Below are 70,062 nucleotides of genomic sequence, written 5' to 3' on the forward strand. Positions count from 1 at the left end.
CCACTGGATGAGGTGCAGGCCCAGATGATCCCACAGAAGGAAATGTGCCCTCAGCCCAGGGACGCTCAGCTTGGGCTCCCCCAGCCCTCGGGGCCCCGCCGCTGCTCACAGCAGCCCCTGCCTGGCTCCTGCCTGCCCACACCGTGGGCATCCACGGCTGCCCCTGGGCATGGAGCTCAGCCAGGGCTGGTGCCTGGTGGGCTTTGCTGGTGCTAGCACCCGGACACTGAGGTTACAGCTCCATCTCTTTATTTCAACAGAAAAGCTGGGCCAAGCTTTGGAATGGGGGTGGGGGGTGGGGGAGGCACCCTCAGTGTCATTTGGAGGGCAGGTCAGAAGGTTTTGGGAATGGAGGAGTGGGACGTGGTGGTCTCAGCTGGGTATGGAAGGTGCCGAACTGGTACGGGGCTCGCTGCACAGGTTAGAATGGACTGGGAGGGCGTGGAGGCATACTGAAGATCCCCGTGGGGAGCGGAGGAGGCTAAGGGATTCCTGCAGGGGGTGGAGGAGGCTCAGGGATTCCTGCAGGGACTGGAGAAGGCTCAGGGATTCCTGCAGGGAGTGGAGGAGGCTCAGGGATTCCTGCAGGGAGTGGAGGAGGCTCAGGGATTCCTGCAGGGAGTGGAGGAGGCTCAGGGATTCCTGCAGGGAGTGGAGGAGGCTCAGGGATTCCTGCAGGAAGTGGAGGAGGCTCAGGGATTCCTGCGGGGAGTGGAGGAGGCTCAGGGATTCCTGCAGGGAGTGGAGGAGGCTCAGGGATTCCTGCAGGGAGTGGAGGAGGCTCAGGGATTCCTGCGGGGAGTGGAGGAGGCTCAGGGATTCCTGCGGGGAGTGGAGGAGGCTCAGGGATTCCTGTGGAGAGTGGAGGTGGCACGGGGATCTCCACGGGGATTGGCTGTTTCCTCCTAGATGGCAGCTGTTCTGGGGTTGTCCTCTGAGGGCTTTTGATGGGGCTGCCAGGGTCCTCTTCACTGCTGCAGGAGCTGCTCAAGTTATATGGGTGTGAGATAGAGCCACTGTCCTTCAGTGGCTGTCCAGAGGTGCAACTGTGGAGAGAGGAGGTGGCTGAGGCCGCAGCTGCCAGTGGCACACAGGGAGCCTCCTGCACAGCGGGGCCCAGGGCTGGCAAGGCTCCCCAGCACGGCTGGAGCTGCTGGCACAGCCTGGCCCAGCTGCACAGCTGCCCCTCACGGCCCCGGCGAGCAGGGGATGGCTCTGGGCAGGGTCCCTGGCCAGGAGCGGGCCCCAGAGCGCCTCTGCCTTTCCAGGGCAAGCTCATCCCTGCTCTTTCTCCTCCTGATCTTGCTTTGCCTCTGCCCTGTGCCCCTGGGGCTGCTCTTGGCCAGGCAGCCTCAGTGGGAGCCAGCACTGGCTGCAGCCCCAGCGGGCCCCCCAGGACAAGGCCCAGCAATGAAGAGGCCACAGAAAGCACTGGGCAGCAGCAGCAGAACCCTCAGCAGAGTTATTTGGACAGTCATGGACTGGCCACAACTCCACTGCAGCCTCACTAGGAATGTTCCCTTGCTATCAGCTGCATTTAAAGAAGCTGAAGGGTAGAGATCAGCAGCAACTTACCGTTTCTTTTCCTTCCACCACTGGAACCCAACATAGCAGATCACCATGGAAACTGGCACAGTGAACAGTGTCACTACCGTGCCTATCATGCAGGACCTGCACACATCTCGGGGGCAGAATATTCTCAGGGTGTTCCGTGGATTCTGGGCATTTGTGTCTGCATTTGTGTCTGCTCCCACTCCTGTGGGAGCAAGGGGAGTGTGAGCCCGTGCTGTGCTGCACTGCTGAGCTGGCAGCACGCTGGATCCGGGCAGGACGCTCTCCGTTTCCCCCAGAGCTGGGGCCTGCAGGCACCTTGCCGCCCCTTGGCACAGGCTGTGCCTCCCAACCAAGCCCAGCAGGCCGGGAGGAGAGCCCGGGGCCAGCGCAGCTGCTTGGGCAGTCGCTGCTTCGGGGCACACGGGCCAAACCCATCCCTGAGCAGCGACTGCCAGCCCTGGCCCTCCCTGCCCCGTGACAGCTCCCCCAGCCCCAGGGGACAGAGTAAGGCCCTGTCAGGACCCAGCGCAGCCCCTGCCCAGTCGGGAGCCAGGGCTGGCTCTGGCCCTGGGCTCACGGCAGGGCTCCCGCTCGGGGCTGCTCCTGTGCCTTGGGCCTCTGGGCACTCAGGGCCAGCTCCAGAGCAGCTGCAGCGAGAGGGACGCTGGTGCATGAATCCCATTTCCCCGGGGCTGTGAACGAGCTCCAGAGGCCTCCAAGCCTCCAGGGGCACCTCCAGCTTTGGCTGCTGCCAGGCCGTGTGAGGGCAGGCCCTGGGGGAAGAGCTGCTGCCACACAGCCCCGCTGTGGGCTGAGCCTGGCAAAGCAATTACCTCCTGTGCCTGTGCCCATGTCTGGCATCTCCTCCTTTCCAGCATCAGAGGCTGGCACAGAGCCATTGCTTCCTGTAGGATATGGCATGGACTTTTGATCCATTGCTTGAGAAAGAAAAAGGACACCTGGATCAGATGGAATGATTCAGCATTCTGGGAGGTGGCATCTTCAGGAGACAATACTTGTCAAAGTCATAGATAAGGATCAGGAAAATGGCCAGGTTACTGGGCCTGGACCAGGGCCCTCCCTCATCGAATCAGGCCCTACACCTGATCTCCCTGGAGACTGGGAAATTGCAGGGGATCTCAGCTGATGCAAACAAATTCCTTCCTGCAGAGGCTGGGGAGAAGCTGCAGCCAGGCCAGGCTGGGAAACAGTTCTTCAGGGCGTGGAAGCAGCTGTGGGGCAGCGAGGCTGCCATGTATCCCTTCCTGCTGTGCCAGGCACGGCGTGTCCAGCTGTGCAGCCAAAGCCCCTGGCTGCTGAGCCCCAGGACAATGCTGAGGGAAATGCACCCACCACGGCTTCTCTCCAGATCGCTCAGCATCTGGTCCAGATGTTTGGCTGCCTCTAGGGATTTCTTTTCTCCTGTGTCTGGATTCTTCCATCTCGGAGGACCTTAATAGAAAGTAGTTCCATTTCTCCTTCAGGTCTGAATTGCAGTGAAGGCACCTGGGTGATTGCTGCCCTCCAAGGCACTCCCTCGGCTCTGCCTTCCACTCAGGAACAGGGGCAGGGGGACCACATCCCTGCAGTGGCCCCACACTGGGATGGAAGGAGCCCCTTGCGGGGCAGTCAGGGCAGAAAGGGCTCCCTGGATGTGCCAGCAGCTCTAAACCCAGCCCCAGGCAGGGCCAGGCCTTGGCAGTGGCAGCAGGAGCAGCTCAGGCTCCCTGGGCTGGAACAGGAGATGTGAAAGGCTCAGCCCCAGGACACAACCCTGGGACCAGCCCCTTCCCTCTCTGCTCTTCTGCATGGCTGCACAGAGCACGCAGAAAGATACACTGGCATTGTACATGGGAGGAAGATGGACAGCTAAATGCTCCTTCTGCCCACTGACATTGATCCTGTGGGATCCCTCAGGCCTCCAGAAGGGAGCAGGGCAAGATTTCCAGATTCCTTATTCTCCGAGCTTAACTTACGGGAATTGGCCCATGAGTGAGCTGTTGCCACATGGATACTGATTATTTTGTCAGGAAAGGCACACACAGAACTTGCCTCTACCATGCCCCTGAATCTTCAAACTGTCTTTCACCAGCTTTTCCATATATGCCATGTCACGATGCCAGTCTAGGAGAGAGCAAAAAGCAGACCCATTTCCATGGTGTGCTGGGATCTCCTTCTTCTACAGGGAACCCAGCACTCCAAGGAGGTCAGGTGATGCTGTGTGCCAGGAGTGCCAAGCAGCAGAGAAGGCAGCTCAAGCCTCAGCAGGGCTCAGGCCCAGAGGCACAGCAATTACCTCCTGTGAATGTGCCTGGCATCGCCTCCCTTCCGGCAGCAGAGGCTGCCAATGAGCCCCTGCTTCCTCTGGGAAATTGAGCCTTCAGCACAGCCTCTCTTTCCATCTCTGTAGGAAGGAAAAGGGAGAACAGGATCAGGTGGGTGTGTTCCCAATGGGAAGGTGGCATCTTCAGGAGGCAATGCTTGTCAAAGACATTAATAACATTCAGGAAATCATCCAAGCCTTGGAGCGGGGCCAGGGCTCTCCCTTCTGCAAACCACCACCCCTCCTGATCTGCCCAGAGATCTGCCAGGCAATTGCAGGTGATCTTAAGGCATGTCCGGCCCCTGGTGCAATTTGGGCTCCCTGTCAGCTGATGCCAAATGCCTTCCTGCAGAGGCTGGGGAGAAGCTGCAGCCAGGCCAGGCTGGGGAACAGCCCTGCAGGGTGCTGAAGCAGCAGCAGGGCAGCGAGGCTGCCATGGATCCCTTCCTGCTGTGCTTGGCACGGTGTGTCCAGCTGTGCAGCCAAAGCCCCCAGCTGCTGAGCCCCAGGGGAAGGCTGAGGGAAACGCACCCACCACGGCACCCCTCCAGATCACTCATCTTCTTATCCGTATGTTTGGATGCCTCTAGAAGCTTACTGTCTCCTCTAGGTTTTTCCTCTCTCTTGGAGGACCTTAAGAGATGTACTTGCATTTTCCCCAAGATGGATCCCACAGAACCATGGCTCTGCCTGTGGGGTCAGCAGGGACACACTACTCACCCCTGCGATGGGAGCTGGGCTTCTGAGCAGCAAGCAGGAAAGGAGCTTGAAAAGTCCTCCCTGCAGACACCCCTGTAACCCAACAGCCACAGAAACTTCTGTCACCTGACTCCTGCCAGGTTGTCAATGATTTTTCTCTGAGGGGAACATGGACAACATACCGGCAGGAGGCTTAAGAGGCTGCAAATCTTCATGGAGCCGAGCTGCTGGAGAAAACATGCTAGCATGCTCATCTAGAAGGGAGCGAAGACCAGACCCATTTACATGATGGCCTTGGATCCCCTTCATGCCTTAGGGAACTGGGCACTGCAAGGGGATCAGGTAAGGCCGCGGGAACCAGATGTGAATGGACAAGGCCAAAACTCCACAAGGGCCTGAGGAGATCTGGGCTGGCTCCTGTTGACTCTCCACCCACTTTGCAGGCCCTTTGCAACATCCCTGGAGAGGAAACAGGGCCAGCCCCAGCCCCGTGGGGACTCTCCCTCCCCCAGAAGAAACCCTCCCTAAAGGCCTGGGGAAAAGCATCCCCAGCCCTTCCCGGGGAGCAGGGAGCGCTGTCCCGGGAAAGGGGAGCCACGCTGCCGGCTCACCTGCTCCCCGCACTTGCAGCGGAGCAGCCTGGGCAGCCCTGGCAGGCAGGGCCACGGCCAGGAGGAGCAGCAGGAAGAGGCGCAGAGCAAGGGCCATGGTGCCTTGCCCTCTGCCAGTCCCGCAGCTCTTGCTGCCACCGCTGTCCTGACACCGCTGTCCCAATGTCAGCACCACTGCTGCCACCGCCGCTGCTGCCGCAACAGTTGTGCTCAGGGACTGACTGCTGGGTCCTTGTGCTGCTGTGCAATCACGGGGCTCTGGGACCTCTGTGACCTCATGGCCTGCTGTGACCTCAGCCTGCTGTGACCCCTGAGCCTGCTATGACCTCATGGCCTTAGCTGTACCCCCAGAGTGCAGCCCCATCTGTATGAATGGACTGCTCTGATTGTAAATGTTTTCCTTCATCAAAGGGCCATTGCTCAGCAAAACTTTTGTTTTTCCTGCTGACATTGCTGGTCAGGCTGTGTCCCTGGAGATGCTTTTGATGTCTTCCCTCTTTTCCTGGCCTTGCCACTGGATGAGGTGCAGGCCCAGATGATCCCACGGAAGGAAATGTGCCCTCGGCCCAGGGACGCTCAGCTTGGGCTCCCCCAGCCCTCGGGGCCCCGCCGCTGCTCACAGCAGCCCCTGCCTGGCTCCTGCCTGCCCACACCGTGGGCATCCACGGCTGCCCCTGGGCATGGAGCTCAGCCAGGGCTGGTGCCTGGTGGGCTTTGCTGGTGCTAGCACCCGGACACTGAGGTTACAGCTCCATCTCTTTATTTCAACAGAAAAGCTGGGCCAAGCTTTGGAATGGGGGTGGGGGGTGGGGGAGGCACCCTCAGTGTCATTTGGAGGGCAGGTCAGAAGGTTTTGGGAATGGAGGAGTGGGACGTGGTGGTCTCAGCTGGGTATGGAAGGTGCCGAACTGGTACGGGGCTCGCTGCACAGGTTAGAATGGACTGGGAGGGCGTGGAGGCATACTGAAGATCCCCGTGGGGAGCGGAGGAGGCTCAGGGATTCCTGCAGGGAGTGGAGGAGGCTCAGGGATTCCTGCAGGGACTGGAGAAGGCTCAGGGATTCCTGCAGGGAGTGGAGGAGGCTCAGGGATTCCTGCAGGGAGTGGAGGAGGCTCAGGGATTCCTGCAGGGAGTGGAGGAGGCTCAGGGATTCCTGCAGGGAGTGGAGGAGGCTCAGGGATTCCTGCGGGGAGTGGAGGAGGCTCAGGGATTCCTGCGGGGAGTGGAGGAGGCTCAGGGATTCCTGTGGGGAGTGGAGGTGGCACGGGGATCTCCACGGGGATTGGCTGTTTCCTCCTAGATGGCAGCTGTTCTGGGGTTGTCCTCTGAGGGCATTTGATGGGGCTGCCAGGGTCCTCTTCACTGCTGCAGGAGCTGCTCAAGTTATATGGGTGTGAGATAGAGCCACTGTCCTTCAGTGGCTGTCCAGAGGTGCGACTGTGGAGAGAGGAGGTGGCTGAGGCCGCAGCTGCCAGTGGCACACAGGGAGCCTCCTGCACAGCAGGGCCCAGAGCTGGCAAGGCTCCCCAGCACGGCTGGAGCTGCTGGCACAGCCTGGCCCAGCTGCACAGCTGCCCCTCACGGCCCCGGCGAGCAGGGGATGGCTCTGGGCAGGGTCCCTGGCCAGGAGCGGGCCCCAGAGCGCCTCTGCCTTTCCAGGGCAAGCTCATCCCTGCTCTTTCTCCTCCTGATCTTGCTTTGCCTCTGCCCTGTGCCCCTGGGGCTGCTCTTGGCCAGGCAGCCTCAGTGGGAGCCAGCACTGGCTGCAGCCCCAGCGGGCCCCCCAGGACAAGGCCCAGCAATGAAGAGGCCACAGAAAGCACTGGGCAGCAGCAGCAGAACCCTCAGCAGAGTTATTTGGACAGTCATGGACTGGCCACAACTCCACTGCAGCCTCACTAGGAATGTTCCCTTGCTATCAGCTGCATTTAAAGAAGCTGAAGGGTAGAGATCAGCAGCAACTTACCGTTTCTTTTCCTTCCACCACTGGAACCCAACATAGCAGATCACCATGGAAACTGGCACAGTGAACAGTGTCACTACCGTGCCTATCATGCAGGACCTGCGCACATCTCGGGGGCAGAATATTCTCAGGGTGTTCCGTGGATTCTGGGCATTTGTGTCTGCATTTGTGTCTGCTCCCACTCCTGTGGGAGCAAGGGGAGTGTGAGCCCATGCTGTGCTGCACTGCTGAGCTGGCAGCACGGTGGATCCGGGCAGGACGCTCTCCGTTTCCCCCAGAGCTGGGGCCTGCAGGCACCTTGCCGCCCCTTGGCACAGGCTGTGCCTCCCAACCACGCCCAGCAGGCCGGGAGGAGAGCCCGGGGCCAGCGCAGCTGCTTGGGCAGTCGCTGCTTCGGGGCACACGGGCCAAACCCATCCCTGAGCAGCGACTGCCAGCCCTGGCCCTCCCTGCCCCGTGACAGCTCCCCCAGCCCCAGGGGACAGAGTAAGGCCCTGTCAGGACCCAGCGCAGCCCCTGCCCAGTCGGGAGCCAGGGCTGGCTCTGGCCCTGGGCTCACGGCAGGGCTCCCGCTCGGGGCTGCTCCTGTGCCTTGGGCCTCTGGGCACTCAGGGCCAGCTCCAGAGCAGCTGCAGCAAGAGGGACGCTGGTGCATGAATCCCATTTCCCCGGGGCTGTGAACGAGCTCCAGAGGCCTCCAAGCCTCCAGGGGCACCTCCAGCTTTGGCTGCTGCCAGGCCGTGTGAGGGCAGGCCCTGGGGGAAGAGCTGCTGCCACACAGCCCCGCTGTGGGCTGAGCCTGGCAAAGCAATTACCTCCTGTGCCTGTGCCCATGTCTGGCATCTCCTCCTTTCCAGCATCAGAGGCTGGCACAGAGCCATTGCTTCCTGTAGGATATGGCATGGACTTTTGATCCATTGCTTGAGAAAGAAAAAGGACACCTGGATCAGATGGAATGATTCAGCATTCTGGGAGGTGGCATCTTCAGGAGACAATACTTGTCAAAGTCATAGATAAGGATCAGGAAAATGGCCAGGTTACTGGGCCTGGACCAGGGCCCTCCCTCATCGAATCAGGCCCTACACCTGATCTGCCTGGAGACTGGGAAATTGCAGGGGATCTCAGCTGATGCAAACAAATTCCTTCCTGCAGAGGCTGGGGAGAAGCTGCAGCCAGGCCAGGCTGGGAAACAGTTCTTCAGGGCGTGGAAGCAGCTGTGGGGCAGCGAGGCTGCCATGTATCCCTTCCTGCTGTGCCAGGCACGGCGTGTCCAGCTGTGCAGCCAAAGCCCCTGGCTGCTGAGCCCCAGGACAATGCTGAGGGAAATGCACCCACCACGGCTTCTCTCCAGATCGCTCAGCATCTGGTCCAGATGTTTGGCTGCCTCTAGGGATTTCTTTTCTCCTGTGTCTGGATTCTTCCATCTCGGAGGACCTTAATAGAAAGTAGTTCCATTTCTCCTTCAGGTCTGAATTGCAGTGAAGGCACCTGGGTGATTGCTGCCCTCCAAGGCACTCCCTCGGCTCTGCCTTCCACTCAGGAACAGGGGCAGGGGGACCACATCCCTGCAGTGGCCCCACACTGGGATGGAAGGAGCCCCTTGCGGGGCAGTCAGGGCAGAAAGGGCTCCCTGGATGTGCCAGCAGCTCTAAACCCAGCCCCAGGCAGGGCCAGGCCTTGGCAGTGGCAGCAGGAGCAGCTCAGGCTCCCTGGGCTGGAACAGGAGATGTGAAAGGCTCAGCCCCAGGACACAACCCTGGGACCAGCCCCTTCCCTCTCTGCTCTTCTGCATGGCTGCACAGAGCACGCAGAAAGATACACTGGCATTGTACATGGGAGGAAGATGGACAGCTAAATGCTCCTTCTGCCCACTGACATTGATCCTGTGGGATCCCTCAGGCCTCCAGAAGGGAGCAGGGCAAGATTTCCAGATTCCTTATTCTCCGAGCTTAACTTACGGGAATTGGCCCATGAGTGAGCTGTTGCCACATGGATACTGATTATTTTGTCAGGAAAGGCACACACAGAACTTGCCTCTACCATGCCCCTGAATCTTCAAACTGTCTTTCACCAGCTTTTCCATATATGCCATGTCACGATGCCAGTCTAGGAGAGAGCAAAAAGCAGACCCATTTCCATGGTGTGCTGGGATCTCCTTCTTCTACAGGGAACCCAGCACTCCAAGGAGGTCAGATGATGCTGTGTGCCAGGAGTGCCAAGCAGCAGAGAAGGCAGCTCAAGCCTCAGCAGGGCTCAGGCCCAGAGGCACAGCAATTACCTCCTGTGAATGTGCCTGGCATCGCCTCCCTTCCGGCAGCAGAGGCTGCCAATGAGCCCCTGCTTCCTCTGGGAAATTGAGCCTTCAGCACAGCCTCTCTTTCCATCTCTGTAGGAAGGAAAAGGGAGAACAGGATCAGGTGGGTGTGTTCCCAATGGGAAGGTGGCATCTTCAGGAGGCAATGCTTGTCAAAGTCATTAATAACATTCAGGAAATCATCCAAGCCTTGGAGCGGGGCCAGGGCTCTCCCTTCTGCAAACCACCACCCCTCCTGATCTGCCCAGAGATCTGCCAGGCAATTGCAGGTGATCTTAAGGCATGTCCGGCCCCTGGTGCAATTTGGGCTCCCTGTCAGCTGATGCCAAATGCCTTCCTGCAGAGGCTGGGGAGAAGCTGCAGCCAGGCCAGGCTGGGGAACAGCCCTGCAGGGTGCTGAAGCAGCAGCAGGGCAGCGAGGCTGCCATGGATCCCTTCCTGCTGTGCTTGGCACGGTGTGTCCAGCTGTGCAGCCAAAGCCCCCGGCTGCTGAGCCCCAGGGGAAGGCTGAGGGAAACGCACCCACCACGGCACCCCTCCAGATCACTCATCTTCTTATCCGTATGTTTGGATGCCTCTAGAAGCTTACTGTCTCCTCTAGGTTTTTCCTCTCTCTTGGAGGACCTTAAGAGATGTACTTGCATTTTCCCCAAGATGGATCCCACAAAAGCAGGGCTCTGCCTGTGGGGTCAGCAGGGACACACTACTCACCCCTGCGATGGGAGCTGGGCTTCTGAGCAGCAACCAGGAAAGGAGCTTGACAAGTCCTCCCTGCAGACACCCCTGTAACCCAACAGCCACAGAAACTTCTGTCACCTGACTCCTGCCAGGTTGTCAATGATTTTTCTCTGAGGGGAACATGGACAACATACCGGCAGGAGGCTTAAGAGGCTGCAAATCTTCATGGAGCCGAGCTGCTGGAGAAAACATGCTAGCATGCTCATCTAGAAGGGAGCGAAGACCAGACCCATTTACATGATGGCCTTGGATCCCCTTCATGCCTTAGGGAACTGGGCACTGCAAGGGGATCAGGTAAGGCCGCGGGAACCAGATGTGAATGGACAAGGCCAAAACTCCACAAGGGCCTGAGGAGATCTGGGCTGGCTCCTGTTGACTCTCCACCCACTTTGCAGGCCCTTTGCAACATCCCTGGAGAGGAAACAGGGCCAGCCCCAGCCCCGTGGGGACTCTCCCTCCCCCAGAAGAAACCCTCCCTAAAGGCCTGGGGAAAAGCATCCCCAGCCCTTCCCGGGGAGCAGGGAGCGCTGTCCCGGGAAAGGGGAGCCACGCTGCCGGCTCACCTGCTCCCCGCACTTGCAGCGGAGCAGCCTGGGCAGCCCTGGCAGGCAGGGCCACGGCCAGGAGGAGCAGCAGGAAGAGGCGCAGAGCAAGGGCCATGGTGCCTTGCCCTCTGCCAGTCCCGCAGCTCTTGCTGCCACCGCTGTCCTGACACCGCTGTCCCAATGTCAGCACCACTGCTGCCACCGCCGCTGCTGCCGCAACAGTTGTGCTCAGGGACTGACTGCTGGGTCCTTGTGCTGCTGTGCAACCACGGGGCTCTGGGACCTCTGGGACCTCATGGCCTGCTGTGACCTCAGCCTGCTGTGACCCCTGAGCCTGCTATGACCTCATGGCCTTAGCTGTACCCCCAGAGTGCAGCCCCATCTGTATGAATGGACTGCTCTGATTGTAAATGTTTTCCTTCATCAAAGGGCCATTGCTCAGCAAAACTTTTGTTTTTCCTGCTGACATTGCTGGTCAGGCTGTGTCCCTGGAGATGCTTTTGATGTCTTCCCTCTTTTCCTGGCCTTGCCACTGGATGAGGTGCAGGCCCAGATGATCCCACGGAAGGAAATGTGCCCTCGGCCCAGGGACGCTCAGCTTGGGCTCCCCCAGCCCTCGGGGCCCCGCCGCTGCTCACAGCAGCCCCTGCCTGGCTCCTGCCTGCCCACACCGTGGGCATCCACGACTGCCCCTGGGCATGGAGCTCAGCCAGGGCTGGTGCCTGGTGGGCTTTGCTGGTGCTAGCACCCGGACACTGAGGTTACAGCTCCATCTCTTTATTTCAACAGAAAAGCTGGGCCAAGCTTTGGAATGGGGGTGGGGGGTGGGGGAGGCACCCTCAGTGTCATTTGGAGGGCAGGTCAGAAGGTTTTGGGAATGGAGGAGTGGGACGTGGTGGTCTCAGCTGGGTATGGAAGGTGCCGAACTGGTACGGGGCTCGCTGCACAGGTTAGAATGGACTGGGAGGGCGTGGAGGCATACTGAAGATCCCCGTGGGGAGCGGAGGAGGCTCAGGGATTCCTGCAGGGGGTGGAGGAGGCTCAGGGATTCCTGCAGGGACTGGAGAAGGCTCAGGGATTCCTGCAGGGAGTGGAGGAGGCTCAGGGATTCCTGCAGGGAGTGGAGGAGGCTCAGGGATTCCTGCAGGGAGTGGAGGAGGCTCAGGGATTCCTGCAGGGAGTGGAGGAGGCTCAGGGATTCCTGCGGGGAGTGGAGGAGGCTCAGGGATTCCTGCGGGGAGTGGAGGAGGCTCAGGGATTCCTGTGGGGAGTGGAGGTGGCACGGGGATCTCCACGGGGATTGGCTGTTTCCTCCTAGATGGCAGCTGTTCTGGGGTTGTCCTCTGAGGGCTTTTGATGGGGCTGCCAGGGTCCTCTTCACTGCTGCAGGAGCTGCTCAAGTTATATGGGTGTGAGATAGAGCCACTGTCCTTCAGTGGCTGTCCAGAGGTGCGACTGTGGAGAGAGGAGGTGGCTGAGGCCGCAGCTGCCAGTGGCACACAGGGAGCCTCCTGCACAGCGGGGCCCAGGGCTGGCAAGGCTCCCCAGCACGGCTGGAGCTGCTGGCACAGCCTGGCCCAGCTGCACAGCTGCCCCTCACGGCCCCGGCGAGCAGGGGATGGCTCTGGGCAGGGTCCCTGGCCAGGAGCGGGCCCCAGAGCGCCTCTGCCTTTCCAGGGCAAGCTCATCCCTGCTCTTTCTCCTCCTGATCTTGCTTTGCCTCTGCCCTGTGCCCCTGGGGCTGCTCTTGGCCAGGCAGCCTCAGTGGGAGCCAGCACTGGCTGCAGCCCCAGCGGGCCCCCCAGGACAAGGCCCAGCAATGAAGAGGCCACAGAAAGCACTGGGCAGCAGCAGCAGAACCCTCAGCAGAGTTATTTGGACAGTCATGGACTGGCCACAACTCCACTGCAGCCTCACTAGGAATGTTCCCTTGCTATCAGCTGCATTTAAAGAAGCTGAAGGGTAGAGATCAGCAGCAACTTACCGTTTCTTTTCCTTCCACCACTGGAACCCAACATAGCAGATCACCATGGAAACTGGCACAGTGAACAGTGTCACTACCGTGCCTATCATGCAGGACCTGCACACATCTCGGGGGCAGAATATTCTCAGGGTGTTCCGTGGATTCTGGGCATTTGTGTCTGCATTTGTGTCTGCTCCCACTCCTGTGGGAGCAAGGGGAGTGTGAGCCCATGCTGTGCTGCACTGCTGAGCTGGCAGCACGGTGGATCCGGGCAGGACGCTCTCCGTTTCCCCCAGAGCTGGGGCCTGCAGGCACCTTGCCGCCCCTTGGCACAGGCTGTGCCTCCCAACCACGCCCAGCAGGCCGGGAGGAGAGCCCGGGGCCAGCGCAGCTGCTTGGGCAGTCGCTGCTTCGGGGCACACGGGCCAAACCCATCCCTGAGCAGCGACTGCCAGCCCTGGCCCTCCCTGCCCCGTGACAGCTCCCCCAGCCCCAGGGGACAGAGTAAGGCCCTGTCAGGACCCAGCGCAGCCCCTGCCCAGTCGGGAGCCAGGGCTGGCTCTGGCCCTGGGCTCACGGCAGGGCTCCCGCTCGGGGCTGCTCCTGTGCCTTGGGCCTCTGGGCACTCAGGGCCAGCTCCAGAGCAGCTGCAGCAAGAGGGACGCTGGTGCATGAATCCCATTTCCCCGGGGCTGTGAACGAGCTCCAGAGGCCTCCAAGCCTCCAGGGGCACCTCCAGCTTTGGCTGCTGCCAGGCCGTGTGAGGGCAGGCCCTGGGGGAAGAGCTGCTGCCACACAGCCCCGCTGTGGGCTGAGCCTGGCAAAGCAATTACCTCCTGTGCCTGTGCCCATGTCTGGCATCTCCTCCTTTCCAGCATCAGAGGCTGGCACAGAGCCATTGCTTCCTGTAGGATATGGCATGGACTTTTGATCCATTGCTTGAGAAAGAAAAAGGACACCTGGATCAGATGGAATGATTCAGCATTCTGGGAGGTGGCATCTTCAGGAGACAATACTTGTCAAAGTCATAGATAAGGATCAGGAAAATGGCCAGGTTACTGGGCCTGGACCAGGGCCCTCCCTCATCGAATCAGGCCCTACACCTGATCTGCCTGGAGACTGGGAAATTGCAGGGGATCTCAGCTGATGCAAACAAATTCCTTCCTGCAGAGGCTGGGGAGAAGCTGCAGCCAGGCCAGGCTGGGAAACAGTTCTTCAGGGCGTGGAAGCAGCTGTGGGGCAGCGAGGCTGCCATGTATCCCTTCCTGCTGTGCCAGGCACGGCGTGTCCAGCTGTGCAGCCAAAGCCCCTGGCTGCTGAGCCCCAGGACAATGCTGAGGGAAATGCACCCACCACGGCTTCTCTCCAGATCGCTCAGCATCTGGTCCAGATGTTTGGCTGCCTCTAGGGATTTCTTTTCTCCTGTGTCTGGATTCTTCCATCTCGGAGGACCTTAATAGAAAGTAGTTCCATTTCTCCTTCAGGTCTGAATTGCAGTGAAGGCACCTGGGTGATTGCTGCCCTCCAAGGCACTCCCTCGGCTCTGCCTTCCACTCAGGAACAGGGGCAGGGGGACCACATCCCTGCAGTGGCCCCACACTGGGATGGAAGGAGCCCCTTGCGGGGCAGTCAGGGCAGAAAGGGCTCCCTGGATGTGCCAGCAGCTCTAAACCCAGCCCCAGGCAGGGCCAGGCCTTGGCAGTGGCAGCAGGAGCAGCTCAGGCTCCCTGGGCTGGAACAGGAGATGTGAAAGGCTCAGCCCCAGGACACAACCCTGGGACCAGCCCCTTCCCTCTCTGCTCTTCTGCATGGCTGCACAGAGCACGCAGAAAGATACACTGGCATTGTACATGGGAGGAAGATGGACAGCTAAATGCTCCTTCTGCCCACTGACATTGATCCTGTGGGATCCCTCAGGCCTCCAGAAGGGAGCAGGGCAAGATTTCCAGATTCCTTATTCTCCGAGCTTAACTTACGGGAATTGGCCCATGAGTGAGCTGTTGCCACATGGATACTGATTATTTTGTCAGGAAAGGCACACACAGAACTTGCCTCTACCATGCCCCTGAATCTTCAAACTGTCTTTCACCAGCTTTTCCATATATGCCATGTCACGATGCCAGTCTAGGAGAGAGCAAAAAGCAGACCCATTTCCATGGTGTGCTGGGATCTCCTTCTTCTACAGGGAACCCAGCACTCCAAGGAGGTCAGATGATGCTGTGTGCCAGGAGTGCCAAGCAGCAGAGAGGGCAGCTCAAGCCTCAGCAGGGCTCAGGCCCAGAGGCACAGCAATTACCTCCTGTGAATGTGCCTGGCATCGCCTCCCTTCCGGCAGCAGAGGCTGCCAATGAGCCCCTGCTTCCTCTGGGAAATTGAGCCTTCAGCACAGCCTCTCTTTCCATCTCTGTAGGAAGGAAAAGGGAGAACAGGATCAGGTGGGTGTGTTCCCAATGGGAAGGTGGCATCTTCAGGAGGCAATGCTTGTCAAAGTCATTAATAACATTCAGGAAATCATCCAAGCCTTGGAGCGGGGCCAGGGCTCTCCCTTCTGCAAACCACCACCCCTCCTGATCTACCCAGAGATCTGCCAGGCAATTGCAGGTGATCTTAAGGCATGTCCGGCCCCTGGTGAATTTGGGCTCCCTGGCAGCTGATGCCAAAATGCCTTCCTGCAGAGGCTGGGGAGAAGCTGCAGCAAGGCCAGGCTGGGGAACAGCCCCGCAGGGCGTGGAAGCGGCAGTGGGGCAGCGAGGCTGCCATGGATCCCTTCCCGCTGTGCTTGGCACGGTGTGTCCAGATGTGCAGCCAAAGCCCCCGGCTGCTGAGCCCCAGGACAAGGCTGAGGGAAATGCACCCACCACGCTGGCTGTCCAGATCACTCAGCTTCTTGTCCACATGATTGGATGCCTCTAGAACCTTACTGGCTCCTCTAGGTTTGTTCCTCCCTCTCGGAGGACCTTAAGAGATGAATTTGCATTTTCCCTGAGATGGATCCCACAAAAGCAGGGCTCAGCCTGTGGGGTCAGCACGGACACACTACTCACCCCTGCGATGGGAGCTGGGCTTTACAGCAGCAAGCAGGAAAGGAGCTTGAAATGTCCTCCCTGCAGACACCCCTGTAACCCAACAGCCACAGAAGCTTCTGTCACCTGGTTCCTGCCAGGTTGTCAATGATTATTCTCTGAGGGGAACATGGACAACATACCGGCAGGGGGCTTAAGAGGCTGCAAATCTTCATGGAGTTGAGCTGCTGGAGAACCCTTCCTAGCACGCTCATCTAGAGGGGAGCAAAGACCAGACCCATTTCCATGGTGTGCTGGGATCCCCTTCATGCCTCAGGGAGCTGGGCACTGCCAAGGGGTTTGGGTAAGGCCGTGGGAGCCAGATGTCAATGGACAAGGCCAAAGCTACACAGGGGCCTGGGGTGCTCAGGGCTGGCTCCTGGTCACTCTCCTCCCTCTTTGCAGGCCCTGTGACACATCCCTGCCGAGGAAAAACAGGGCCAACCCCAGGCCCGTGGGGGCTCTCTCCCTCCCCCAGAAGAAATACACCCTAAAGGCCTGGGGAAAACCATCCCCAGCGCTTCCCAGGGAGCAGGGAGCGCTGTCCCGGGAAAGGGGAGCCAGGCTGCCGGCTCACCTGCTCCCTGCACGTACAGCAGACCAGCCTGGGCAGCCCTGGCAGGCAGGGCCACGGCCAGGAGGAGCAGCAGGAAGAGGCGCAGAGCAAGGGCCATGGTGCCTTGCCCTCTGCCAGTCCTGCAGCTCTTGCTGCCACCGCTGTCCTGACACCGCTGTCCCAATGTCAGCAACCGTTGTTAAGGACTGAGGAGCTGGATATTTTGATTCTGTAGAACCACAGGGCTCTGTGACCTCAGAGCCTGCTGTGACCTCAGAATCCTGCTGTGACCTCATGGCCTGGGTGGGGATGGACCTCAGCACTGGAATTTTCCTTCCTGGGGAGGGAGCTCCTCCTGCCTGGCAGTTGTGTCCAAGGGCTTGGCCTGTCCCCCCAATTCAAGCTCACTGCTCTGTGTTCTGGGCACTGGCACAGGAGATCACATCCAAGGATTTCTGACCTCCTCAGGCACTGTCAGCCACAGCCCAGGATGCTGAGGAGTCAGTGGTCTCTGGCTGGAGACAAGTGCCACATTCCTACCTTTCAGCAGCTTCCCAGCGGGAACTTCGGTACCTTGGGGGGCCCATGGCTAACACAGCCCTTTGGTTTCATCGAAGGCTCTGCTTCCTCTTGTAGTCCTGAAAGGACACAGTCAGTCAATAAAACAGGGAGGAAAACCACCCAACCTCTTCAATGCTTTGATATGCCAAAGGAAACCTTGAGGAGCACACGGTGGGTCTGTGCAGGCTGAGCAAGCCAGAGGCCTCCCATGACGGAGTGGCTGCCTCAGGGACGCGGTGCCAGAGTTCTTCAGCCGGGCCTGCTCCCAGCACTGTCACCAGGAGGGCGCCGCCCCCAAACAGCCACACAATTCGGGGTGCGGCTGTAGGGCACACCTGCTCTATGGCACAGGTGGAATGCATCGGGGGCAGGGACAAGGGACAAGGAGAGGCCTTCTGTATCATTCCCAAAGGTGTTTATTCCCAGGAAGGTCAGGGACTGAAAGACACAAATCCAGGCTGTAGAAGGGGTTTTTCAACAGGGGAGCTTCAAGGGCAGGGTACAGAACTTTAACCAATTGGGAGAAACCTGGGGAGAAGCATAAGGCAGGGAATACAATGCTTAAACTAATTGGGAATTACAGGGCAGGGGAACAGTTTAAACAACCCAATGGGATCTTGAGGGTTACAATAATGACAGGAAAGTTTCTGGAAAAAGGGGCAGGAGGGACTGACATGGTTCATCCTAGGAGGAGGAACAGGGCACATTCAGGAACAAAGGTCAAGTCTTTGGGAAGATGGAAAACCAGGGAAAAACCAACAACAGAAGTGCAAAGGAACAGTCCATTAAGGATAAAATATGCTATAGGAATACAAATTACAAGGGGGGGGGGGGGGGTTGTAGAACCGACCATTGAAACTGAATTGCAAATGAAAACACAATAGAAACACTCCACAACACCCCAGTGCACAAGGAAGAGCTAGAGATGCCACCACTCTTGGTGAGCTGTGGATCTGATGGAGGCACAGTTTGGAGAAGGAGGAATTGCCTGGCTGGTCACATCCAGGGGGTTGTGGTCAATGGCTCAGAGGCCCAGTGGATGTCAGTGCTCAGTGGTCTCTCTCAGGGTGACAGCAAAACCTCCCTGGACACTGGGAACTCAGTGTCCTGATGGTGCTGCTGGACAAGAGAGATGGAGGTGCCTCCCAAAAAGAACTGTTCAGATTGCCCAAGTCTTTCAGACCTGCTCAGTGAATGAGCAGCTGATTGAAGTGCAAAGATACTGAGAAACCACACAATCCCTTCCATGGGAAGAAACATCTCCCCATCCAAGCCTCCCCTGTCTTTATCCAACTCCAAGAGGAACAGACATATCTATATCTATCTATCTAGCTAACAAAACACCTTCAGCTTTAAATAAAATCTCATTATTTATCCTTTTGCTATGAAGTAGTGGTTAAAAGTTTTCTTTTAAAGAGATAGATTTAGTAAAGACATAAAATAACAGATGCTTTTAAGGTGTCGAATATGGAAAGTGCAGCGAATTCCTCCCTGACTGACATTCATTCACTCTGGCCACCCACAGGCATCAGGCGCTGGCAATTACACACTTGATACAATACCAATGGTAAGTATACAATTTCTTGAGATGTCTTTTTCCTCTGAAATGAATTGAACTCCAGCTTTTCAGGAAGGAATTTATTGAGGTTTACCTTTATAGTTGAACTGACTCACTAACTTTACAGGAATCAAAAAAGAAAAGCTGAAAGATAGTCCAGACAGAAACCTGAGACATTCATCAGAGTAGGAAGATCAGGATGGGCACCTGAAGAAAAGAACGATGAACTATTTGGTCAACTAGGCTGGTTTAGGAACCCAGTGATGGGACAGGGGCAGTTCAAGCCCTGGCACAGGAACCTGTGCACTCCGAAAAAGATCATGTTTAAGTCATACAGATTGCAGGAATATGAATCTGGAATATGAAATCAGGAATAGGTGATTATAATTACACACTCCAATTTAGGACAACATTTAATCACTTGCAGGTACTTAAAGACTTGCTTGACTAAATGCAAACTGTTGTTTCCTGCATTAGGGATTATAACTTAAGGGCACGGTTGGGATTTCAGATCTAAGTGATTGCAAGTTGATGAAGGTCTAGAAGAGGGATTTAGATGCTAAAAGAGCTTTTAAAATCTGATCCTAAACGAAGAAAGCATTTCCTTGATAAATATGAAACTATAAACAGGAGCAGTGTGTAAAGCTCATAGATTAGAGTCATTCTTGAATATGATCCTCTCTGGAAGAAACTGGACTTTAGCTGGAGGAAACCTGTGGCTCACCAAGCCAGATAGGGTGAATTCTCAGCAGAGATACCTGCAATTGTCAGTGCTTTCTGCAGAACACCCAAATCCCCCCATTCCTCTCCAGCCCTTCCTTGCAGCATTAGCTCTTGCCAACTGCAGACCCTGCTCACAAACTCTGTGTGGCAGCTGGCAGGGGAGAAAACTGCTCACTGGAAAGGTGACTGAAACACAGGCAGACTTTAACAGTACAGGTAACAGCAACCAAAAGACAGCCTGACTTAAGCAACAGGACAAGTGACACTCTTGCCAAGTGACAGCCAGAACCCTGTGGATTCCCAGCTGTCCCTCCCTCTCCATGCCTCAGCCAACCCATCTCTTCTCCTCACCAAGCACTCCCAGCAGCTCACCCGAGCCACACCCATGGATGTGGGCTCCTGCAGGTCAGGAGAAGGTGATTCTCTCGCAGCAGGAGGCGTTTGGGCTGCCTGAGCAGCAGCGTGAGCGAGCAGAGGGAGTGGGACAAGCTGGGACAGCCAAGGCTGCGTGGGGCAGAGCTGCTGCTGAACCCTTTCCTCACCCTAACACACAGCTCTGCACCGCTTATTCACCATTTTGTGCCGGTTTGGGCCCCTTGTGTGCCACTCCGGGAACACGTGGAGTGGTGGGATTCCCTGTGTTATGGAATATGAGCACAGGCATGCAAGTCCCAGTTATCATTATGCATCTCTAAGTCAAACTGTTTGCACCGAGAGCTGTTTCACTGGATGGGGAGGTGCAGGTGCTTTGTGGCCAACAGAGAATCTCAGAGGCTAAAAGCTGGCCTGGGCCTCTGCTAAATGTGCTACAGGGCTAAAAAAGGGGTGTAGTTCCCACATGGTCAGACCAGCACCATTCCTGAGCTTGACACTCACTTTAAATTAGCATGCAATTAAAAAAGAAGTATTACAAATGAAGGTTGTCTTACAAGGAACATATAATTTGCATTTCTAAACTGGCACTCTTTGTTTTGATGTAACCCATGAAGTTCCTGTTCTGCAAGGCCAGTGGACATTGTTGATTGCCTTTAACCTGTTTCAAGGTGATCTTTTTATCCTTCATGGTACTTTGGAAAAGCAATTCCATAGGACAAGACCCCATCTTAAAACCTTTGGTGCCTATGCCAAGGAGAAGGTGACAGCCCTGACAAGCTGTGTGATCCCTTTTAGCACCAGGAGTTGTGTCATTCCTCCAGAGTCCCCTGACAGTCACCTTGAACTTTACATGCCCTCGCAGGGGTTTTTAAATCCTACAGGTGTTTAAAGAAATGCTTCTATTTTCTTTGATCTTCTGCAACCATGCATGTATTAACATTCACAATGCTGCCAGAAAGACACTGGATAAAATGGTTCTTTTTAGAACTTCCTCACTTCATAAAACACTACAATAGCTAGGATGCCACAAATAACTCACTATGAATTCTTCTTATAAGCAAACAGAGGAAGTGTGAGTTTAGGAAGAGGCAAGGACTTCAGAAGGTGCAATTTATTAAAATACTAGATTTAGCGTGTAAGTAAAAATATGTCTAGAAATACTGATTTTCTTTGGGTCAGTGAAAATATAAACTAGATTTTATTCCTTAGGTCAGTCTGGAACTTGGGCAGAAATGACTAACGCTTACTAACCATCGGTGAGTCCAAGTTTGGTCTGAGGTTAAAAGCAACAAAAGCAGTGGACTATTAAATTTGTGACCAACTTTCTGACTTCTGGAAGGATTTGTTTATGCCGTTGCAAAAGTGGGGTTTAGTTGGCAAGTGTTTTTTGAGATTCCCACTCTATTATTTTGTGGGTTTAGGAACGTTTCAGCTTCCCTCCTCTATCACCTGTTCTCTCAGTGAAGAAGCAATGAAGTCACAGCAAGTTTCCAACCAGCAGCCAGAAGTTGTCCTTGTGTGCTTTTCCCCAATTCCTAGGACAAGCTGAAGAGCTTTTATACAAAATGGAGAGTCAGCCATCTGATTACAGCTGGCTTGGGATGGGACCGAAGGACCAGGAAAGGCAGCGGAAAAAGTTTGTTGGAAATGGTTTCTGAAGGACGTTCAGCAATTTGTGTTGGGGCTTTCCTGAAGCATTAGCATGCTGAGTTCTGTTGTTGAGTGTCTGAGGAGTGACTTCAGCTCTCTGCAGACCAGCACCCTTTGGCCTGGAAGACTGCTAGATCTCCTAAAGACCCCTACCAAGAAAATGGATGAGCAGCTTCTAATTTCCCTCTGGCCAGATTTTACAAGGTGTTCTGGAGACATCTAATAAGCCCCAACCAGAGATTCTCAAACTCACCTGTGCCCCAACACTGAATTTATGGGCACTTTTTGTCAGACTCCAACCTACCTGTAGTGCTGCAGTTGTGATTCCAGCTGCTGGATGTGTATTTGCAGATGTGGCACCTCCTTAGCTCTCACTTCCAGCTCCTTCACTTTGCCAAGACTGTTCAGGACAGCGTGTCTGGCCTCTTCCACCTTCCTCCTCGTCTCTGCCTGCTCCCTCTTCAGGTTACGGTTGCAATCTTCCAGGCTGACCAGAGCTTCCTGAGAGCTCTTCAGCTCCTTCTCCAGCTCCTGGCTGAACCTGATGGCTTCTTCAATCTGCCCATCCCTGGAGCTCCGCATGAGCTCCATTTCCTCCAGGACACTTTGGAGGCACTTGGTCTGGGAGTGCTTCTGTGTTAATGGTCTCTTCCTCCCTATGAAGCAGGATCCTCCTTCTCTATGGCTGGCATGGCTCTTCCACAGTCCCACCTGTAATGACCAGGAGCACAAAGCAGGGAGAAAATGATGGGCTTTAATGAAGACTGAAAGTGGCTGGATTGTGCTTTGTTGGTTTGGTTTTTTTTTTCAATCACATCGAGCTGATCAGCAACTAACTTTGCCAAATACAGAGACAAGGAAACAATCTCTGGAAAGTAGGTTTTAATAACTAGCTATGTATTTAATTTTCAACCTACACACTTATCATATTAGTGCACAAGTTTCTGTGTAGCTTTCATGTCATTACTATGGTCTGTACTCAGGAGTCAGGCAGTCTGCTGAAAAAGATATTTACAATGAAGTTGTGTTCAGAAGAAGAGAGCAGGGAGCAGCTGGGGGTGCTCTGAAGCTCTCCTCTTTGTCGTTTTCATTCATCCTGGGACCTCTGACTGGTGACTTTGTGTTTGCTGTTGATTTCCTTTCCCTTTTGCAGATGAAAATGGTAAAGGCGTCTCTGACCTGCCTTGCTGGACATTGGGAAGACAACAGTCATCTACTGCAAGTGGAAGTGTCACAGGTGGAGCAGAGTTCTGTCAGTGCTGTGTTAGTATCAAATCACACCTGGTGAGACCTGCCAGAACAATGGGTCCATGCTGCCCTTCCCTGCTCTGCCTGTTCCACGCTATTTCATGCCAGAGGAATTTAACTGCTGTTAAGTGTCTATGTGTGTCACTCGAGCCCGTACAGCAGAACCAGCAGAAACCAGCCCCGGAATTAATGGGGCTGTGCAGAGGAGCCCCAGACTATTCATCAGCCTGCCTGCAGAACTGGCTCCAACTCTGAACTCTTGTGACCACACTCTGAGGAAAACATCCTTCTAATATTCCTTTCAGGCACTTCTGACTGAGACACTGCTTGTGCTTGTGCAGGCAGGAATGCAAAAGTTCTTTCTCACTTCAGGAAAAACCCTGCACTGGTGCACATCCAGCATATGCTATCAGCACATCCTGACTGCGCGTGCAGTAGAAGAAACAGCAGCATTGTACGCGTGGGTTTGTTAAGCCGTAGTCCCCTACACTGTAAACAGAGTGCTCTTCACAACTATATTTATGGTACACCGGTGCCATACATTTCTCCTTAAAGCCTCCCTGTAACCAAACTTTGCTAAAAAGTTAATGCCGACGATGAACGAGCAACTTCGGCCTCAGTCTGGCAGCGGAGGGGTTATAAACACCGACTCTCCGAGAGCAGCATCTCTCCTGAAGCGCTCGGGGCCAGCCGAGCCGCCCCCGGGAGGCCGCTGCAGAAGCCGGCCCGGACTCACCTGCAGCGCCAGGCACCGCGCATCGCTGCTCTGCAGGGCGGCGCGCATGTCCTCCACCAGCTCCCGCAGGCTGCCGTTCTCCTCCTCCAGCTTGGCCATGCGGTCCTCGGCCTGCTCCAGCGCCACGATCTCCTCGTAGCACTCTCGGGAGCGGGGCCCCGGCGGCCGCCGCTCGGCGCTGCCCGCGGCTCCGCGGCCGGCGGGGTCGCTGCGGCGGCGGCGGCGGGGGCTGCGCAGGCGGATCTGGGTCTCGATGTGCTCGCTCTCCCGGCCCAGCGGCAGCCGCGGCCCCGCGCGGGTGCTGAAGTGGCCGCAGAGCCGCGCGTGGAACTGGCGGAAGGTGAGCTCGGCCGAGAGCCCGTCCCACAGCTCCGCGCACTCCTCGGGCTCCGCCGCCTCCTCCAGCCCCAGCACCTGGCACAGCGTGCGGAAGTCCTCGCCGGGGATGCGGCCCGAACCGGCGCAGTCCAAGCGGTGGAAGATCTCCTGCAGGTACTGGTCCAGGCCGGTGGCCAGCACGACGATCTCGTTCTCCACGCCGCGGTCCAGCCCGTAGTGGTAGGCGAGGGCGCTGACCAGCCACTGCGTGCGCCGGGCCGGCCGCCCGTAGGGGTCCCAGCCCTCAGGCGGCTCCATCGCGCCCGCCCGGCCCGCGGCGCTGCCCGAGCATCCTGAGCTCCCGCCCGGCCGAGCGCTCGGCCCCGGCCCGCGGCGGGGCGGGACGGGCGGGGCGGGGCCGCCACCGCTCCAGCGCCGCTCGCCGAGCGCCCGGCTCGCCCCGCAGCGGAGCCGCGTCCGCCTTTGTCCGGCACCAAAGGGGATTCCGGCAAAGCGGCTGGGTGCCATCGTGCTCCGTTTGGCTGCCAAGCCTGCGCTCCAAGTGTCTTTCTCATTTCTTAACTCATTTCTCCCTTCTGCTTTCTCTTTAGCCCAAGCAACACAATGGCATCGCACAATCCACTTTGACAAGGAAGGCTTGTGAACGAGTGAGTGCTTCCACTAAACTAAAACCCCAATGTGCGTGAAAGCCCACCTTCTGTTCGCTCAGACCTGCTCCCCTCTGTAGATGAGGTGACTTTATGGTGTTGCTGGCTGGGTCTAAAGAGGTCTGGGACAGAGGTGAGTAGGCGTTAAACTCGTTCAAACGAGCTGCCCAGAGCAGCGACTTTAGTCTCTCTTTGGCTGGGGAGTAGGACCGGCGTTGTTGAACGCAGGCAGCAGCACCAGCAGGGCTCCTCCACCAGCAGGGACATGCCAGGAGTCAGGAGGGGACCGTGGCACCAGCCGTGCCCAAAGGCTCAACAGGGTGCCAAAGTCAGGTGCTGCTAACAGGCTGCATTAAGAGCCCAGGCAAGGCGTGGTGAACAGCAACCAGTTTGGGAGCCATCCAAGGAGTCCTGTCAAGAGCAAATCATTCTAATATTCTCTCTAGGACAAAAAAGGAGCAACCCAGTCTGGCTGATAGGTGAGGAAAGAGAATTCAACTTCATTTAAAGCGCTGCTCAATTCAGGGTTGGTTTTCTTTGAGTGAACTGATGCTAAGAAATATTTGCTCGCGTCTGATGGGGTTTCTCTGCAAACAGGCTTGGATGAGAAATTTCTGACCACATTTGCTTTTGCTCTTTAAGATAAGAACCTGAGTAGCTTGGTTGAGGAATGGAGAATTGTTTGTAGCTCAGGAGGAGCCTTACATTTTAGCACAGGAGGAAGATAAGGCAAAGGTTGAAAAGCTTTCCCCTCCTGGACTGACACACTTCCAGAGGAGTCTGTGAGGAAAAGTCCCCTCAGCCACTGCCAGGGCTGTCTGCCTCCTCTGCAGGCTCAATATTCTGGGAGTTCAACAAGTCTCAGCTGCCACTGTATTTTCCTCTGAATATTTCTTGCTGTGCAGGACACAGGGGGAATATTTTGTGCTAGATTCTCCTCTGGGCTTTGAGGTAAATCTCAGTAATTCTGCTGATTGTTATGTCCAGATGAACATTTTATGGATAGCAATGAAAAGGGAAGTAGTAGTACCATGGAAAATTAATCGCTCAAAAGGTGAGTGTCATGGTTTGAGCTTGGCGCAATGCTAGTGCTTCTATGAGAATACTTTTTTTCTTGGTATCTATTGTGAGATGCGATCAGAGACAGAGCAGAGCAGGCTCTAACTTAAGATTGAAAGAAAAAGAAATTAACTTAAAACTACAAGGAAAAACACACAGAACACAGGATGAAAACTTTCTAAATTTCCTCCTCCTCCCCCCTCTAAATTTCTAATTCTGTTACTACTCTTTAGATTAATTCGCTCTCAGTCTATCACCGCCTTTTAGATAATTAATTCTCAATTCTTCGAGAAGAGAGGAATCTTTCCCTCACTACAGACTTCTCCAGGAAAGAGTCAAAATTTCTCGTGCTTCTGTGTCACGTGTGGCACCGCCCGAAAAACATTTGCCATCGTGACCTTTCTATGTCCTGTGCTCTCACCACTGCACATGGACTAGAGCTGCTTCTAGGGTTTTTTTCTTTAAGGACGTTTTGTCCAGTTTTAAAAAGAGCACAGTCTCTCTCTTTTTGGGACACTTGTCCCCCCCCAGATTTCACTCCTTGGGGTTGAGGGGTCTCTTGAACAGAGATCATCTTCTTCTTCTTCTTCGAAGATGGAGGGCACTACTACTACTCTCCTCACTTGTCGTCTCTGTTTACACACTTTCACCGCACTCTCCTGGCTCTGAGCTATTGCTTTTCTCTAGAATGCAGTCTCTGTGTCACAGGAACTCAAGGGTTCTGCCATGGCTATTCAAGAAAAGTCCAGCCAAAGGCTACTCTATCACCTCTTCTTACCTAGGATTCTTCTCAACTTCTCTCAATGTCTTTCACTTGTTCATTTTCTTGCTATTCTACTCTATCTCTTCAACTTCAGGAAGAATCAGCATTTGCAAGGTTTCTATCATCTCAAGAAGGGTTAAAAGTCTCAGGCTCTGCTGGTCTGGTTCATGAACTCCCACGGCTGGCTGCCCTGCTGGGCACCCCCCTTCTTCTCTTTCACGGCAGCCAGCCGCGCTATCACAGGCACAGGCTGCTCTCTCTCTCTCTCCCTCTGGGGGGGAAATGGGGGATGGCTGCCCGAAGCCTCGCCGTGCTCTCTTCTACTCTTCGGCCCAGGCTTGGCCTACCTCCCTCCGGCCACATGGCTCCCCTCCCCCACCACCCAGCTCGGAGCAGAGCAGGGGAAGGTCTGCTCTCTTCTAAGACTGGAACTCAAAGAGAGTTTCCTCTGGGAGTTCACAGCTTTTAACTGCCTGTGTTCTCAGAGGCGCATCCATGCTCTCAGTGGACAAACTAGGTGCCAATATTAAAATCTGAACACCGACTGGCATGACTACACCATCCCAAAAAAACTTCATTTCCTCTCAAACCACGACAGTGAACAGCCCAACTGCACTAAAAATGAAATCTAAACTGAAGAATTTTTTATTTTTTTTCCAGTGACAGGTAAGGTAAAGCATGCAGTGTAAATAAAGTCTTTAAGAGATGCAACCAGCTCCCAATTGTATGAAAATCAAAGTGGTAAAGGATGAGAAAGGGCGTGGGAAGAATCTTCAGTCCTTCCTGTTGAAGGTCCAAGGGAATGAAAAGTGATTCTGGCTGTTGCCCATAGGTAACAGGGGCTATTTGTAGAGGAGAGCAGGTGCCCCAAGCTATTGGTGGCCCAAGCCCTGCGTGGCTGGCCCAGTTGCAGTCCTAGCTGGACCAGGGTGCTGAGCTCGGGAGGGGAGGAGGTGGGGGGATCTCGGGAGGCTTCTGCTTCAGGGCCGGGCTGGGGGGCCGTGGGGGAGGCACGGAAGGCTGGTGCTCTGCTTTCTTGGGCAGCTGCTGCTGCCGAGGCCACGTGTGAGAGCTGGCAAACCCGACGGTCTCTGGGCTCTCTGGGGGAGAGGGAGAGGCACGCCTTCTCGGCCAGGATGCTGGAGCAGCGGCAGCACGACCGTGGAGAGAGGAGGTGGCTGAGGCCCACTGCCAGTGGCAACACAGGGACCCTCCTGCACAGCAGGGCCCAGGGCTGGCAAGGCTCCCCAGCATGGCTGGAGCTACTGGCACAGCCTGGCCCAGCTGCACAGCTGCCCCTCACAGCCCCGGTGAGCAGGGGATGGCTCTGGGCAGGGTCCCTGGCCAGGAGCAGGCCCCAGAGCGCCTCTGCCTTTCAAAAGTAATCTCGTCCCTGCTCTTTCTCCTCCCCACTGTGCTTTGCCTCTGCCCTGTGCCCCTGGGGCTGCTCTTGGCCAGGCAGCCTCAGTGGGAGCCAGCACTGGCTGCAGCCCCAGCGGGCCCCCCAGGACAAGGCCCAGCAATGAAGAGGCCACAGAAAGCACTGGGCAGCAGCAGCAGAACCCTCAGCAGAGTTATGTGCACAACTAGGGAGTGACCAAACTCCACTGCAGCCTCACTGGGAATGCTCCCTGACTCTATGCAGCCTTTAAAGAAGCTGCAGGGTAGAGATCAGCAGCAACTTACCGTTTCTTTTCCTTCCACCACCGGAACCCAACATAGCAGAGCCCAATGAAAACTGGCACAGTGCACAGTGTCACTATGGTGCCTATCATGCAGGACCTGCGCACATCCTGGGGGCAAAAAAGTCTTGGGGTGTTCTGTGGATTCTGGGCATTTTTTTCTGCCTTGCCAAGAAATCCTGTGGGAGCAAGGGGAGTGTGAGCCCGTGCTGTGCTGCACTGCTGAGCTGGCAGCACGGTGGATCCGGGCAGGACGCTCTCCGTTTCCCCCCGAGCTGGGGCCTGCAGGCACCTTGCCGCCCCTTGGCACAGGCTGTGCCTCCCAACCAAGCCCAGCAGGCCGGGAGGAGAGCCCGGGGCCAGCGCAGCTGCTTGGGCAGTCGCTGCTTCGAGGCACACGGGCCAAACCCATCCCTGAGCAGCCCCTACCAGCCCTGGCCCTCCCTGCCCCGTGACAGCTCCCCCAGCCCCAGGGGACAGAGTCAGGCCCTGTCAGGACCCAGTGCAGCCCCTGCCCAGTCGGGAGCCAGGGCTGGCTCTGGCCCTGGGCTCACGGCAGGGCTCCCGCTTGGGGCTGCTCCTGTGCCTTGGGCCTCTGGGCACTCAGGGCCAGCTCTGGAGCAGCTGCAGCGGGAACGACGTTGCTGCATGAATCCTGTTTCTCCGGGGCTGTGAACGAGCTCCAGAGGCCTCCAAGCCTCCAGAGGCGCCTCCAGCTTTGGCTGCTGCCAGGCTGTGCAAGGGCAGGCCCTGGGGGAATTGCTGCTGCCACACAGCCCCGCTGTGGGCTGAGCCTGGCAAAGCAATTACCTCTTGCGCCGGTGCCCATGTCTGGCATCTGCTCCTTTCCGGCATCAGTGGCTGGCACAAAGCCACTGCTTCCTGTAGGATGTGGCACCATCTGCACGGACTTTTGATCCATTGCTTGAGAAAGGAAAAAGAAGACCTGGATCAGATGGAATGATTCAGCATTTTGGGGGGTGGCATCTTCAGGAGACAATACTTGTCAAAGTCATAGATAAGGATCAGGAAAATGGCCAGGTCATTGGGGCTGGGCCAGAGCCCTCCCTCATCAAATCAGCCCCTACACCTGATCTGCCTGGAGACTGGGAAATTGCAGGGGATCTCAGGGTGTGCAGGGCCCATGGTGCAGTTTGGTCTCCCTGTCAGCTGATGCCAAATGCCTTCCTGCAGAGGCTGGGGAGAATCTGCAGCCAGGCCAGGCTGGGGAACAGCCCTGCAGGGCGTGGAAGCCGCAGCAGGGCAGTGAGGCTGCCATGGATCCCTTCCTGCTGTGCCGGGCGCGGTGTGTCCAGCTGTGCAGCCAAAGCCCCCGGCTGATGAGCCCCAGGACAAGGCTGAGGGAAATGCACCCACCACGGCGTCTCTCCAGATCGCTCAGCATCTGGTCCAGATGTTTGGCTGCCTCCAAGGATTTCTTGTCTCCTGTGTCTTGATTCTTCCATTTAGGAGGACCTCAATGGAAAGTAGTTCCATTTCTCCTTCAGGCCCGAGTGGCAGTGAGGGCACCTGAGTGATTGGTGCCATCCAAGGCACTCCCTCGGCTCTGCCTTCCACTCAGGAGCAGGAGCAGGGGGACCACGTGCCTGCAGTGGCCCCACACTGGTATGGAAGGAGCTCCTTGCAGAGCAGCATGGGAAGGAAGGGCTCCCTGGATGTGCCAGCAGCTCTAAACCCAGCCCAGGCAGGGCCAGGCCTTGGCAGTGGCAGCAGGAGCAGCTCAGGCTCCGTGGGGCTGGCACAGGAGCTGTGAAAGGCTCAGCCCTGGGACACAACCCTGGGCTCGGCTCCTTCCCTCTCTGATCTTCTCCGTGGCTGCACAGAGCACAGGACACACTGGCATTGCACACGGGAGGAAGATGGACAGCTAAATGCTCCTTCTGCCCACTGAGAGCGATCCTGTGGGATCACTGAGGCCACCAGAAGGGAGCAGGCACGATTTCAAGATTCCTTACACTCTGAGCTTAACTTAAGGGAAAGGGCACATGAGTGGGCTGTTGCCACATGGACACTGATTATTTTGTCAGGAAAGGCACACAGAGAACTTACCTCCACCATGCACCTGAACCTTCAAACTGTCTTTCACCAGTTTTTCCATATAAGCCATGTCACGATGCCAATCTAAAAGAGAGCAAAAATCAGGCCCATTTCCATGGTGTGCTGGGATCCCCCTCTGGCTTAGGGAAATGGGGCCTGCATGGTGGTCATGTAAGGCCATGGGAGCCAGGTGTCAATGGACAAGGCCAAAGCTGCTCCGGACCCTAAAGAGCTCTGGGCGGGCTCCTGGTCACTCTCCACCTCCTTTGCAGGCCCTGTGACACATTACTGGAGGGGTGGCTGGAGCAGACCAGGGCCTGTGAGGGCTCTGTCCCACCCGTGCTTTACCAGGGTTTCACAAGTCATGATGCCAGTCTAGAAAGGAGCACGGATGGGAACCATCCCATGGTGTGTTGGGATCCATTTCTACAGGGAACCCAGCACTCCAAGGAGGTCAGGTGATGCTGTGTGCCAGGAGTGCCAAGCAGCAGAGAGGGCAGCTCAAGCCTCAGCAGGGCTCAGGCCCAGAGGCACAGCAATTACCTCCTGTGAATGTGCCTGGCATCGCCTCCCTTCCGGCAGCAGAGGCTGCCAATGAGCCCCTGCTTCCTCTGGGAAACTGAGACATCGGCACAGCCTCTACTTCCATCTCTGCAGGAAGGAAAAGGGAGAACAGGATCAGGTGGGGCTGTTCCCAATGGGAAGGTGGCATCTTCAGGAGCCAATGCTGGTCAAAGACATTAATAACATTCAGGAAGTCATCCAAGCCTTGGAGCGGGGCCAGGGCTCTCCCTTCTGCAAACCACCACCCCTCCTGATCTGCCCAGAGATCTGTCAGGCAATTTCCGGAGATCTTAAGGCATGTCCAGCCCCTGGTGAATTTGGGCTCCCTGGCAGCTGATGCCAAATGCCTTCCTGCAGAGGCTGGGGAGAAGCTGCAGCAAGGCCAGGCTGGGGAACAGCCCCGCAGGGCGTGGAAGCGGCAGTGGGGCAGCGAGGCTGCCATGGATCCCTTCCCGCTGTGCTTGGCACGGTGTGTCCAGATGTGCAGCCAAAGCCCCCGGCTGCTGAGCCCCAGGACAAGGCTGAGGGAAATGCACCCACCACGCTGGCTGTCCAGATCACTCAGCTTCTTGTCCACATGATTGGATGCCTCTAGAACCTTACTGGCTCCTCTAGGTTTGTTCCTCCCTCTCGGAGGACCTTAAGAGATGAATTTGCATTTTCCCTGAGATGGATCCCACAAAAGCAGGGCTCAGCCTGTGGGGTCAGCAGGGACACACTACTCACCCCTGCGACGGGAGCTGGGCTTTACAGCAGCAAGCAGGAAAGGAGCTTGAAAAGTCCTCCCTGCAGACACCCCTGTAACCCAACAGCCACAGAAGCTTCTGTCACCTGGTTCCTGCCAGGTTGTCAATGATTATTCTCTGAGGGGAACATGGACAACATACCTGCAGGAGGCTTAAGAGGCTGCAAATCTTCATGGAGTCGAGCTGCTGCAGAACCCTTCCTAGCACGCTCATCTAGAGGGGAGCAAAGACCAGACCCATTTCCATGGTGTGCTGGGATCCCCTTCATGCCTTAGGGAGCTGGGCACTGCCAAGGGGTTTGGGTAAGGCCGTGGGAGCCAGATGTCAATGGACAAGGCCAAAGCTACACAGGGGCCTGGGGTGCTCAGGGCTGGCTCCTGGTCACTCTCCTCCCTCTTTGCAGGCCCTGTGACACATCCCTGCCGAGGAAAAACAGGGCCAACCCCAGGCCCGTGGGGGCTCTCTCCCTCCCCCAGAAGAAATACACCCTAAAGGCCTGGGGAAAACCATCCCCAGCGCTTCCCAGGGAGCAGGGAGCGCTGTCCCGGGAAAGGGGAGCCAGGCTGCCGGCTCACCTGCTCCCTGCACGTACAGCAGACCAGCCTGGGCAGCCCTGGCAGGCAGGGCCACGGCCAGGAGGAGCAGCAGGAAGAGGCGCAGAGCAAGGGCCATGGTGCCTTGTCCTCTGCCAGTCCCGCAGCTCTTGCTGCCACCGCTGTCCTGACACCGCTGTCCCAATGTCAGCACCACTGCTGCCACCGCCGCTGCTGCCGCAACAGTTGTGCTCAGGGACTGACTGCTCGGTCCTTGTGCTGCTGTGCAACCACGGGGCTCTGGGACCTCTGTGACCTCAGAGCCTGCTGTGACCTCATGGCGGGGGAAGGATTTTGTGGGAAGGGAATGGGTCTCAAGAGGTGCCTTTCCAGCCAGGAGAGTATGTCCCTCCTGGTACCTCTTTGCAATCTAGGTTTTTATCATAAGAATTGAGTTTTACGACATTGGACAAGTGAGACTTTTCATGGTTCTACGTACAACAGCAATGTCAATTCCACATGTTGGTGATTCCCACTATTGCAGGCAGCAGCAGCCCTGCCACGCTGACACCGAGTCCCTGCTGTGTGATGTGCTGGCCTTTGGCCTGCATTTAAGAAGTGATGGCTTGATGCCATATCTTCCAAAAATAATGCACCACAGGCCATCAGGGTAGCTGCAAGCTTTAGGGGACACCGTAACCCTCTGCACATCCTAACGGGGTCCTCAGCCATCTGAAAATCCCCCTGTGTGCCTCATAGAGACCCCCGAGCCCTGCTCAATTTACAGCTGTCCCTCGGCACCTGCACACCTTTGGACATACATTAAATCCCCTGCACAACTTTTTGGTGTCCTCAGTCCCCTGCACGGCACAGAGGTGACCCAAAGCCCCTGCATGCCTTTAGAGGGACCCAAACATAACACTCAGGGGGCAGCAACAGTGCTGAACCATCTTCTGTGTGTGTGTTCACCAAGTGTCCCTGGGCGAACAGGTGAGGCTTGGGGGGCAAATCCCCACTCTGCTCGAAAGAGATCCGGGGCTGCCACAGGCCCAGTGTCTGTGGGCCTCTGAGCTCATCCCTCAGGCTATGAAGGACTTCCTTCAGAGGCCAGCCTCACACCATTGTTCTCAAGGCTAGCACCTACTGATGGCTTCCCTCTTTTCCTGACCTTGCCACTGGAGGAGATCCAGTCTGAGATGATCCCAGGGAAGGAAATGTGCCCTCGGCCCAGGGACGCTCAGCATGGGCTCCCCCAGCCCTCGGGGCCCCGCCGCTGCTGCTCACAGCAGCCCCTGCCTGGCTCCTGCCTGCCCACACCGTGGCATCCACGGCTGCCCCGGGCATGGAGCTCAGCCAGGGCTGGTGCCGGCTGGGCTTTGCTGCTGCTAGCACCCGGACACTGGGGTGACAGCTCCATCTCTGTATTGCAACAGAAGAGCTGATTTGGGAAGTGCTGCAGTGATGGATTTCTGCACTCTGACTAGCTGCCAACACCAACAGCGAGCGTGGGCTGCCCCCAGAAAACTCTCGGCTCTGGGCTTTGGCTGCAGGGCACAGCTGCTTTACAGCACAGGTGGGCTGCGTTGTGGGTAGGGAGAAAAAACAGGGAGAGGTTTTCTGTATGCTCACTGCTCAGAGAGTAAGGGACAGAAAAACGCTGAAGAAAAGGCACAGACCAATTTCTAAACTGAGGAGGTCCCAGGGCAGGATTCAATCTCTGGCCAGTTGGGAGAAACTGAGGGTGGAACACAAGGCGGGGAATACAAGGTTTAAACCAACAGGACATTACAGGGGAGGAGGACAACTTAAACAAACCAATGGGGTTTCAGGGGATACCAAATTGATAGGGAAGTTTCTAAAGAAAGGGGCAGGCCTGGGGAGGGATTGACATTCAATGGGAGGAGGAACAGGGACAAAAGGGCAGGTCTTTGGGGAGATGGACAACCAGGGCAGAACCAACAACTCAGGGGAGAATGGAGTAACCCATTAGTATGCTTTAATAGTACAAAATAAAGGGGGCTATTACAATACAAAATAAGGGGGGGTTTTACAACTGACTACTAGGACCTAATTACAGTCAAAAACATGCAACGCAACAGGGAAGCTCTCAGTCAGGTTTCAGTTGAGCACTTCCAAATCCCTTCCTGGCAGAAAGAGAAGGCCAAACTTGCCCTTATCTCAAGCAAACAGAGTGTTCCCCAACAGCAACCCCTTCTGAGCCCCTGTGAAAAATGTGTTTTATGTTTGGCTTTTTGCAAATATTAAAATGAATATTATATGTGTTCTGTTAGTAACTTATGCTGTTTTATTTATCTTAAGTAGTGTGTTAAATATAGTTTTATGTTTTACCATAATGTTAAAATAGAAACTACGCTATGTAAGATACTTTTTTAAAGAAAGACTCGCAGTGTGATAGCAGCCACAGGACACCTAGGTCTTTCAGAGAAAGAGAATTTATTGCTCTCCTGTCAGAGGAAACGAACTTCTTCCTGCCTCACTCAGCCATGAAGACACTGTTATGATGAAGAGGAAGAAAGTGACGATGACCAGACAGAATCCTGTGTTTGAATGGAATTTATGCATCGTGTATGAGATGTGTGAATATGCAGCAGATTATTGTTTGGAAGGGTAAATCCTCTGTTAACATGAGTCCTTTTTCGGGCTTATGCTGCCCAGGAAAAGGTACCGGATGTCTGTAACTCTCTGTTTTGATTGTCTCATGTTGACCTAATCCAAATTGTCCAAAATTTTAATTACTCTAATTATATTGCGATTTTTAAACCCATTTTATTACTAATAAACTTTAAAAATTTTAAAAACAAGTGATGGGCATTTTTCACACACCTTCTGGGAATGGGGAACACGTGCTGTGGGGCAGGCTGCACCTGTGGGAGCAATGGGGAGTGTGAGCCCGTGCTGTGCTGCACTGCTGAGCTGGCAGCACGCTGGATCCGGGCAGGACGCTCTCCGTTTCCCCCCGAGCTGGGGCCTGCAGGCACCTTGCCGCCCCTTGGCACAGGCTGTGCCTCCCAACCAAGCCCAGCAGGCCGGGAGGAGAGCCCGGGGCCAGCGCAGCTGCTTGGGCAGTCGCTGCTTCGAGGCACACGGGCCAAACCCATCCCTGAGCAGCCCCTGCCAGCCCTGGCTCTCCCTGGCCCGTGACAGCTCCCCCAGCCCCAGGGGACAGACTGACAAAAAGTCTGCAGCCAGCAAAGAGATGGTTCCAGTAATTGTGTGCTGCTTTTCTTCCCTGCACTTGGTCCCAAAATCATCCCTCACACTGCTGTATATGCCCACACATGAGCTGACCAGCCTCTATGCTTTTCCAGTCTGCTCTCAGAAAGTTTGCAACAAATCCACCAATAAATTCCAGGCTACTTCTGTGAATTGCACACTACAGTTTCCTTCATTTTTTCCCCAATACCTGGAGGCTCCTGTATATAGTACTGGTCTTGAGGATCTCTGATTCATTTCAGCATTTTTTTTGTGTGGAGACAGATAAAACAGCCCTATTGGTTTTAGCTTTGGCAGGTCTGGGGTCGGCTGTCTGTGTCTGCCCCCAGACACGCTTAGGATGGTTCTTGCACGCTGGGCTTCAAAGGATGAGACTGGGCGCTAGGCTTTTTCGGTCTTCAGTTTTGTTTATTATCTCTTATCTAAAAAGTCCTTTTCCCTGCCTGAAGGATCTGACCAGCACGGCAGCCAAAGGCACTCTGCCCACCCCTAAGGCGGCCGTATCTTTTATAACAAAAACTACGTATATCATATTTACATTTTTGCCCCCAATACCTATCATCTTCGTCACTAAGTACACCCTCATCCCAGACCAATCCACAAGTGCCAACACCACCCCAGAAGATGGAAGACAGGAAGAAGAAGGAAAAGCCTGGTGGCACACCCTGATTCCTCCATCTTGTCTCTACAACCCCCCTGTACCGAAACCCCAAAATTTGTAATTCACCCTATAATAATATCTTCCCTTCACTATTTACACCTGAGTGGTTCTCGCATGTTCCATTTCCTCATACATCGGTGGCACATCTCTAGATGGATCAAAATCAAGCCACCAAGTGCTTTTGGCAACATTCCAGGACTCCCGAGCCCCCCAAGGGTTCTCTCAGTAGCTCTGGACATCAGGAGTGATGTGCTGAGCTCCCACAGGCAGGTCTAGTAGCATGATGATTTACTTATTATCTACATGTAAACTAATTTGTATTGATGCTTTTTTTATTCCCTAAGCAATTATTTTGACAATCTCTCATCCAGTTCTTAGTGAATGTTCCATAGATGAACAATTTGGACTCTCTTTTAATAGGCATAGAACAATCTCAGCAAGCTGTGTTTTTAATTTTGATGACACCCTTTCTCCCCCCTCCCAGCTTCTACAATGATCCTTTCGGAAACCTCCCTGAGGATAGGTAGAGTTGCTCGGGAAATGCTTGGCTTAACCTGGGAATGGATTATTATTATTTTTCATCCTATAAACCTACATTGCTTCAAGCTCCACAGCCACAGTCCTGATTTGGGGCTCAATGCATGGATGCCTGCCTGAACTAAAACAATGTTTGTGAGGCAGCTGAAGAGCTTAGACCTCAGAGATGAAAATTCCTGGGAGGAGGAGGAGGAAGAGGAAGAAAGGGTAAAATCCTGTTTCAAAGGCTGTTTTTTCACTTCTAGTATGCCAGAAGTAGGGTAGACTACACCTGTCTTCAGATGTCATTTAATTACAAAACAACTCTCTACAGTGCCAGACACCAGGACAAATTCCTCAAGACTGCCTCCCAATGCATCAGCTTTAATTCTAGTGAGAGGTAGGCCTTGCTTGCAGTCAGATTAGAGCAAATCCACAAAGCAATCTTGCCACTGTGGGAATGGCAAGAAGAATTTGCTTGTGAACACATGAATACGTCCCACTCAATCAGGAACAAAATTTGCCTTGACTTGGAAGAAAGCACACAAGGAGCAATGCAGTATTTGGGTTTTATCCAGTGATAAATGGGGCAAGAAGCTGTAACAACTTACCTGTTTGACAGAACACAAGTACGGATACAGCCAATAATGCACCCACACGAAGGGAGGATCTTCAGGACATTCCTTTATTTCTTTACAAGGAATGGGCAGCAAAATGCTGGCATTTACTGGAAGTGGAAGCTCTGCCCCTCTCCTGTTTCTCCTTGAGCACACTGTGGGTTATTTGCAGATTTCACTGCGATGCCCATGAATCCTGTTGTGGCCAATTGCTAAATGACACAACTACCAAAATACAGGAGCCAGCATAATCACCCCAGCACTGACCCAGCCCTGATTTGATGGTGCACAGGAGCACAGAATGGCTTGGCTTGGAAGGGACTTTTAGAGGCCATCTAGTCCAATGCCTTGTAGTGAGCAAGGACACCTTTAACTAGGTCAGGGAGCTCAGAGCATGAGCTTGAATGTCTGCAGGTGATAGTGGCGCCCTGGAAAATGCTAAGATAAACTCTGAAATGTTAAGCCTTGTGTTTTACCTGTGTAAGTAGTATAATTGCTAGCTGAAATGATTGTTTAGTGATTAAAATAATTATTGTATAATCATAAGAAGAACAATGAGAAACTGTGTGTTCCTAGTCTAAGGTGGCCATGCTTGGCTGAAACCTATGTATACTATAGAACAATGTAAGTTTAATAATCAACATGAAAGTTATACAACGATAGAATATAAAAGCGTATCCATCCTGAACCTATGTCGGAGTCAGATTTGGGTCTTTACCCCTGACACCCAGAGCTCTTCAATAAAAGCACCTGCATATAATCATTTCTCGTGATTATGTGTTCCTGAACGCTAACATTTTTGGCGACCCAGGTGGGACCCTGTGTGTGCTGCTGGGCGAGTTCGCGACTCGATCACGCTCCAGCCGGCACCGAGGGATTCTCGGGGAGCCCATCGGCCGCGACCGCCTCTGCCGCTCACAACGTCCCCGGGAGAAAGGTAAGGTGCTTTTATTCTGGTTTGGGTGCCTGCCAGTAAGACGCAGCGAAAGCTACGCTTGGTTGGGCTAAGGAATTCCTGGTGGTATTGCCTAGGCGCCGTCCGTTAGACAATCGCGAATGCATTGCTGGTTCGGCATTTGGTATTCTGGATGGAGAAACTCAAAGGAATTTTGGGCAGCAATGCCTCTATTCCACAAACTTCTCCTTTGGGGTGCTTATTAGCACATTGGAAACAGGGTAATTTTGGGGAAGAATTACATAAAGCTAAGTTGATTGATTATTGTAATACATGGTGGCCAGAATATATCTTGGAGAATGGCAGAAAATGGCCAAAATACGGGACTTTGCAATAGAACAGTATTTCACAGTTAATGTCGTTTCGTAAGCAAGAAGGAAAAAAAAAAAAAAAAAGAAAAAGAAAAGGAAAAAAACAAGGAAAAAAAAAAACCAACAATGGATGAGGTTTCGTATGTTGATTTGTTTTTCTATATACGGGAAAGCCAGAATGGTGGGATGAATGTAGATTAATGGTGGTTAGAGCAAGTGATAAGTGTGGAGTTTGCGAGAAACATTGTCTAAAACGTTTGGCGTTGAATAGGGAAAATTATACAGATATTGATTTACAGGTAGCTCCAATAAGATCAAGAGAACCTAACCCTATCCACCTGCTTCATCTGTCCTTGTCCCACTGCCTGCCCCTACCTCACCTTATCCTAAACCTGTCTCATCTAGTACACCTTTCTCTCTTTATCCTCCTCTCCCATAGTCACCTGATTCCTCTTCCTTGAAAGCTGGGCAAAGCCTGGCTATGATAGAAAGGAGGGAGAGGGATGCAGGTGAAAAAGATGGTGGTGGTAATGAATCAGCGACCCCAGTGGCCCGCGGAACCCGAAGCCGGTTGGGGCTTGCCCTGGTTGTGGAAGGAAAAGACACAGGCAGACAAAAACGGATTGTGATTGCTCCCTTGCGACAAGCTGTGAGAGTGGAGGGGTCAGTGTTTGTAGAAGTGCCTTTTTTTCCCCTGCAGATTTGATCATTTAGAGGCGGTCAGCTAGAACTTGTAGAGAAAGTCCTGGTAAGGTGGCACCAGTAGTGAAAATAGTTATGAAAACTCAGAATCCTGGGGGTGGCCTGGAGAGTGTATAATAATTGCGAAAGAGAAGCTGGTGGGGGGCAGCAGCAAAATCTTTAGCAGTGGTAGAAGGAAAAGAGAACCCAAGTTTCGGGGGACGTGGCGGAGGTAGTCGTAGTAGAGGACCAGTTCTGCAAAAGTTAAGCCTAAATCAAAGTGCGTATTGCAAGCGGTAAGAGCACTGGAAACGAGAGTGCCCAGACAAGTTTCACCAGGGCAATCAGTTACGGCAAGAAAACGTTACCAAGGCGATGGTATTGAGAGAATATAGCAACTGATTAAACATAGATTTTGTAAAATAGGTTAGGACATAATATTTCCAGCAAAGGAACCAAATAGGGAATATAGATTAGTGCAAGATTTGAGAGCAATAAATAAAATAACAAAAGACATTTAGCCAGTGGTAACAAATCCCTACACATTGCTAACATCCGTGAAAAAGAGATATAGAAATAGTTTAGTGTAATTGATTTAAAAGATGCCTTTTTCTGCATCCCCCTTGACAAAGAAAGTAAAAACAGTTTGCCTTTGAGTGGAAAACCCAGGGAACGGAAGAAAGACCCAACTCACCTGGACACGACAAGGGACAGGAACTCGCCAACCGTATTCAGAAACCAACCGGCAAAGGAGCTGGAGATTTAGAACAAAAATGGGCAAGTACCAAGAGACCAATACCTATTGTTGCAGGATGTTAATGATATACTAATAGCTACAGAAGAAAAACAACCTGTATAAAGGTAACCATTGAGATTTTAAATTCACTGGGAATGGGAGGTTACAAAGTATCCAGAGGAAAGGCACAAATTGCCCAACAGACTGTGATCTACCTGGGATGTGAAATTTCACAAGGGCAACGAAAACTAGGTACTAACCGTATCCAAGCTATCTGTGCTATTCCAGAGCCCCAGAACTTACATGAGCTGTGAGTCTTCCTCGGGATGGCAGGATGGTGTCGCTTGTGGATCATGGACTATGGACTGATTGCGAAACCCCTGTATGAAGCTCAGAGGATGCAGCCATTCACCTGGGGCAAGCCACAGAAAGAAGCCTTCCTAAAAACTAAAAGAGCACTGACGACTGCTCCAGCATTAGGTTTACCCGATCTGTCTAAAGATTTTCAGCTGTTTGTACATGAAAGGCTACGCCTAGCACTAGGAGTCCTGACCCAACGTCTGGGAAGTTGGAAAAGGCTGGTGGGCTACTTTTCCAAACAACTTGACAACATAAGTGCGGGGTGGCCTCCATGTCTGCGGGCGGTCGCAGCCACCGTGATGCTGATACAAGAAGCCAGGAAGCTTACTATGGGAAGACACATAGATGTCTATGTGCCACACATGGTAACCACTGTCTTAGAACAACAGGGGGGCCATTGGCTATCTCCAAGCAGGATGATAAAATTCCAGGTAGTCCTGACTGAGCAGGATGATGTCACATTAAAAACAACTAACCTTTTGAATCCAGCTTTGTTCCTAGGTACCACAACTGAAGAAGGCCCATTGGAACGTGACTGTGTAGAGGTAATAGAGTACACCTATTCAGCAAGAGAAGACTTGAAAGACGTCCCGCTAGAGCAGCCAGAGTGGGAGCTATTTACAGATGGGAGCAGCTTCGTGGAAAACGGAACCAGATACGCTGGATATGCGGTAACAACAGTCAGCACAGTAGTAGAAGCAAAGGCATTACCACCAAATACATCTGCCCAGAAGGCAGAACTAGTTGCTCTAACCAGAGCACTAGAATTAAGTGAAGGAAAAAGGTAAATATACGGACTGACTCAAAATATGCCTTTGGGGTGGTGCATGTACACGGAGCACTGTGGAAAGAAAGGGGATTATTGTCTTCTCGAGGTACACACGTTAAACACCAAGATGCAGTCCTGCAATTGATAAAAGCAGTACAAAAACCTGAGCAAGTGGCAATTATACACTGTAAAGCACACCAATCAGGAAACTCCAAAATCTGTGAAGGAAATCGAAAGGCAGACTGGGCAGCCCGACAAGTTGCTCGAGAGGTGCAAACAACAATGGCATTGATACCTTCAAAGCTCAATATATCCCAATTTAATCTGCCCCCAAAACCAAGATATTCAGTAGAAGATGAGAGACTGGCACGTTTACTAAATGCACAGAAGAACTCAGAAGGATGGTATTTAACTGCACAAGGATAAATAGTGGTACCCCCCTTGATAATGAGAGAAGTTCTACAAATTAAACATAACGAATGTCATTGGGGTGCAGAGGCATTGGTAAAATTGCTAAAGCAGAATTTAATTTCGGTACGGATGTTAACAATGGCAAAATCAGTCATGTCAAAATGTGATACCTGCTTGAAAAACAACCCAGTGGCTAGGCGACAGGCACAGCTAAGAAGGATTCGGATAGGAATAGAGCCAGGAGACTATTGGCAGGTAGATTTCGTAGAATTGCCAAGAACTCGAGGATACAAATACCTGTTAGTAGGGGTTGACACATATTCCGGATGGCCAGAAGCCCTTCCCTGTCGCACAAACCAAGCAAAGGAAACAGTTAAGTGGTTACTACAGGAAATTATTCCCAGGTTCGGGGTACCCCTAAGGGTATCATCAGATAGGGGGCCCCATTTCATAGCTACAGTAGTAAAAGAAGTAAGTAGATTGCTGGAGATAACTTGGGACCTCCACACACCGTGGAGACCCCAGTCAAGTGGACAGGTAGAGAGGATGAATCAGACACTAAAAAGGCAAATCAGTAAAATATGCCAAGAAGCCAAGCTGCAGTGGCCCCAAGCTTTGCCAATAGCACTGTTAAGGATTAGGATAAAACCTAGGAGCGGGATGTCAGTCAGTCCGGATGAGATATTGTATAGGAAACCATATGAATCTCCTGAGCCTAACCCTAATGTACACGTTAGAGGAAAACAGGAAGTGTATAATTATGTTCTGTCTCTTGGGAAAACTTTAGCTCGGCTCCGGAGCATCCTCGTGTAGAATAGACCAATAACTCTCGAGAACCCAGCTCATAACATACTTCCAGGAGACGAGGTGTACATTAAAAACTGGAATGAAGAACCGCTGAAAGAAAAGTAGAATGGACCCTATCAGGTACTGCTGACCACCTTTACAGCAGTGAAAGTAGCCGGTGTGGACCCCTGGATTCACTATACCCGAGTGAAGAAAGTCCATCCTGGATCACAGACTGTGTAAACTGTGGAACCGAGACTGCAGATAAGATGTGTTTAATTACTTTGAGAATGTTATTAGTAATTGTGCTAATGTTATGGTCATTAACGTCTTTAGGATGTGGGATGCAAAAAGATCAACTAACCACTCTTCATTCTAGAATGAAGAGAGAGGCAGAAACACAAGTGATAAAAATCTCTAACGCAGTTCGAGCTGAGAATGTAATGATTGGATTAGTTAAAGATTTTGCCAAAATACAAAACACCAGTAGAATAACTGCCTGTCTGCCAATACCTAAGGCAGCAGGAGATCCAGTAAACTGGGGAATCATAACATCAAAACTACCTGAAATACAAAAGAACAAAATTGCATGCAAACAGGTACTTGAACCGAGACAGGTGGTCAAGGAAACTTGGGAGAAAGTAGGAACATGGATGAGACCTATGAGCCAGAAAGACTGTATTCTAAGTGATGGCATACTAGGAACCTCTACGGGACAGTCAGGAGGCACCACACAATGGCAATGCTATTTGCCACACTATAAAAAGATCATAGAAAATGTTACAGAAACCACTCTGGTATGGAAGTGTGAGGCCGAGGATCAGAAAGATCAGATAGAGCCTTGGGATAGTGCGTGGTCTGTGAGTATACTTCAAAAATTCCAATATATGGCAAACACCCCTTGGTGTATTAAGTGGGAAGGTTCTGAGAGTGAAACAGATCCAGCAGTAACATACACTGCCACTAGTAGCAGAACGTGGGCAGACAAAGTAAGTTGGTGGGCATGCAATAAAACTTATGACTGCACTTCTGATGATGCAGAGATAAAACAGATACCACCTCTGGCAATAGCCCTACAGATTGGTTGTGCTTGCAGAGGGATCAAACATAAACAAGGCAAAATGAATTATAAAGTGATTATAGGATGTACCAGGAGTACAATTAAAAGTCCAGGACAATTTGTATGGGCAACAAGCGATGGTACCTGGACAACACATCTGCCTGTAGATGGGAAAGTAAAGGAAATTACTTTGGGCCTCCCAACCTTATGTCCAATTTGGAAAAAGTCCCCATTTAATGGAAAACATGAACTTCTGCAGATAAGAGCAAGACGAGAAGTTCTAGACAACAAAAATCCAGATGACACTTGGCAAGAACCCTCTAGTGGAGTGAAACTTGGGTGGGCCCGAGAGTCTTTACTCGGTCCTATAGCAAACTATCAGAATAGAGAGATGCTGTACAAACTTACAGGCCAAGTAGATAGACTAGCAAGAATCACCCGGGAAGGATTTAAAGAATTAAATGTACAATGACAAGCCACCACAAAAATGACTTTGCAAAATCGATTAGCCTTAGATTTGTTACTCCTGAAGGAGCATGGAGTATGTGGATTTTTAAAGGGACGAGTTGATCATTGCTGCGTTCACATCCCAAATGTAACTGCAGATGTAGAATATGACATCAATCAGTTGAAACAAATAGAGCATGAGGCACAAGAAGAGCAGAAGGATTTGACTACAAGCTGGTTAGGAAAAATCTTTAAAGGGTTAGGGTGGAATGTGAGTTCATGGATTAAATCTATCATTGAGAGTGTGATAATCTTACTAATTGTATTCTTAGCAATTTGGTTAATTTACACAATTTTAAGGAGAGAAATACAGAAGAAAACGTCCTGGAACCAGAAAATAATAAAGGCACTGACACGAGATCCACACCCACTATCTTCTGGTTCTCCAGCCCGTGATAGCATCCACGACAACTTTTACATCAACCCTGGATTTGAAGAACATCAAGCATAAATTGAGAAGAAAAGGACTGTATCAAGTGAAAACATTTACACCTATAGTGAAGTGAAAATGCTTTCAAAGAGGGGATAATGATAGTGGTGCCCTGGAAAATGCTAAGATAAACTCTGAAATGTTAAGCCTTGTGTTTTACCTGTGTAAGTAGTATAATTGCTAGCTGAAATGATTGTTTAGTGATTAAAATAATTAATGTATAATCATAAGAAGAACAATGAGAAACTGTATGTTCCTAGTCTAAGGTGGCCATGCTTGGCTGAAACCTATGTATACTATAGAACAATGTAAGTTTAATAATTAACATGAAAGTTATACAACGATAGAATATAAAAGCATATCCATCCCGAACCTATGTCGGAGTCAGATTTGGGTCTTTACCCCTGACACCCAGAGCTCTTCAATAAAAGCACCTGCATATAATCATTTCTCGTGATTATGTGTTCCGGAACGCTAACACAGGGATGGATGTCCATCTCTCTGAGCAACCTGTGCCAGCGTTTCAAAACCTCCCGTGTAAAATATGGCTTTCTTTCATCTAGTCTGAATCGTCCATCTTTTAGATGAAAACCATTCACCCTCTGTCTGGTCACAAAAGGCTCTACAAAAAATTCTGTCCCATCTCTTTTACAAGCGCTCCTAATGTCCTGAAAGGCAGCAATCAGGTGTCCCTGGAGTCTGCTCTCTTCCAGGCTGAACACCGCCAGCTCTCCCAGCCTGTCTCCAAAGCAGAAGGGCTCCAGCCCTCGGAGAATTTTGTCCCTCCTCCGGACTAGAACCAACGTGACCATGTCCTTCCTGTGTGGGGGACCCAGAGCTGGATGCAGTACTCTGTCGTGGTAGAGCCGGAGACAATACAAAGACACATACTCCATTTCCAGAAGGCTTCAAACCCTGTTTCTATTCTAGCATGCCTGCTTTGTCTACATTCTTAGAAAGCTCCTAAGTTTACACTTTGCTCATCGGTCACGAGAGACAAGCAAAGTGCTTCTTGGAATAGGCAGTTACACGTTTCTCCTATTTATCCTTCTTTTTTCAGGTTTCTATGTCAACAACCGTGGAAAAAAATTCTTTCAGGAGTAAACACGGATCCTCTTGTCAAACATCTCAATGGCTCAAAGAAGTCCCTGTAAAACCTCTTCCACAGTACTACAGGTGGAGTGTCACCAGAGCAGAGGGGTGGAATCACCTCCTTCAAGCTGCTGGGCACTCTCCTTTGGATGCACATGCCTGGCTCATGTCCAGCCTCTCATCTAGCAGCACCCCCAAGTCCTTCTTGGCAGGGCTGCTCTCCATCCTTTCATGGCCCAGCCTGTGAGATCAGCTGGGCTGGGACTTTGTCACAACCCTTGGACAGAGGAGATGGGCAGGATGAGCTCCCTTCCGAAGAGGGCAGATCCCACTCCCCGCACAACTCCACCCTGGCCATGAGGTCACAGCAGGCCATGAGGTCCCAGAGGTCCCAGAGCCCCGTGGTTGCACAGCAGCACAAGGACCGAGCATTCAGTCCCTGAGCACAACTGTTGCGGCAGCAGCGGCGGTGGCAGCAGTGGTGCTGACATTGGGACAGCGGTGTCAGGACAGCGGTGGCAGCAAGAGCTGCAGGACTGGCAGAGGGCAAGGCACCATGGCCCTTGCTCTGCGCCTCTTCCTGCTGCTCCTCCTGGCCGTGGCCCTGCCTGCCAGGGCTGCCCAGGCTGGTCTGCTGTACGTGCAGGGAGTAGGTGAGCCGGCAGCCTGGCTCCCCTTTCCCGGGACAGCGCTCCCTGCTCCCCGGGAAGCGCTGGGGATGGTTTTCCCCAGGCCTTTAGGAAGGGTTTCCACTGGGGGAGGGAGAGAGCCTCCACGGGCCTGGGGCTGGTCCTGTTTTTCCTCTCCAGTAATGTGTCACAGAGCCAGCCCTGAGCTCCCCAGGGCCCTGTGCAGCTTTGGCCTTGTCCATTGACATCTGCCTCCCACGGCCTTACCCAACCCCCTGGCAGTGCCCAGCTCCCTAAGGCATGAAGGGGATTCCAGCACACCATGGAAATGGGTCTGGTCTTTGCTCCCCTCTAGATGAGCGTGCTAGGAAAGGTTCTCCAGCAGCTCGACTCCATGAAGATTTGCAGCCTCTTAAGCCTCCTGCCGGTATGTTATCCATGTTCCCCTCAGAGAATAATCATTGACAACCTGGCGGGAACCAGGTGACAGAAGCTTCTGTGGCTGTTGGGTTACAGGGGTGTCTGCAGGGAGGACTTTTCAAGCTCCTTTCCTGCTTGCTGTGGAGAGTTTTGTGCAGGGCTGGCTTGAAGAGAAGGGCCATAGCCCGGCTGACTTGACTGTGCTAAGAGATATTTAGGCCAAGGGTAGCTCCAAGGGCAAAGTTTCCCTTGAGAACAAAGAAGCTTTATAAGAATGTGCAAAAAGAGATGCGAACGCGGAACAGAAATTGTTGCTTAACTACAGGAATGTAGAAGTTGTTAGTGATAACTCGCAATGACGAAAAATGCAGCCTAACCAATAAGGAGCTATGATTTTGCAATATGCATGAGCTGATTAACTAGTGTATTTAATCATGAGAATAATGATAATAAATTGAGACTTGCTGATGACCACCTGGTGTCCGCGTCTCCCTTCTCCGACAAATGGTTGACCCCGACGTGCCTCTGTCGCTTTTAAAAAGAAAACAGGGGAGAACGTGCCACGGTCGGTGAAGTAGCGTTGGGGCCCGACGCAACCGGGTCGGTGTCAAACGACGCAGGGAAGACACCCTCAGGAGCTACAGCGGTGGTCCTGGGCCATACGTGCTGCCGGAGCCGGAGAGTTGCAACAGCGCTGACGATACAATGGACAGGCAAGCAGCATATGATTTATTTATTCACCACTTAGATAGGAGGGGGGTAAAAGAAATAGATTTAAAAAAGGAACTCCCGGGGCTGTTAGCTTGGGGATATGCGAAAGGTTGTTTTTTAAATCCGCACACGGTGCATGAGCTTACAGAATGGCGTAAGTTAGGAGATGTATTGTGGGACGCAGTTTTGGAGGACGATAAGACGGCAAAAAAGCTAGGGAAGGTCTGGAGAGTAGTGCATAATACACTGTTGAAGCAAGAATCAGAAAAGAGAGCAGCTAGGGAAGCAGTTGAGGCACATAAACGGAATGCTCAGTATGGGTCAGACAGTGAACCTCGAGCACCTGGCATTTCGCAAGTCGTGATACCTCTCCCTGGGGGGCCCGAGAAATGTCCGGATTTGAGCGGCTTGCAGCCCTCTGCGCCTCCCGCGAGTGAAATTCCGGATGCTTTGTTACAGCCCATAAATACCTCAGGGCGCGACATTCCAAAAGCAACCCCCTCGGAGCCAGAACCTGTCCCTGGGGCGCTCAGCGACCTGTGGGGGGAGGTGGCTCGGCAGCGGAGGGAGGCATGGAATACCCTGGCTAAGCACGGGCTGGAAACGGGAGAGGAGGCGGAGGTAGATGCAGCAAGAGAATGGGCATTTCCCGTGGTGTACACTCAGGGGGTGGACCAACAGGGACAGCCGGTGCAATTGGGAACGTACTCACCCTTGGATTGGAAATTGTTGGCCCAGTTGCGGCAGACAGTTAGTCAGTTTGGATTTAAGAGTGAGCCCGCTAAGCAAATGCTCGACTATTTGTTTGATACACAGTTGCTGCTTCCCAATGACTTGCGGAGCATTGTGAAATTGATATTTACACAACATCAGCAGTTGTTATTTAATGCACACTGGCACGGACGTGTTAATGAAGCCTTAGCGGTACAGAGGGGACCAGGAGACCCGTTACAGGGAGTTACGCTGGAGGAATTAATGGGGGTTGGGCACTATCGAAGGACCGAAGCCCAAATGATAATGGGTCCAGATAAGGTTAGAGAAGCGATGAGGTTGGTGCGGCTCGCTATGGAACAAGTGAAGGATAGCTCAGGAATACCTATGTATATGGGAATTAAGCAGGGACGCGAGGAATCATTTGGGAGCTTTATAGACAAAGCTGCTGCAGCTATTGAGAGAGCAGGGGTGCCAGAGTATATGCGCGGGGCATTACTTAAACAGTGTGCTTTGCAAAATAGCAATGAGTCCACTAAAAAGGTGTTAGCGACTTTGGGTGCCAACTGGACCATAGAGGAAGCTTTAGAGAGGATGGCTTTGCAACCGACGGGCTCGCAGGTTTTTTTAGTTAGTGCTATTAAGGAACTAGGACTAGGGTTGCAGAAACAGGCAGAATCCACACAGTCACAAGTGCTTGCAGCTCTTGCTCCTCTCCGTGCTTCCACCGTGGCTCCAGCAACATCCGAATGGCAGCCGCGCCCAGACACAAGTCGCTGCCGTGACATCAGCGCCACCTCCTGTCTTCAACCAGCAACAACAGGGAGCTTGGGACTCGACTTGGCAGCAGCAGTAAAAGTCACCCTGATGACGACACGGCCCACTAAAATCCCCACTGGAATATATGGCCCTATAAAAATTGAAGGACAACCTTATGGAGGACTGTTGCTGGGACGATCTTCGGTTTCTATAATGGGACTGTTTGTGTTACCCGGTGTGATTGATGCGGATTATCAAGGACAAATACAAATTATGGCTTACACTCCCTTTCCACCGCTAACGATTGAGGCAGGACAACGCATTGCACAATTTATACCACTTCCACAGCTTAATAGGGGAGTGCAACCATTGCAACAGACCCCTCGCGGTAACCAAGGTTTTGGATCCTCTGGTTTAGCAATGCTCACAATGGACTTGCACAGCAGACCCAAAAAGAAGGTGAAAATAACTTATGCAGGAAATACAATTGAACTTTGGGGTCTGTTAGATACAGGAGCGGACACCAGCATTATTTCTCCTGATAAATGGCCTAAGGATTGGCCCACTAAGGATACAACGGATACAGTTACAGGAATAGGAGGATTTACACTAGCCCGAAAAACACCTCCATTGACGGTGACGATAGAGGACCAACAATTGGTCACAGTTTTGTCAATAGTCACCTTGCCACCCACAGTACACTGTTTAATTGGGAGAGACGTGTTAGCACAACTTGGGGTTGTATTATCAAATGAGCACCCTTTGGGGTAATTGCCATTGCTTGGACTTTCCCAATTCCACTTACATGGACTACAAATACCCCTGTAATGGTTAAGCAATGGCCTTTAAAAAGGGAAAGTTTGCTACAAGCACATAAACTAGTGGAGGAGCAATTTCAACAAGGACATTTACAACTATCCACTAGTCCATGGAACACTCCTATTTTTGTGATTAAAAAGAAGTCAGGGAAATATCGCCTACTACATGACCTTCGAGCAGTTAATGAACAGATGGAGGCCATGGGGGCGCTACAACCTGGGCTTCCCAATCCCGCCATGCTTCCGCAAGATTGGCCATTATTAATTATTGACTTAAAGGATTGCTTTTTTTTACCATTGAATTGCACCCCCAAGATACTAAGAGATTTGCATTTACCCTGCCAGCCATTAATAGGGGTGGGCCAGACCAGCGGTTTGAATGGCGAGTTTTGCCCCAGGGAATGCGGAACTCACCTACGCTGTGCCAATTATATGTTGATGCAGCACTCCAGCCCTTGCGGGCGAGATGGCCTGATACCATTATTTACCACTATATGGATGATATTTTGTTTGCACAAGCAACACCTTTTACCACACAGCAGCTACACCAGATTCAAACCACTTTAGCGGAATCATCTCTTGTAATTGCTCAAGAGAAAATGCAACAGTCATCCCCTTGGAAATACCTGGGCTGGTCTATTACGAATCAAGCAGTACGTCCACAAAAGCTGCAGCTAGCAACGAAACTTTCAACCCTAAATGAGGCTCAACGACTTTTAGGGGACCTTCAATGGTTAAAACCTATAGTTGGAATCCCTAATTCATTGTTGGACTCTTTGCGGCCATTACTAAAGGGTACTGATCCAGCTACCCCAGTGACTGTTACTCCGTTGCAGGGTGCCGCCTTACGGGATATCTTGCGATGTGTTGAGAGTGGTTTTGTGTCTCGTCGTGAGCCCACCTTGAACATTGATCTTACGATATGGACCACACCTGATCATTTACTTGGGGCACTTACTCAACTTCAAAAGAAAACGGGGGAGCTAAGGGTATTGGAGTGGTTGTCCCTGCCCCTACAAGCCAAAAGGACAATTAGTACAAAAATTGAGCAAATAGCAACATTGCTTAAGAAGGGGCGCACTAGAATAGTGGAAGTTACTGGAGTAGAACCTGCTACCATTTATTTGCCAATAAAACAGGAGGACTTGGACTGGTATCTCCTTAATTCGGAGGAGTTGCAGGTAGCACTTTTAGGAGCCGGAGCGCAAATACAAACCGGTCCACTAATACCACGTCACCTACAATGGCTAAAAGACTGGGATTGGGTAACCAGACCCCTGCGCTCAGAAAAGCCTATAACAGGGTGTACTACAGTTTTCACAGACGCTGGGAAGAAATCTCGGAAAGCGGCTATAACGTGGAAAGAGGGTTCTCGATGGAAACATACCCTTTTGGAAGCTGAACCCGAAGACAGCTTACAGACGCTGGAGCTGCTTGCTGTCGTTTGGGCATTGAGCAAGTTCCAGGGACCCCTGAACGTGGTGACGGATTCATATTATGTAGCAGGCGTGGCTCAGAGAATAGAGGATGCCGCCGTTAAGGAAGTACAGAACAAAAGACTTTATCAACTTTTAGTACAACTTAAGCGGACATTAAGAGCCAGGACCACAACATACTGCATTATACATATCCGGAGTCATAAGTGGGAGATTGGTTTAGGAGAAGGAAATGCAAGAGCAGATAAACTAGTTATGCATGTGGCAGATGATAACATGATGAAAGCTAGAGAAGCCCATGACAGATTTCACCAAAATGCTAAGGGACTAGTAAGGGAATTTAAGATAAGCATCCAAGAGGCGAAGGCCATAGTGAGGGCCTGCCCTGTTTGCAGTCACCATAATAGTGGATTAGGACTTGGGTGCGGGGTAAATCCCAGAGGGTTGGAGAGTAATGCTCTTTGGCAAATGGATGTTACCCATGTTTCTGAATTTGGTAGGCTTAAGTATGTTCATGTTACCATAGATACGTACAGCAAGTATATTTGGGCTACTGCTCAAACTGGAGAAAAGGCACTTCACGTAATACGACATTTGACTAGTTGTTTTGCAGTTATGGGAGTACCCAAGGAGATAAAAACAGATAATGGGCCTGCGTATGTGAGCAGAAGAATAAGTCAGTTTATGAGGTCGTGGGGAATTAAACATGTTACAGGAATACCACACTCACCTACTGGCCAGGCTATCGTGGAAAGAGCAAACGGGACCCTCAAACAATATTTGCTCAAACATAAACAGATAACAGACCCTCAGGAAAGGTTATATAAAGCCCTTTATGTTTTAAATCACTTGTGTGTGTTCGGGGAAGAAAAGCAACCGCCTGCTTTCAGGCATACTAACATTGGAAAAGGCAAGGAGGATAAAAAACAGACAGCATGGGTACGATATAGGGACCCCAAAACAGGGATGTGGCACGGTCCAGCAGAAGTTATATATTGGGGAAGGGGTTATGTTTGTGTTTCCACCCCTACAGGATCGCTGTGGATTCCCGCCAAATGGATTAAACCCGACCTTCATGCTCGATCAGTGGGAGAGACTGTCACCAGCAGATCAGAGGAGAGTTCAACAGAAGTTGACGTTGGTATTGCGACCATATTTGGAGACTTTAGCCCCATATAACACTTTTGCCCTTGCAACCCTTCTTGCCCAAAAAGAAAACGGGGGAAGTGTGGAGAGTTTTGTGCAGGGCTGGCTTGAAGAGAAGGGCCATAGCCCGGCTGACTTGACTGTGCTAAGAGATATTTAGGCCAAGGGTAGCTCCAAGGGCAAAGTTTCCCTTGAGAACAAAGAAGCTTTATAAGAATGTGCAAAAAGAGATGCGAACGCGGAACAGAAATTGTTGCTTAACTACAGGAATGTAGAAGTTGTTACTGATAACTCGCAATGACGAAAAATGCAGCCTAACCAATAAGGAGCTATGATTTTGCAATATGCATGAGCTGATTAACTAGTGTATTTAATCATGAGAATAATGATAATAAATTGAGACTTGCTGATGACCACCTGGTGTCCGCGTCTCCCTTCTCCGACAGCTTGCTGCTGTAAAGCCCAGCTCCCGTCGCAGGGGTGAGTAGTGTGTCCCTGCTGACCCCACAGGCTGAGCCATGGTTTTGTGGGATCCATCTCAGGGAAAATGCAAATTCATCTCTTAAGGTCCTCCGAGAGGGAGGAACAAACCTAGAGGAGCCAATAAGGTTCTAGAGGCATCCAAACACGTGGACAAGAAGCTGAGTGATCTGGACAGCCAGCGTGGTGGGTGCATTTCCCTCAGCATTGTCCTGGGGCTCAACAGCCGGGGGCTCTGGTTGCACATCTGGACACGGGGTGCCCGGCACTGTGGGAAGGGATCCCTGGCAGACACGCTGCCCCACTGCTGCTTCCATGCCCTGCAGGGCTGATCCCCAGCCTGGCCTGGCTGCAGCTTCTCCCCAGCCTCTGCAAGAAGGCATTTGTGATCAGCTGCCAGGGAGCCCAAACTGCATCAGGGGCCGGACATGCCTTCAGACCACCTGCAGTTTCCTGGCAGATCTCTGGGTAGATCAGGAGGTGTGGTGGTTTGCAGAAGGGAGAGCCCTGGCCCCGCTCCAAGGCTTGGATGACTTCCTGAATGTTATTAATGTCTTTGACCAGCATTGGCTCCTGAAGATGCCACCTTCCGATTGGGAAACAGCCCCACCTGATCCTGTTCTCCCTTTTCCTTCCTACAGAGATGGAAAGAGAGGCTGTGCTGAAGGCTCAGTTTCCCAAAGGAAGCAGGGGCTCATTGGCAGCCTCTGCTGCAGGAAGGGAGGCGATGCCAGGCACAGTCCCAGGAGGTAATTGCTGTGCCTCTGGGCCTGAGCCCTGCTGAGGCTTGAGCTGCCCTCTCTGCTGCTTGGCACTTCTGGCACACAGCATCACCTGACCTCCTTGGAGTGCTGGGTTCCCTGTAGAAGAAGGGGATCCCAGCACATCCTGGCATGGTACCCAACTGTGCTCCTTTCTAGCCTGGGATCCCGACTTGCGTCATTTGGAAACCCTGATAAAGCACGGCTTAAGGATCTTGGACCTTGGTGGAGGTGGGCTATCAACAACCCTTTCCTAACAGGGTAATCATTGCCCAGAGTAATGTTCCTGCGTCATTTCCCTTAAGATCCTCCAAAGTTTGATGGATTCTGGAAATCCTGGCCTCCAAATTTCTCCTCTTGTGCCCAACCATGAACCCACAGGATCACTGTCAATGGGAGGAAGTATTTAGCTGTCCACCTCCCTCCTGTGTGCAATGCCAGTGTGTCCTTCCGTGAGCTCTGTGCAGCCACGGAGAAGATCAGAGAGGGAAGGGGCCGGGCCCAGGGTTGTGTCCCGGGGCTGATTCTTTCAAAGGTCCTGTACCAGCCCCAGGGAGCCTGAGCTGCTCCTGCTGCCACTGCCAAGGCCTGGCCCTGCCTGGGGCTGGGTTTAGAGCTGCTGGCAGCTCCAGGGAGCCCTTTCTGCCTCGACTGCCCAGCAAGGAGCTCCTTCCACCCCAGTGTGGGGCCATTGCAGGCACGTGGTCCCCCTGCCACTGCTCCTGAGTGGAAGGCAGAGCCAAGGGAGTGCCTTGGATGGCACCAATCACCTAGGTGCCCTCACTGCCACTCGGGCCTGAAGGAGAATCTTCAGCAGTGTCACGGGAGTGGTTCTGTCCTTTCTTTGCAGATGAACCTGATTATAAAGAAGATCCTGATGATGATGCTTTTTACAAAGAGGATCCTGTTAATGAAGATGATCTGGATTCCCAACCAATAGTCATTATTGAGCCCCGAAGACATGGTGAGCATAGGTCAAGGCCTTTCCCTCTGGGAGAGCTGCCAGCTCAGAGCCCAAAGCTCGGCCAGGGGGGCATCGCTGCAGGTGCCAGGACAGAGCCATGCACGCGTGTGCCCTCGCCCTGCGCCATCCCCTCACCGCTCCTGCGGCTCAGTGGTGCCTGTGCAGAGGAGCAGAGATGGCAGAAGCTTCTGTGGCTGTTGAGTTACAGGGGTGTCTGCAGGGAGGACTTTCCCAGGTCCTTTGCTGGATGTTGCATGCAAGCGCAGTTCCCATCACAAGCGTGAGTAGTGTGTCCCTGCTGACCACACAGGCTGAGCCCTGCTTTTGGGGGATCCACTCCTGGGAACTGGAAATATTTCTCTTAAGGTCTCCTGAGAAGGAAGAACAAACCTATAGGAGTTAATACTTCCTTGGAGGAATCCAGCCGTCTGGAAAAAAACGGAGTGATGTGGACAGCCAGCGTGGTGGGTGCATTTCCCTCAGCCTTCCCCTGGGGCTCAGCAGCCGGGGGCTTTGGCTGCACATCTGGACACGGGGTGCCCGGCACTGTGGGAAAGGGATCCATGGCAGCCTCACTGCTCCGCTTTGCTTTGCCTCTGCGCTGTGCCCCTGGGGCTGCTCTTGGCCAGGCAGCCTCAGTGGGAGCCTGGCCTGGCTGCAGCTTCTCCTCAGCCTCTGCAAGAAGGTATTTGGCGTCTGCTGATAGAGAGCCCAAACCGCACCACGGGCCTGAGACGCCTTGTGATCCCCTGGTCTCTGGGTAGATGCAGAGAGGCAGCTGTTTGCAGGACGGAGGGACCTGGAGCAGCTCGAAAGCAATGGGCATTTTCCTTGTCCTTATCCATGTCTTTGACATGTATTGCCTGGAGCAGAAAAGGCACAGCAGAGAGGGATTATAGCACACGGGCTCAGGGTTTTGGGTCCTGAGCAGTCCTGTGCCAAGGGACAGCAAGATGCCTGCAGGCTCCAGCTCGGGGGGAAACAGGGAGCGAGAAAGTCCTGCCCAGATCCACCATGCTGCCAGCTCAGCAGTGCAGCACAGCACAGGCTCACGCTCCCCATTGCTCCCACAGATGCAGCTGGCACCTCAACACATGCTGACAAAGTGTGGAGAAGAGTTTTCTGCTGGGGAACATCTTGTTTGATTAAGTTTATGGCCATTGTGGCTGGTGCAGCACTTTGCCTGATGATGTTCGGTGCCGGAATCTGGTATTGCTGGAAGAGAAAAGAGTGAGTGTTTTGTGATTCTCTACCTCACACAGCTTCTTTAAAGGCTGCTCATAGTCAGGGAGCATTCCCAGTGAGGCTGCAGTGGGGTTGTGGCCCATCCATGGCTGTCCAAATAACTCTGCTGAGGGTTCTGCTGCTGCCCCGTGCTTTCTGTGGCTTCTTCTGTGGGCCTTGTCCTGGAGGGCCCGCTGGGGCTGCAGCCAGTGCTGGCTCCCACTGAGGCTGCCTGGCCAAGAGCAGCCCCAGGGGCACAGGGCAGAGGCAAAGCAAAGTGGGGAGGAGAAAGAGCAGGGACGAGCTTGCCCTTGAAAGGCAGAGGCGCTCTGGGGCCCGCTCCTGGCCAGGGACCCTGCCCAGAGCCATCCCCTGCTCGCCGGGGCCGTGAGGGGCAGCTGTGCAGCTGGGCCAGGCTGTGCCAGCAGCTCCAGCCATGCTGGGGAGCCTTGCCAGCCCTGGGCCCTGCTGTGCAGGAGGGTCCCTGTGTGCCACTGGCAGCTGCGGCCTCAGCCACCTCCTCTCTCCACAGGTGCTCCTGTGCATCTTCAGAAGAGGAGCCTAACAACTCGGGCAGAGAGAAGTTCCCCCGTGATCCCAGCTGTCCACTTCTGCCCCTATCTGCCCTGCCATGGCTGCAGCACCGTCTCGAGCCCTTCCCAAAACCCACACCTCCAAAACGAGACCCTCTGCCCCTGAGCCCCTTAATCCTGTTCCCCAGCCAGCAGTGAAGGTGGGCAGGCCCTGTCTGCCTGGGCAGGGCTTGGCCCCCATTTATGTTTGAATAAAAAATGGAGTTGTGACATCTCCGCCTTTGTGGTAGCAGCAGCAAAGCCCAGCCGGCACCAGCCCTGGCTGAACTCCATGCCCAGGGGCAGCCATGGATGCCCACGGGTTGGGTAGGCAGGAGCCAGGGAGGGGCTGCTGTGAGCAGCGGCGGGGCTCCGAGGGCTGGGGGAGCCCATGCTGAGCTGACTGGACCGAGGGCACATTTCCTTTTCTGGGATCATCTGGGCCTGGACGTCATGAGGCACATGAAAAAAACAGGGCAGGAGATATCTCTCTCTTTTTGATGCCTTTAATAAAAGTGAACAGCTCAAGGTTGGGAGGCCCGACGTTCCCACAGGTTTGCCATCACAGCTCCCTGGAGTGACTTGGAGGAGGAGGCAAATGCAGCTTTGTCCACCAAGGGACAGAGCTGGAGGTCCGGCCTCAGGAGAGCAGGCAGGGGTATACACCCTCTGGATCCCAATTATGGGCGTGCAGCCTCGGGTCCTGGCTCTAACCAACATCTTCTGAAGTAGTGGTGAGGGGCCATTAAGGTTTTCAGAGTGTCTGCTGGCTTCTCACCTCACCCCTGATGCCTAGAGACCACTTTGATCTCTGAATTCCATATTGGCTCGCTGGTTTAGGGGTTTATTAATTGCGTTTGGAATAGGGGCTTGCCCCATTGCATTTTGGCTCTAAACTTATCTGCATATCAACTCCTGCTTCCCTCCCCTCTACCATCTGGGGGGGATGCCTTCCTCCCACCTGGCCCCAAGCAGGGTGATGCTGATACAATAGAGTGAATTCTCAACCATAGATGGCTAACGACCCGATACCTAACAGGTGATTACAACAAGCAGCTAACAAAAGCACTCCTCTGCCAGAACTGGTTAAACTTGTAATTCTACAACTTTTGGAAAAAAAATGGGTAACCCTTTTTTTGTTCATAACAGCACACAGAGAAATTTCTGGGTTTCTACTGAAGGGTGCAGGGATCCCTCAGGCAGCACAAAGGAGTATTGATGGCCTCTGCTAAGGTGTGCTGGGATCCCTCATGAGGAATGCAGCTGGGTTACATTTGAGGGGGTTTTTTACGCTTCTCAGCACAGCAAAGGGTCCCTTGGCCGAGGTTTTGCAGAGCTGGGAGAAAGCCTCTTGCAAAGCCTCGGGCCCGGCCTGTGGGCACAGCGGGCGGGCGGAGCCCATCCCCTGCGGCCACTCCGGGCTGCTCAGGCCGGGCCAGCCTCGGGCCCCGGCAGGGAAGGGCCGCGGCCCTGGGCTCTGCTGAGGCTGCTGAGCTCCGCCCTGGCCCTGTGCTGCAGCCCAACACATTTACAGCCAGGGCCGGGCCGCAGGAGGCACCCGGGGCCACAGCTGAGGCCGAGCCTTCTCCCACTCAAGGGGGCTGGCTCTGTTCCTTCCGAGGATCCAGAGCCCTGTACCTCGGCCTGATGGTGCAAAGATCCCCCCAGCGTCTCTCAGTTTACAAAAATAAAGACTTTGTGCTGATTAATATGAAAAGCTATGTGGGTGGCCTGCAGGTAATGTTGTTTTGCTGCCTGGACCCCAGTCAGTGCTTGAGTCTAAATGACTGACCCAGCCCCGAGCTGCACTGAAGACCATGAGTTGATCAGAGGGACTGAAGCTCTGTTGACTGCAAATTCTCCAGGAAAACAGGTACAGGAACATGGATAATGTTGGTGACAAAAGCAGAGTGCAGAGTTGAAGCTGTGAGGCCATCTCACTGCCGCCTCCCCCCACCCTTTTATTTTTATTTTATTTTATATTCTGAGTGCCAGCACTTGCATGAAATGGGCCCTCAGCAAGGAGCTGCTGGGCCTCCTGGGTGTGTCCCTTTGTGCTCCCAGTGCTTCTGGTCTGGTTTGGCTGGGAAACTTGTCCATCCTGCCTCTGTGTCTGTTTCCTGTCATTCCAATGCAGAGCCCTTTCCCGCTCCATGGCATTTAATTACTCTGAATATTTTATTGGATAACTAACATCTTGCACTTCATGACATTAAATTGTGTTAATCAGAGTTGGTCCTATCATGAGTTTCTGGAACACATTTACAAGCCTTCCAGCTGTAGCCCAAAGGAAGTTCTTTCTGTTTTGCATGACAAAATTGGAAGGTTTTTTGCAATGACAGCCCTATAAAAACAAATTGCTTTGTGCATCATCATCTCAGGAGCTGCTTTCAAAGACAGAAGGGAAACAGCCCTGCAGGGCGTGGAAGCAGCAGCGGGGCAGCGGGGCATCGAGGCTGCCATGGATCCCTTCCCGCTGTGCTGAACCTGGTGTGTCCAGAAGTGCAGTCAAAGCCACTGGCTACTGAGCCCCAGGGGAAGGCTGAAGGAAATGCACCCACCACGGCACCCCTCCATAGCACTCAGCTTCTTGTCCAGAAGTTTGGCTGCCTCCAGAGATTTCTTGCCTCTTGTGTCAGGGTTCTTCCATCTAGGAGTACCTTAATGGAAAGTTGTTCCATTCCTCCTTCAGGCCCCAGCAGCAGTGAGGGCACCTGGGTGATTGGTGCCCTCCAAAGCACTCCTTCTGCTCTGCCTTCCACTCAGGAGCAGGAGCAGGGGGACCACGTGCCTGCATTGGCCCCTCACTGGCATGGAAGGAGCCACTTGCGGAGCAGTTGGGAAACGAAGGGCTCCCTGGAGGTGCCAGCATCTCTAAACACAGCCCCAGGCAGGGCCAGGCCTTGGCAGTGGCAGCAGGAGCAGCTCAGGCTCCCTGGGGCTGGCACAGGAGCTGTGAAAGAATGAGCACAGAGGCAAAGCCCTGGGCCTGGCCCCTTCCCTCTCTGCTCTTCTCCATGGCTGCACAGAACACACGGAAGGACACACTGGCATTGCACACGGGGAAGAAGATGGATAGCTTAATGCTCCTTCCTCCCACTGACATCAATTCTGTGGGATCCCTCAGGCCCCCAGAAGGGAGCTGGGCAAGGCTTCCAGATTCCTTCAACCCTGAGCTTCTGTTTAGAGAAAGGGCACATGAGTGATCTCTTGCCACATGGACACTGTTTATTTTGTCAGGAAAGGCACACACAGAACTTGTCTACACCATTCCCTAGAATCTTCATACTGTCATTTACCAGCTTTTCTACAGAAACCATGTCATGATCCCAATCTAGAAGAGAGCAAAAAGCAGAACCAGTTCCATGGTGTGCTAGGATCCTCCTCTGCCTTACAAAAATGAGACCTTCAAGGGGGTCGGGTAATGCCGTGGGAGACAGATGTCAATGGGCAACAACAGAGCTGCACAGGGGCCTCGGGGGAACTCTGGGCTGGCTCCTGGTCATTTTCCAGACTCTTTGCAGGCCCTGTGACACATCCCTGGAGAGGAAACAGGGGCCAGCCCCAGGCCCGTGGGGACTCTCTTCCCCCCACAATGGAGACCGTCACTACAGGCCTGGGGAAAACCATCCCCAGCGCTTCCCGGGGAGCAGGGAGCGCTGTCCCGGGAAAGGGGAGCCAGGCTGCCGGCTCACCTACTCCCTGCACGTACAGCAGACCAGCCTGGGCAGCCCTGGCAGCAGAGCCACGGCCAGGAGGAGCAGCAGGAAGAGGCGCAGAGCAAGGGCCATGGTGCCTTGCCCTCTGCCAGTCCCGCAGCTCTTGCTGCCACCGCTGTCCTGACACCGCTGTCCCAATGTCAGCAACCGTTGTTAAGGACTGAGGAGCTGGATATTTTGATTCTGTAGAACCACAGGGCTCTGTGACCTCAGAGCCTGCTGTGACCTCAGAATCCTGCTGTGACCTCATGGCCTGGGTGGGGATGGACCTCAGCACTGGAATTTTCCTTCCTGGGGAGGGAGCTCCTCCTGCCTGGCAGTTGTGTCCAAGGGCTTGGCCTGTCCCCCCAATTCAAGCTCACTGCTCTGTGTTCTGGGCACTGGCACAGGAGATCACATCCAAGGATTTCTGACCTCCTCAGGCACTGTCAGCCACAACCCCGGATGCTGAGGAGTCAGTGGTCTCTGGCTGGAGACAAGTGCCACATTCCTACCTTTCAGCAGCTTCCCAGCGGGAACTTCGGTACCTTGGGGGGCCCATGGCTAACACAGCCCTTTGGTTTCATCGAAGGCTCTGCTTCCTCTTCAGGTCCTGAAAGGACACAGTCAGTCAATAAAACAGGGAGGAAAACCACCCAACCTCTTCAATGCTTTGATATGCCAAAGGAAACCTTGCGGAGCACAGGGTGGGTCTGTGCAGGCTGAGCAAGCCAGAGGCCTCCCATGACGGAGTGGCTGCCTCAGGGACGCGGTGCCAGAGTTCTTCAGCCGGCCCTGCTCCCAGCACTGTCACCAGGAGGGCGCCGCCCCCAAACAGCCACACAATTCGGGGTGCGGCTGTAGTGCACAACTGCTCTATGGCACAGGTGGAATGCATCGGGGGCAGGGACAAGGGACAAGGAGAGGCCTTCTGTATCATTCCCAAAGGTGTTTATTCCCAGGAAGGTCAGGGACTGAAAGACACAAATCCAGGCTGTAGAAGGGGTTTTTCAACAGGGGAGCTTCAAGGGCAGGGTACAGAACTTTAACCAATTGGGAGAAACCTGGGGAGAAGCATAAGGCAGGGAATACAATGCTTAAACTAATTGGGAATTACAGGGCAGGGGAACAGTTTAAACAACCCAATGGGATCTTGAGGGTTACAATAATGACAGGAAAGTTTCTGGAAAAAGGGGCAGAAGGGACTGACATGGTTCATCCTAGGAGGAGGAACAGGGCACATTCAGGAACAAAGGTCAAGTCTTTGGGAAGATGGAAAACCAGGGAAAAACCAACAACAGAAGTGCAAAGGAACAGTCCATTAAGGATAAAATATGCTATAGGAATACAAATGACAAGGTGGGGGGGGGGTTGTAGAACCGACCATTGAAACTGAATTGCAAATGAAAACACAATAGAAACACTCCACAACACCCCAGTGCACAAGGAAGAGCTAGAGATGCCACCACTCTTGGTGAGCTGTGGATCTGATGGAGGCACAGTTTGGAGAAGGAGGAATTGCCTGGCTGGTCACATCCAGGGGGTTGTGGTCAATGGCTCAGAGGCCCAGTGGATGTCAGTGCTCTGTGGTCTCTCTCAGGGTGACAGCAAAACCTCCCTGGACACTGGGAACTCAGTGTCCTGATGGTGCTGCTGGACAAGAGAGATGGAGGTGCCTCCCAAAAAGAACTGTTCAGATTGCCCAAGTCTTTCAGACCTGCTCAGTGAATGAGCAGCTGATTGAAGTGCAAAGATACTGAGAAACCACACAATCCCTTCCATGGGAAGAAACATCTCCCCATCCAAGCCTCCCCTGTCTTTATCCAACTCCAAGAGGAACAGACATATCTATATCTATCTATCTAGCTAACAAAACACCTTCAGCTTTAAATAAAATCTCATTATTTATCCTTTTGCTATGAAGTAGTGGTTAAAAGTTTTCTTTTAAAGAGATAGATTTAGTAAAGACATAAAATAACAGATGCTTTTAAGGTGTCGAATATGGAAAGTGCAGCGAATTCCTCCCTGACTGACATTCATTCACTCTGGCCACCCACAGGCATCAGGCGCTGGCAAGTACACACTTTTGATACAATACCAATGGTAAGTATACAATTTCTTGAGATGTCTTTTTCCTCTGAAATGAATTGAACTCCAGCTTTTCAGGAAGGAATTTATTGAGGTTTACCTTTATAGTTGAACTGACTCACTAACTTTACAGGAATCAAAAAAGAAAAGCTGAAAGATAGTCCAGACAGAAACCTGAGACATTCATCAGAGTAGGAAGATCAGGATGGGCACCTGAAGAAAAGAACGATGAACTATTTGGTCAACTAGGCTGGTTTAGGAACCCAGTGATGGGACAGGGGCAGTTCAAGCCCTGGCACAGGAACCTGTGCACTCCGAAAAAGATCATGTTTAAGTCATACAGATTGCAGGAATATGAATCTGGAATATGAAATCAGGAATAGGTGATTATAATTACACACTCCAATTTAGGACAACATTTAATCACTTGCAGGTACTTAAAGACTTGCTTGACTAAATGCAAACTGTTGTTTCCTGCATTAGGGATTATAACTTAAGGGCACGGTTGGGATTTCAGATCTAAGTGATTGCAAGTTGATGAAGGTCTAGAAGAGGGATTTAGATGCTAAAAGAGCTTTTAAAATCTGATCCTAAAAGAAGAAAGCATTTCCTTGATAAATATGAAACTATAAACAGGAGCAGTGTGTAAAGCTCATAGATTAGAGTCATTCTTGAATATGATCCTCTCTGGAAGAAACTGGACTTTAGCTGGAGGAAACCTGTGGCTCACCAAGCCAGATAGGGTGAATTCTCAGCAGAGATACCTGCAATTGTCAGTGCTTTCTGCAGAACACCCAAATCCCCCCATTCCTCTCCAGCCCTTCCTTGCAGCATTAGCTCTTGCCAACTGCAGACCCTGCTCACAAACTCTGTGTGGCAGCTGGCAGGGGAGAAAACTGCTCACTGGAAAGGTGACTGAAACACAGGCAGACTTTAACAGTACAGGTAACAGCAACCAAAAGACAGCCTGACTTAAGCAACAGGACAAGTGACACTCTTGCCAAGTGACAGCCAGAACCCTGTGGATTCCCAGCTGTCCCTCCCTCTCCATGCCTCAGCCAACCCATCTCTTCCCCTCACCAAGCACTCCCAGCAGCTCACCCGAGCCACACCCATGGATGTGGGCTCCTGCAGGTCAGGAGAAGGTGATTCTCTCGCAGCAGGAGGCGTTTGGGCTGCCTGAGCAGCAGCGTGAGCGAGCAGAGGGAGTGGGACAAGCTGGGACAGCCAAGGCTGCGTGGGGCAGAGCTGCTGCTGAACCCTTTCCTCACCCTAACACACAGCTCTGCACCGCTTATTCACCATTTTGTGCCGGTTTGGGCCCCTTGTGTGCCACTCGGGGAACACGTGGAGTGGTGGGATTCCCTGTGTTATGGAATATGAGCACAGGCATGCAAGTCCCAGTTATCATTATGCATCTCTTAAGTCAAACTGTTTGCACCGAGAGCTGTTTCACTGGATGGGGAGGTGCAGGTGCTTTGTGGCCAACAGAGAATCTCAGAGGCTGAAAGCTGGCCTGGGCCTCTGCTAAATGTGCTACAGGGCTAAAAAAGGGGTGTAGTTCCCACATGGTCAGACCAGCACCATTCCTGAGCTTGACACTCACTTTAAATTAGCATGCAATTAAAAAAGAAGTATTACAAATGAAGGTTGTCTTACAAGGAACATATAATTTACATTTCTAAACTGGCACTCTTTGTTTTGATGTAACCCATGAAGTTCCTGTTCTGCAAGGCCAGTGGACATTGTTGATTGCCTTTAACCTGTTTCAAGGTGATCTTTTTATCCTTCATGGTACTTTGGAAAAGCAATTCCATAGGACAAGACCCCATCTTAAACCTTTGGTGCCCATGCCAAGGAGAAGGTGACAGCCCTGACAAGCTGTGTGATCCCTTTTAGCACCAGGAGTTGTGTCATTCCTCCAGAGTCCCCTGACAGTCACCTTGAACTTTACATGCCCTCGCAGGGGTTTTTAAATCCTACATTAAATGCCTCTATTTTCTTTGATCTTCTGCAACCATGCATGTATTAACATTCACAATGCTGCCAGAAAGACACTGGATAAAATGGTTCTTTTTAGAACTTCCTCACTTCATAGAACACTACAATAGCTAGGATGCCACAAATAACTCACTATGAATTCTTCTTATAAGCAAACAGAGGAAGTGTGAGTTTAGGAAGAGGCAAGGACTTCAGAAGGTGCAATTTATTAAAATACTAGATTTAGCGTGTAAGTAAAAATATGTCTAGACATACTGATTTTCTTTGGGTCAGTGAAAATATAAACTAGATTTTATTCCTTAGGTCAGTCTGGAACTTGGGCAGAAATGACTAACGCTTACTAACCATCGGTGAGTCCAAGTTTGGTCTGAGGTTAAAAGCAACAAAAGCAGTGGACTATTAAATTTGTGACCAACTTTCTGACTTCTGGAATGATTTGTTTATGCCGTTGCAAAAGTGGGGTTTAGTTGGCAAGTGTTTTTTGAGATTCCCACTCTATTATTTTGTGGGTTTAGGAACGTTTCAGCTTCCCTCCTCTATCACCTGTTCTCTCAGTGAAGAAGCAATGAAGTCACAGCAAGTTTCCAACCAGCAGCCAGAAGTTGTCCTTGTGTGCTTTTCCCCAATTCCTAGGACAAGCTGAAGAGCTTTTATACAAAATGGAGAGTCAGCCATCTGATTACAGCTGGCTTGGGATGGGACCTAAGGACCAGGAAAGGCAGCGGAAAAAGTCTGTTGGAAATGGTTTCTGAAGGACGTTCAGCAATTTGTGTTGGGGCTTTCCTGAAGCATTAGCATGCTGAGTTCTGTTGTTGTGTGTCTGAGGAGTGACTTCAGCTCTCTGCAGACCAGCACCCTTTGGCCTGGAAGACTGCTAGATCTCCTAAAGACCCCTACCAAGAAAATGGATGAGCAGCTTCTAATTTCCCTCTGGCCAGATTTTACAAGGTGTTCTGGAGACATCTAATAAGCCCCAACCAGAGATTCTCAAACTCACCTGTGCCCCAACACTGAATTTATGGGCACTTTTTGTCAGACTCCAACCTACCTGTAGTGCTGCAGTTGTGATTCCAGCTGCTGGATGTGTATTTGCAGATGTGGCACCTCCTTAGCTCTCACTTCCAGCTCCTTCACTTTGCCAAGACTGTTCAGGACAGCGTGTCTGGCCTCTTCCACCTTCCTCCTGGTCTCTGCCTGCTCCCTCTTCAGGTTACGGTTGCAATCTTCCAGGCTGACCAGAGCTTCCTGAGAGCTCTTCAGCTCCTTCTCCAGCTCCTGGCTGAACCTGATGGCTTCTTCAATCTGCCCATCCCTGGAGCTCCGCATGAGCTCCATTTCCTCCAGGACACTTTGGAGGCACTTGGTCAGGGGAGTGCTTCTGTGTTAATGGTCTCTTCCTCCCTATGAAGCAGGATCCTCCTTCTCTATGGCTGGCATGACTCTTCCACAGTCCCACCTGTAATGACCAGGAGCACAAAGCAGGGAGAAAATGATGGGCTTTAATGAAGACTGAAAGTGGCTGGATTGTGCTTTGTTGGTTTGGTTTTTTTTTTCAATCACATCGAGCTGATCAGCAACTAACTTTGCCAAATACAGAGACAAGGAAACAATCTCTGGAAAGTAGGTTTTAATAACTAGCTATGTATTTAATTTTCAACCTACACACTTATCATATTAGTGCACAAGTTTCTGTGTAGCTTTCATGTCATTACTATGGTCTGTACTCAGGAGTCAGGCAGTCTGCTGAAAAAGATATTTACAATGAAGTTGTGTTCAGAAGAAGAGAGCAGGGAGCAGCTGGGGGTGCTCTGAAGCTCTCCTCTTTGTCGTTTTCATTCATCCTGGGACCTCTGACTGGTGACTTTGTGTTTGCTGTTGATTTCCTTTCCCTTTTGCAGATGAAAATGGTAAAGGCGTCTCTGACCTGCCTTGCTGGACATTGGGAAGACAACAGTCATCTACTGCAAGTGGAAGTGTCACAGGTGGAGCAGAGTTCTGTCAGTGCTGTGTTAGTATCAAATCACACCTGGTGAGACCTGCCAGAACAATGGGTCCATGCTGCCCTTCCCTGCTCTGCCTGTTCCACGCTATTTCATGCCAGAGGAATTTAACTGCTGTTAAGTGTGTATGTGTGTCACTCGAGCCCGTACAGCAGAACCAGCAGAAACCAGCCCCGGAATTAATGGGACTGTGCAGAGGAGCCCCAGACTATTCATCAGCCTGCCTGCAGAACTGGCTCCAACTCTGAACTCTTGTGACCACACTCTGAGGAAAACATCCTTCTAATATTCCTTACAGGCGCTTCTGACTGAGACACTGCTTGTGCTTGTGCAGGCAGGAATGCAAAAGTTCTTTCTCACTTCAGGAAAAACCCTGCACTGGTGCACATCCAGCGTATGCTATCAGCACATCCTGACTGCGCGTGCAGTAGAAGAAACAGCAGCATTGTACGCGTGGGTTTGTTAAGCCGTAGTCCCCTACACTGTAAACAGAGTGCTCTTCACAACTATATTTATGGTACACCGGTGCCATACATTTCTCCTTAAAGCCTCCCTGTAACCAAACTTTGCTAAAAAGTTAATGCCGACGATGAACGAGCAACTTCGGTCTCCGTCTGGCAGCGGAGGGGTTATAAACACCGACTCTCCGAGAGCAGCATCTCTCCTGAAGCACTCGGGGCCAGCCGAGCCGCCCCCGGGAGGCCGCTGCAGAAGCCGGCCCGGACTCACCTGCAGCGCCAGGCACCGCGCATCGCTGCTCTGCAGGGCGGCGCGCATGTCCTCCACCAGCTCCCGCAGGCTGCCGTTCTCCTCCTCCAGCTTGGCCATGCGGTCCTCGGCCTGCTCCAGCGCCACGATCTCCTCGTAGCACTCTCGGGAGCGGGGCCCCGGCGGCCGCCGCTCGGCGCTGCCCGCGGCTCCGCGGCCGGCGGGGTCGCTGCGGCGGCGGCGGCGGGGGCTGCGCAGGCGGATCTGGGTCTCGATGTGCTCGCTCTCCCGGCCCAGCGGCAGCCGCGGCCCCGCGCGGGTGCTGAAGTGGCCGCAGAGCCGCGCGTGGAACTGGCGGAAGGTGAGCTCGGCCGAGAGCCCGTCCCACAGCTCCGCGCACTCCTCGGGCTCCGCCGCCTCCTCCAGCCCCAGCACCTGGCACAGCGTGCGGAAGTCCTCGCCGGGGATGCGGCCCGAACCGGCGCGGTCCAAGCGGTGGAAGATCTCCTGCAGGTACTGGTCCAGGCCGGTGGCCAGCACGACGATCTCGTTCTCCACGCCGCGGTCCAGCCCGTAGTGGTCCAGGCGAGGGCGCTGACCAGCCACTGCGTGCGCCGGGCCGGCCGCCCGTAGGGGTCCCAGCCCTCAGGCGGCTCCATCGCGCCCGCCCGGCCCGCGGCGCTGCCCGAGCATCCTGAGCTCCCGCCCGGCCGAGCGCTCGGCCCCGGCCCGCGGCGGGGCGGGACGGGCGGGGCGGGGCCGCCACCGCTCCAGCGCCGCTCGCCGAGCGCCCGGCTCGCCCCGCAGCGGAGCCGCGTCCGCCTTTGTCCGGCACCAAAGGGGATTCCGGCAAAGCGGCTGGGTGCCATCCTGCTCCGTTTGGCTGCCAAGCCTGCGCCCCAAGTGTCTTTCTCATTTCTTAACTCATTTCTCCCTTCTGCTTTCTCTTTAGCCCAAGCAACACAATGGCATCGCACAATCCACTTTGACAAGGAAGGCTTGTGAACGAGTGAGTGCTTCCACTAAACTAAAACCCCAATGTGCGTGAAAGCCCACCTTCTGTTCGCTCAGACCTGCTCCCCTCTGTAGATGAGGTGACTTTATGGTGTTGCTGGGTGGGTCTTAAGAGGTCTGGGACAGAGGTGAGTAAGCGTTAAACTCGTTCAAACGAGCTGCCCAGAGCAGCGACTTTAGTCTCTCTTTGGCTGGGGAGTAGGACCGGCGTTGTTGAACGCAGGCAGCAGCACCAGCAGGGCTCCTCCACCAGCAGGGACATGCCAGGAGTCAGGAGGGGACCGTGGCACCAGCCGTGCCCAAAGGCTCAACAGGGTGCCAAAGTCAGGTGCTGCTAACAGGCTGCATTAAGAGCCCAGGCAAGGCGTGGTGAACAGCAACCAGTTTGGGAGCCATCCAAGGAGTTCTGTCAAGAGCAAATCATTCTAATATTCTCTCTAGGACAAAAAAGGAGCAACCCAGTCTGGCTGATAGGTGAGGAAAGAGAATTCAACTTCATTTAAAGCGCTGCTCAATTCAGGGTTGGTTTTCTTTGAGTGAACTGATGCTAAGAAATATTTGCTCGCGTCTGATGGGGTTTCTCTGCAAACAGGCTTGGATGAGAAATTTCTGACCACATTTGCTTTTGCTCTTTAAGATAAGAACCTGAGTAGCTTGGTTGAGGAATGGAGAAGTGTTTGTAGCTCAGGAGGAGCCTTACATTTTAGCACAGGAGGAAGATAAGGCAAAGGTTTAAAAGCTTTCCCCTCCTGGACTGACACACTTCCAGAGGAGTCTGTGAGGAAAAGTCCCCTCAGTCACTGCCAGGGCTGTCTGCCTCCTCTGCAGGCTCAATATTCTGGGAGTTCAACAAGTCTCGGCTGCCACTGTATTTTCCTCTGAATATTTCTTGCTGTGCAGGACACAGGGGGAATATTTTGTGCTAGATTCTCCTCTGGGCTTTGAGGTAAATCTCAGTAATTCTGCTGATTGTTATGTCCAGATGAACATTTTATGGATAGCAATGAAAAGGGAAGTAGTAGTACCATGGAAAATTAATCGCTCAAAAGGTGAGTGTCATGGTTTGAGCTTGGCGCAATGCTAGTGCTTCTATGAGAATACTTTTTTTCTTGGTATCTATTGTGAGATGCGATCAGAGACAGAGCAGAGCAGGCTCTAACTTAAGATTGAAAGAAAAAAAAAAAACTACAAGGAAAAACACACAGAACACAGGATGAAAACTTTCTAAATTTCCTCCTCCTCCCCCCTCTAAATTTCTAATTCTGTTACTACTCTTTAGATTAATTCGCTCTCAGTCTATCACCACCTTTTAGATAATTAATTCTCAATTCTTCGAGAAGAGAGGAATCTTTCCCTCACTACAGACTTCTCCAGGAAAGAGTCAAAATTTCTCGTGTTTCTGTGTCACGTGTGGCACCGCCCGAAAAACATTTGCCATCGTGACTTCTTCTTTCTATGTCCTGTGCTCTCACCACTGCACATGGACTAGAGCTGCTTCTAGGGTTTTTTTCTTTAAGGACGTTTTGTCCAGTTTTAAAAAGAGCACAGTCTCTCTCTTTTTGGGACACTTGTCCCCCCCCAGATTTCACTCCTTGGGGTTGAGGGGTCTCTTGAACAGAGATCATCTTCTTCTTCGAAGATGGAGGGCACTACTACTACTCTCCTCACTTGTCGTCTCTGTTTACACACTTTCACCGCACTCTCCTGGCTCTGAGCTATTGCTTTTCTCTAGAATGCAGTCTCTGTGTCACAGGAACTCAAGGGTTCTGCCATGGCTATTCAAGAAAAGTCCAGCCAAAGGCTACTCTATCATCTCTTCTTACCTAGGATTCTTCTCAACTTCTCTCAACGTCTTTCACTTGCTCATTTTCTTGCTATTCTACTCTATCTCTTCAACTTCAGGAAGAATCAGCATTTGCAAGGTTTCTATCATCTCAAGAAGGGTTAAAAGTCTCAGGCTCTGCCGGTTTGGTTCATGAACTCCCACGGCTGGCTGCCCTGCTGGGCACCCCCCTTCTTCTCTTTCACTCCAGCCGCGCTATCACAGGCACAGGCTGCTCTCTGTCTCTCTCTCTCCCTCCGGGGGGGAAATGGGGGATGGCTGCCCGAAGCCTCGCCGTGCTCTCTTCTACTCTTCGGCCCAGGCTTGGCCTACCTCCCTCCGGCCACATGGCTCCCCTCCCCCACCACCCAGCTCGGAGCAGAGCAGGGGAAGGTCTGCTCTCTTCTAAGACTGGAACTCAAAGAGAGTTTCCTCTGGGAGTTCACAGCTTTTAACTGCCTGTGTTCTCAGAGGCGCATCCATGCTCTCAGTGGACAAACTAGGTGCCAGTATTAAAATCTGAACACCGACTGGCATGACTACACCATCCCACAAAAACTTCATTTCCTCTCAAACCACGACAGTGAACAGCCCAACTGCACTAAAAATGAAATCTAAACTGAAGAATTTTTTATTTATTTTCCAGTGACAGGTAAGGTAAAGCATGCAGTGTAAATAAAGTCTTTAAGAGATGCAACCAGCTCCCAATTGTATGAAAATCAAAGTGGTAAAGGATGAGAAAGGGCGTGGGAAGAATCTTCAGTCCTTCCTGTTGAAGGTCCAAGGGAATGAAAAGTGATTCTGGCTGTTGCCCAAAGGTAACAGGGGCTATTTGTAGAGGAGAGCAGGTGCCCCAAGCTATTGGTGGCCCAAGCCCTGCGTGGCTGGCCCAGTTGCAGTCCTAGCTGGACCAGGGTGCTGAGCTCGGGAGGGGAGGAGGTGGGGGGATCTCGGGAGGCTTCTGCTTCAGGGCCGGGCTGGGGGGCCGTGGGGGAGGCACGGAGGGCTGGTGCTCTGCTTTCTTGGGCAGCTGCTGCTGCTGAGGCCACGTGTGAGAGCTGGCAAACCCGACGGTCTCTGGGCTCTCTGGGGGAGAGGGAGAGGCACGCCTTCTCGGCCAGGATGCTGGAGCAGCGGCAGCACGACTGTGGAGAGAGGAGGTGGCTGAGGCCCCACTGCCAGTGGCAACACAGGGACCCTCCTGCACAGCAGGGCCCAGGGCTGGCAAGGCTCCCCAGCACGGCTGGATCTGCTGGCACAGCCTGGCCCAGCTGCACAGCTGCCCCTCACGGCCCCGGTGAGCAGGGGACGGCTCTGGGCAGGGTCCCTGGCCAGGAGCGGGCCCCAGAGCGCCTCTGCCTTTCAAAAGTAATCTCGTCCCTGCTCTTTCTCCTCCCCACTGTG

General features: G+C 52.8%; 2 protein-coding genes across 2 annotated transcripts; both read right to left on the reverse strand.

The window, feature by feature from the left end:
- Positions 1 to 21,303: 21,303 nt before the first annotated feature.
- On the reverse strand, positions 21,304 to 23,882 carry LOC132332109 (EF-hand and coiled-coil domain-containing protein 1-like). The gene is made up of 2 exons (XM_059856079.1): positions 23,180 to 23,882; positions 21,304 to 21,906 (listed from the first exon to the last, which is right to left on the reverse strand). Exons 1-2 carry the CDS (start codon positions 23,813 to 23,815, stop codon positions 21,496 to 21,498), a joined length of 1,047 nt encoding a protein of 348 aa, XP_059712062.1. The 5' UTR covers positions 23,816 to 23,882; the 3' UTR covers positions 21,304 to 21,495.
- A 41,709-nt stretch (positions 23,883 to 65,591) lies between these two features.
- On the reverse strand, positions 65,592 to 66,548 carry LOC132332504 (EF-hand and coiled-coil domain-containing protein 1-like). The gene is given in 2 exon segments (XM_059856926.1): positions 65,592 to 66,404; positions 66,407 to 66,548. Coding segments are annotated over 2 exon segments (888 nt in total). The 5' UTR covers positions 66,482 to 66,548.
- Positions 66,549 to 70,062: the final 3,514 nt, after the last annotated feature.

This window comes from Haemorhous mexicanus, chromosome 11 (genome assembly GCF_027477595.1).
Source record: "Haemorhous mexicanus isolate bHaeMex1 chromosome 11, bHaeMex1.pri, whole genome shotgun sequence".
Lineage (NCBI taxonomy): Eukaryota > Metazoa > Chordata > Aves > Passeriformes > Fringillidae > Haemorhous > Haemorhous mexicanus.

Coding starts and splice junctions, on each gene's coding strand:
- LOC132332109 (XM_059856079.1), bottom strand. CDS start 23,815: ATGGAGCCGCCTGAGGGCTGGGACCCCTACGGGCGGCCGGCCCGGCGC. Junction 21,907..23,179: donor CGCGGTGCCTGGCGCTGCAG/GTGAGTCCGGGC, acceptor TGGTCATTACAG/GTGGGACTGTGGAAGAGCCA.